Source organism: Capricornis sumatraensis, chromosome 3, assembly GCF_032405125.1.
Source record: "Capricornis sumatraensis isolate serow.1 chromosome 3, serow.2, whole genome shotgun sequence".
NCBI lineage: Eukaryota > Metazoa > Chordata > Mammalia > Artiodactyla > Bovidae > Capricornis > Capricornis sumatraensis.
In genome coordinates this window covers 40,154,762-40,217,442 of record NC_091071.1, presented here as the reverse complement: position 1 = coordinate 40,217,442, position 62,681 = coordinate 40,154,762, and the positions used below count along the sequence as shown (strand labels likewise).

At 54.7% G+C, this 62,681-nt stretch overlaps 1 protein-coding gene across 1 annotated transcript; it reads left to right on the top strand.

Annotated features, from left to right (window-relative positions):
- The first annotated feature begins 12,887 nt into the window (after positions 1 to 12,887).
- Positions 12,888 to 17,637, top strand: PRSS22 (serine protease 22). Its single transcript, XM_068968414.1, has 6 exons — positions 12,888 to 12,948; positions 13,529 to 13,555; positions 13,955 to 14,126; positions 14,584 to 14,861; positions 16,590 to 16,747; positions 17,350 to 17,637. The coding sequence occupies exons 1-6, from the start codon at positions 12,888 to 12,890 to the stop codon at positions 17,635 to 17,637; spliced, it is 984 nt and encodes a 327-aa protein (XP_068824515.1).
- The last annotated feature ends 45,044 nt before the right edge of the window (positions 17,638 to 62,681 follow it).

Sequence of the window (62,681 nt, the reverse complement as noted above, 5' to 3'; positions counted from 1 at the left end):
AGGGGAGCCTTCCCAAGGTCTGGTTTGATTTATTAGAAGCCATATTCCCAATCTCCTTCTTAATGTAACAAATGAGTGATTAGGATTATAAAGTGAAGAATTTAAGCAAGCATATAATTTGTAATCCTGGCAAGAAAGTTCTTGTACACTTTCATTGATAGAAATTGTTCCTTTTAAGAGCACACAGGATCTCTCACACAAGCCTGAATAGGAAATGTCCCATTTGTACTGGTATTAAATGTCAATCACTGATTAGTTTTATCGGAATAATGTCCATCCCAAATTTGGAATTTTCTAAGACTTAAAGCCAATTTCCAAATCTCTCCTTGCCCTCTTCCTTGATCCAGTTGTGGGAAGGGGGGTGACACGCCACTACCATACCATATAATTGGATGGTCTGAATGAGTGGTGATATTAGTATGGTCAAAGACTTTATGCACCAGCCAACACATCCTTTGGTGTGGATTGCAGGACTGATTTTGATGAGAGCAATTAGAGACTTCATACCCCTTGGGGGACCAGTCCCATACAATTCCATAGGAACCATTAATCAGAATTACTCCCTCAGTCCCGCGGCAATTATTCACTGAATACGATCTTGTTTTTCAGTCCACAGCTTGGGATGCTCACATAAAGGTCTGCCTGATTTGGTGTCATTATTGGGTTCTGAGTCGTCATAAGCAAAGCTGAGACCAGAGAGAAGATGTAGTTGAACCTTAGTACAGTTATGATTTAAAGAATTAGTGGACAGCCAGGCTTGCATAGATAATTTAAGACATCCTGTAGCTGGTCCTACCCAAATTGGCCAGGATTCATACCCATAAATAACACTGATAGGAGTCCCTTCCTCTTTTTAAACAAGAGGAAGGCGTGTATCTTCAGGTCCTGGTCTCCAGGAAGAGCCATTAACATAAATGGGGATCATAGAATCCCCCCAGTCAATGGGTTTTAGTAATGGGGGGTTAGGTATATATGCCCAATAAGTATAATTCTTTGCTTCTGCCGAAACCAGGGGTGCACCTCCTGCGACGGTTACCAGGGCAAACATGACCACGATGAGGTGGGCTGCAGCCACAGGTTGTTTCTGCTGCTTTACTCTACGAGCTGGACTCCACACAGGTTCTGGACCTTCTCCTGGGGAGATACAAACAAACCCTCTTTCCCATGCAATTACCTTTCCCGGTGACCAAGCGTTTGTTAGTGGATCTTGCCACCAAATCACAGGCTTAGTTGTATTTGTGGATGTAGCCTGAAAATGTCCCTCAGCTGTAGTTTGCATAGTTTGTGTTGAAATATTAAAAAATCGAGAGTAGATACAGCTTTATTCAATATTGTTTATTGTCCCATGGCATTTCCCTCTTGTGTTTGTATTGCATGTTTAAGTGATTGATTAACCTTCTCCATTGTGCCCTGTCTTGTGGGTTACAGGGAATGTCAGTAGAATGTTTTATAGGTCAAATTTTAAGAAACTGTTGGAATGTTCTACTGGTATAAGCGGGGCCATTATCAATTTTTATAGTTTTTGGTAGTTTTATAACAGCAAAACAAGTGATAAATGTCTTTGTATATGTTTTGTAGTCTCACTGGAGTGAGCAGGGGCCCATATAAATTGAGAGAATGTATCAATAGTCATATGTACATAAGAGAATTTACCAAAAGAAGATATATGAGCTCATCCATTATAACTATGGATTTTATATGAAACTGTACACCATCATTATGTCAGTGGCAAAGTCACACATTTGATAATGTAAGGGACAACATTTCTTGAAACAGGCAATGTAGAAAACAATGTAGTTAGCAGTAATAGTAAAATCATAAGTAAGAATTTAAGTCAAGAACTTTTATTAGGTATAGCCCAGTGACATCTCTAAGTCATGTGACTTAGTTTGTTAAATGACTATAGCTTGTTAATTTCCTGGGTGTAGATTCTGGAGCATCTGATCTTTATTTAAAGACTGGTTACTGAGATAAGTTTTAGAAACAAACTTAGAGTGTCCTTTTTAATGAAGGACCTTTTTAATTTAACTTAATGAAGCCTCTTAGCAATGTAATGTAACCATAAGGAATTATCTAAGGAGTCTTAGTAAATACAGATCTTAATTAACAAAACTAGAACTTAAGATTCAGTGAAACATTAGAATCATAGGCCTGACATCAGCTGGGTGGATATTTCTTTTCGAGCTCCCCAGTATACTCTTGAGATTTTTATATATGTCTGGAGACAGTGTTTTTTTTTTAACCTTGATGAGGCTGTTCAGAACCCAGATATTTCTAATTTCTGGAGGGACAAGGCAGAGAGAACAGAAAAATGTTTTAATTTTATCCACAGGTATAAATCACTAAATTGTTTTAAACCATCAGTGACTTGAGGAGAAGAGCTTTTTTATATTTGAAAACAAAGATTAGAAGCCAGTAATATGTCAGACAAAAGTCATGAAAATTGTAGTCATATTTAGCAGTCTGTTCAATCTCAGGTAACCAATCCCTTTGTTTTGTGGTCCTTGCCTGATGACTGAGGACGTCAGTAAAAACAATAGCCTCCAAGAAGTTTGTGAAGTTTTTTGTCAATGTCTGTATGACCTGTCTAGCAAAATGGGTGTCCTAATCACTGGAGATCGCAGAAAATGTATTTTAACCATTTTTTTTTTCATTGTGAAATGTTAGCCCTACAGCCAGGAAAGGCTTTATCCTATCAAATAAAAGTGAGGTTTGTCAGGGAGCCGGGAAAAGCCAAGCGGCCGTCTTGGACTTCCCATAGCTCTGACTGTCTGGTTTATAGCCATTTTCTATTCATTTTAAATTTTCTGATGAGGGGTTACTTTTGTAGAAGCAGGATGAGCTTTGTCTATGTGTGCCATAGTTTCCATAGATCATTGTGAAATAAATCTCATTCATTTTATCAAAGTAACAAAAGATTTTAAAAGCAAGTATGAGTCACTTAAAGACAAAGAAATTTACATAGTCTGTTATCAAAAGCCATATTCCATGAAGACTTTGTGTTTTTTCTTTTTTAAACAGGAAGAGAAAATCACATTCCAGATTGGTCCTAGCTGATATTCATTGTGAAATAATAGTTATTCACTTAGTCAAAGTAACAATAAAAGATTTCACAGGCAGTTTAATGTCTTAAGAAACTTGTATCACACACAAAGCTCTCTTCCACTTGACGCAAACATTTTGTACACTTCTGTGTCCATCACTCTGTTTGCCCATTCAGAGAACAGCCACCTGTCAGTTCAGAAGTACTTCCTTTTTCCTTAATAGAATGTAATTCCATTCCTTATATCTTTTTATTAAAAACACACATCTTACTTTTTTTTAAGCAACCAGGGACTGTCTTGTATATTAGCACTTTACAGACTGGTGAACATAAATGAATGATGTATGCATGAGAGAATTGCTGTCACACTGGGTGTAAAGCCTTGGCTACAAAATTTTGACAAATAGTGGGACTGTTAAGCATATCTGGAGGTAATACAGTCCATGGAAGTCTTTTATGTGGCTCCTTTAAATTAAGGGAAAGAACTGAAAAGTCAAATCTGGGCTGATCATCAGGGTATAAAGGAATAGTAAAAAAAAAAAAAAAAAAAAACAACCTTTGAGATCAAAAACAAACAAATGCCAGTTTCTTGGAATCATATTAGGATTAGGTAGATCAGGTTGTAAAGCACCCATTAAAGCAGCAATAATAGCATTAACAGCTCTCAAATCAATAAGCATTTTCCATTTACCAGATTTCTCTTGTATAATAAACATTGGAGAATTCCAAGGACTAAAGGACTCAATAACATGTCCCTTGCAAAGCTGTTCATTAAGTAATTTATGGGTGGAATGGGTGAATTTAACACAGATGACCATTATATCTACTATTTCGGGCAGGAATCCCTCAGAAGAAATGGAATAGCCATCATGGTCAACAAAAAAGTCCGAAATGCAGTACTTGGATGCAGTCTCAAAAACGACAGAATGATCTCTGTTCGTCTCCAAGGCAAACCATTCAATATCACAGTAATCCAAGTCTATGCCCCAACCAGTAACACTGAAGAAGCTGAAGTTGAACGGTTCTATGAAGACCTACAAGACCTTTTAGAACTAACACCCAAAAAAGATGTCCTTTTCATTATAGGGGACTGGAATGCAAAAGTAGGAAGTCAAGAAACACCTGGAGTAACAGGCAAATTTGGCCTTGGAATGCGGAATGAAGCAGGGCAAAGACTAATAGAGTTTTGCCAAGAAAATGCACTGGTCATAGAAAACACCCTCTTCCAACAACACAAGAGAAGACTCTACACATGGATATCACCAGATGGTCAACACCAAAATCAGATTGATTATATTCTATGCAGCCAAAGATGGAGAAGCTCTATACAGTCAACAAAAACAAGACCGGGAGCTGACTGTGGCTCAGATCATGAATTCCTTATTGCCAAATTCAGACTTAAATTGAAGAAAGTAGGGAAAACCGCTAGACCATTCAGGTATGACCTAAATCAAATCCCTTATGATTATACAGTGGAAGTGAGAAATAGATTTAAGGGCCTAGATCTGATAGATAGAGTGCCTGATGAACTATGGAATGAGGTTCGTGACATTGTACAGGAGACAGGGATCAAGACCATCCCCATGGAAAAGAAATGCAAAAAAGCAAAATGGCTGCCTGGGGAGGCCTTACAAATAGCTGTGAAAAGAAGAGAGGAGAAAAGCAAAGGAGAAAAGGAAAGATATAAGCATCTGAATGCAGAGTTCCAAAGAATAGCAAGAAGAATAAGAAAGCCTTCTTCAGCGATCAATGCAAAGAATTAGAGGAAAACAACAGAATGGGAAAGACTAGAGATCTCTTCAAGAAAATTAGAGATACCAAGGGAACATTTCATGCAAAGATGGGCTCGATAAAGGACAGAAATGGTCTGGACCTAACAGAAGCAGAAGATATTAAGAAGAGGTGGCAAGAATACACAGAAGAACTATACAAAAAAGATCTTCATGACCCGGATAATCACGATGGTGTGATCACTCATCTAGAGCCAGACATCCTGGAATGTGAAGTCAAGTGGGCCTTAGAAAGCATCACTACGAACAAAGCTAGTGGAGGTGATGGAATTCCAGTTGAGCTCTTTCAAATCCTGAAAGATGATGCTGTGAAAGTGCTGCACTCCATATGCCAGCAAATTTGGAAAACTCAGCAGTGGCCACAGGACTGGAAAAGGTCTGTTTTCATTCCAATTCCAAAGAGAGGCAATGCCAAAGAATGCTCAAACTACCGCACAATTGCACTCATCTCACACGTTAGTAAAGTAATGCTCAAAATTCTCCAAGCCAGGCTTCAGCAATACGTGAACTGTGAACTCCCTGATGTTCAAGCTGGTTTTAGAAAAGGCAGAGGAACCAGAGATCAAATTGCCAACATCCGCTGGATCATTGAAAAAAAAAAAGAGAGTTCCAGAAAAACATCTATTCTGCTTTATTGCCTATGCCAAAGCTTTTGACTGTGTGGATCACAATAAACTGGGGAAAATTCTGAAAGAGATGGGAATACCAGACCACCTGACCTGCCTCTTGAGAAATCTGTATGCAGGTCAGGAAGCAACAGTTAGAACTGGACATGGAACAACAGACTGGTTCCAAATAGGAAAAGGAGTACGTCAAGGCTGTATATTGTCACCCTGCTTATTTAACTTCTATGCAGAGTACATCATGAGAAATGCTGGACTGGAAGAAACACAAGCTGGAATCAAGATTGCCGGGAGAAATCTCAATAACCTCAGATATGCAGATGATACCACCCTTATGGCAGAAGGTGAAGAGAAACTAAAAAGCCTCTTGATGAAAGTGAAAGAGGGGAGTGAAAAAGTTGGCTTAAAGCTCAACTTTCAGAAAACGAAGATCATGGCATCTGGTCCCATCACCTCATGGGAAATAGGGAAACAGTGGAAACAGTGTCAAACTTTATTTTTGGGGGCTCCAAAATCACTGCAGATGGTGACTGCAGCCATGAAATTAAAAGACGCTTACTCCTTGGAAGAAAAGTTATGACCAACCTAGATAGCATATTCAAAAGCAGAGACATTACTTTGCCGACTAAGGTCCATCTAGTCAAGGCTATGGTTTTTCCAGTGGTCATGTATGGATGTGAGAGTTGGACTGTGAAGAAGGCTGAGCGCCGAAGAATTGATGCTTTTGAACTGTGGTGTTGGAGAAGACTCTTGAGAGTCCCTTGGACTGCAAGGAGATCCAACCAGTCCATTCTAAAGGAGATCAGTCCTGGGTGTTCATTGGAAGGACTGATGCTGAAGCTGAAACTCCAATACTTTGGCCACCTGACATGAAGAACTGACTCATTTGAAAAGACCCTGATGCTAGGAAAGATTGAAGGTGGGAGGAGAAGGGGACAACAGAGGATGAGATGATTGGATAGCATCACCGACTCAATGGACATGAGTTTGAGTAAGCTCCAGGGTTTGGTGATGGACAGGGAAGCCTGGCGTGCTGCAGCCAATAGGGTCGCAAAGAGTCAGACACGACTGAGCGACTGAACTGACTGAACTGAGCAGTGTCCCTGAGACCAGCCAGGCCACTTTCCTCAAAACCACTAGTGCCCCAGACAACCTTGCCTGCAGACTGCACAGCCTGACCACTGCTCAGCCGGCACTCAGCCCGGTGCAGCCACCAGCCCTTCGCCTGCAGGATCATAAGAGGCATGGTGGTGCTGACAGGCCCTCTACACAGATGGGTAAACTGAAGCCTGGTTGCAAGAAGCTGCCACTGTGTCCCTGGCCCCTTCAGAGTGCTCTGCTTGCCCTGGGAGCTTACTCATCACCCGATGGGGACAGAGCTTCTGTTCTGTCCCAGGCCCTGCCCTCCGAGAGCAGAGATGCCCAGAGTCACAATGGCCTGAGCAGCACCATAGAATGCAGGGGTGGGGGTAGGTTGGGATGGATTCAGACCTCTCAGCCCAGCGGGGCCCGCGGTTGCCTCCGCTCCTGAGGTTCATGAAAAGGTAGACATTCGCATTTCTTTCCCCATCTTTCAGTTGTAGTGAAATATACAGAAGATTTACCATTTTAACCATGTGCACCTGTATAGCCGATGGCATTGAGTACGTTCAGTGTTGGGCAGCCCTCCATCTCCAGAACTCTTCATCTTCTCAAACAAACTGCCTCCCCGTCAGACACCAACTCCGTTGCCCCTCCCCCCGCCCTCTGCTTTCTGAGTTTAGCCGCTCTAAGGACCTCAGCCCGCGAATCATGCAATACTTGTCCTCTTGTGTCCGGCCTGTTTGTGCCGGCATAATGCCCTTAAGGTTCAGTGGTGTTGTAGTGGGGGTCAACGCTTCTTCCCTTTTTGTGCTGAATAGGACACAATGGACCACCCTTTCTCTACCCATTCACCCACTGGTGGACACTGGATTGTTCCACCTTTCTGGCCGCCATGGACATGAGTGTGCAAGCAGGGACTCAGGCGCTTGTACAGTCGTGTTCACATCAGCACTGGCCAAAACACAGACTTCTTTGCTTTTTTGGCCACACCACATGGCATGGGGAATCCAGCTTCCTGACCAGAGATCAAACCTGTGCCCCTGCATTGGAAGCATGGAGTCTTAACCACTGGACCGCCAGGGAATCCCCCAGGCTTTTTTTTTTTTTTCTGTGTGGATTTGGCCAATTGAAAAAACAAACACAACAGTGCAGGTCTGACTGGAGGGCTGGATTCCACCCTGGTGCCCAGCCATGCTGGTCTCAGAGCCGGGTGGCCTGCCTGGAGTTCAGCATGGCCCCCACTCCACCCCACCCCACCCCTGAGGCTCTCCTCCCCCACTCAGAGACCCAGCCTCAGAGCCAGGGCCCGACGCCGCCGTGAGAATGAGTCCCAGAGGGGAGAGCAGGTCCCGCCGCCCGGCGCTGTCTGCTGGGTTTCTGTCTGCTGGGTTTCTGTCTGCGCAGCTCCTGCCCCTAAGCCAAGGCTCCCTTCTGCGGGTGGGTCCACGAGGACCCTGGTGGTCCGGGGGCCTCTGTCCCGAGCACTTTGTGCCTGTGCCCTGAGCCGTGAGGCCTCTCACCCCGGAACGCTCTTCCCACCTCTTCTAGAGTCCCCAGCTCGTCCCCTGGAGCCAGGCTCAGAGTCACCTCCACGGGGTGGCCAGGCGGCCGGGCCAGGCCACCCCCAGTCCCACCCGCCCTAGCTTTTGGTCTGTGGCCATGCGGCACGTGGAGTCTTCCATCCCTGAGCAGGAATTTTACCCGTGCTCTCCACATTGGCAGGCGAAGTCTTAACCACTTGACCACCAGGGAAGTCTCACCCGAGCCTCTGAGTTGGCTCCTCCTGTGGCTGGAATGGGCTCTGACCTTGGCCCTGTTCTGCCAGCCTCAGCTCAAGGCTGCACTGTCCCAGGCTCCTCACTTAAGATGACAACCCTCACCCTGCCCCCCGCCTCCCATACCCCCTACCATCCCCACCCTTTCACCAGAGCGCCTTCCAGCTTTGGTTTACCCCCATAGACTTGAGCAGCTGCTGCTGCTGCGGCTGCTAAGTCACTTCAGTCGTGTCCGACTCTGCGACCCCATGGATGGCAGCCCACCAGGCTCCGCCGTCCCTGGGATTCTCCAGGCAAGAACACTGGAGTGGGTTGCCATTTCCTTCTCCAATGCATGAAAGTGAAAAGTGAAAGGGAAGTAGCTCAGTCGTGTCCGACTCTTAGCGACCACATGGACTGCAGCCCACCAGGCTCCTCTATCCATGGGATTTTCTAGATTAAACGGTTTATGCACTCATGTTATTTCTTCTGTCCCCACCGGCATCTCTGCCACAGGGGCAGGATGGCTTCAGGATTGTTCGCGGCTATATCACAGCAGGTGTTCGGTAGACTTCGCTGGACACTGAAGGGATACTCCCGATCATTATCAATCACATCAAAGGATGTGTGCCCTGCCTGGCCGGTGCCCACAGCTGAGATGCCGGGGGAGGGGTGGGGCACTAGACGCTCCTTTGGACTGAGCTCTGCTGGCTCTGGCGGCTTGCCCTCGGGTACCTCTGCAGCCCTACCCTGCCACCCCCAGCTCCCTGCAAATTCACCAGTGGCCCGAGGCGGCCTGGCAGGCACACACAGATGGGGTGGCAGGGTGGGCTGCCCATCCGTCTCCGGCCCCGGTGAAGAGATGCCCAGCCAGATTGCCTGGCATGCGCCTGGCATATAGCCGGGGGGACTCGATGAATATTCTGTTTGAATGAATGCTGGATCAGAGCAAGGGCTCCACTCCTTGGGAACTGGGGAGCCAGTCTGGGGGTCCCTTTTCCAGGACTTGTGCCAGGAATTTTCCACTGGCTTTTCTGGACTTCCTTTTCTCCCCATCTTCCTGGCCACCCTGTCTCAAGGACAGCAACATCTCAGGGCACATGCCTGCCCCTTGGGTCACCTGGGCAGTGGAGCAGAATGGCAGGAGAAGCTGGCACAGAGAGGAACCAGAGAGGCAGGAGGTGGCACAGCCGGTCCCCAGTGGAATTCTCCAGACTCAAGTCTCCCTCACTTGTTTATTCACTCGACAAGCATCCACTGAGCACCAGTGGGCACCAAGTACCAACCCAGGTCCGTGGGAAGCCTCCTCACCGTCCCTCCCTCTGGGAGTCACAGCACAGGACACCCACCCTCAGGAGGGCCCTCCAGGGTCCACACCCTCCACCCCCTCCCTCCTACCGCAGTCCCAGGCCTCTGTGCCCATCGGCCCAGGACACCGTGCCGTCATTACCTGCTCACCTGCCTCCCACCCCCGGGAGATGTGTGCAGCCTGAGGGTAGGACCTGATGTCAGCCCAGGACCTGGCACACAGCAGGTGCCCAGTAAATGCCTGCAGGGTGAGCTAGGGAGGCCAGCCGCCTTAGTTGCAGGAAGGGAGTGGGCTGGGGGAGCATGAGGGGTGCAGGGATGGACCCAGGACAGACAGTGGGTGGGGGAGGGGGCTGGAGAGATGCCCTCCCCTCACCCCGCTGGCATTGCGGCCCGGCTCCCAGTGGAGGCTCCCCTCACCCGGGCCACCCTGTCTCCCCACAGTCTCCCTGCCCGCAGTCCTGGGACAGAGGTGAGTCTGCCAGGGGCCGTTCAGGCTCGGGCGCCCCACCCTGGCCTTGGCTTCGGGTGGAGTGGGGCAGGAGCCTCCACGCAGCAGGAGGGCATCTCTGGATCCAGGTTTGAGCTGCCTCCTGCCTGTCCCACTGAAGCAGGGGCCAGTAAGATACCGAGGACCGACCTCAGTACCGACCATCTCCAGGGAGTCTCGCAGGCTCTCAGAAGCCCTAACAGCCCGAGAAGGTGGGCAGGCTCTGAGGGGGTGCAGGATGTGTGCTGGCTAAGCCGTGGGGTTGGGAGAAGCCCTGGTGGGCAGTCTGCCCACTGAGGACCCTCACGGTAGGCCCTCCCAGCGCCCCGACTCACCCACCAGGCGCTTACTCCCTCTCTCTCTCCCCCAACCTCGGGCTCCCCTCCCCCGCAGCCCCCATCCCCAGCCTCTGAAGGGTCAATTCCAGCCTGTCCTTCAGCCTCCCCCATTTAAAAAGGAAAATTATTTACTCCTGGCTGTGTGGGGTCTTCATCACTCTGCATGGGCTTTCTCCAGTTGCGGCGAGCGGGGCCTGCTTTTCCTTGCATCATGTTCTCAAGCCGGTGGCTTCTCTTGTTGCAGAGCGTGGGCTCTAGGGTGCGAGGGCACAGGCGCTGCGGCTCGTGGACTTAGTTGCTCCAAGGCATGTGGGATCTTCCAGGACCAGGGGTTGAACAGGTTTCCCCTGCACTGGCAGGCAGATTCTTAACTACTGGACGGCCAGGGAAGTCCCAGCCTCCCATTCAAGGTCCTCTTTCTGGGCAGCCCTCGCTCGCTGCCCTCATCCCCTACCAACATCAGGTCCCTCCCCTGGGCTCCCACCTACCCAGCACTTCTGAGCCCGGTTGGTCCGTCTACTGGACTGGGCTCCGAAACGGGGTTCACCTCTGGGTTCCTCCACTCACCAGCTGGGAGACCTTGGGTAAGTCACTAACCTCCCTAAGTGGGCTCAGTTTGCTCATCTGCAGAATGGGAATAATAATGGAGACTTTGCAGGTTAAAGGAGGTGGCTATTGTTTTCATGGCTGCAGCCACCGTCCACGGTGATTACAGAGCCCACGAAGAGGAAATCTGTCTTTGCTTCCACCCTTTCCCCTTCTATTTGCCATGAAGTGATGGAGTCAGATGCCATGGTCTTAGTTTTCTTTAATATTTAGTTTTAAGTTGGCTTATTCACTCTCCTCCTTCACCCTCATCAGGAGGTTCTTTAGTTCCTCTTTGCTTTCTGCCATTAGAGTGGTATCATCTGCATATCTGAGGCTGTTGACGTTTCTCCTGCTTATCTTGATTCCAGCTTGTAACTCATCCAGCCCGGTATTTCTCATGATGAGTTCAGTGTAGAGGTTAAATAAACAGGGTGACAGCAGACAGGCCAGTCGCACTCCTTTCTCAATCCTGAACCAATCAGTTGTTCTATACAGGGTTCTAACTGTTGCTTCTTGACCTGCATACAGGTTTCTCAGGAGACAGGTACGATCATCTGATATTCCCATCTCTTTAAGAGCTTTCCACAGTTTGTTATGATCCACACAGTCATAGCCTTTAGCACAGTTGATGAAACAGAGTAGTTGCTAAGTCGGGTCTGACTCTTTTTGACCTCATGGACCAGACTTCCCTGTCCTTCACTATTTCCTGGAGTTTGTTCAAATTCATGTCCATTGAATCGGTGATGCCATTAAAGCATCTCATCCTCTGTCGTCCCCTTCTCCTCCTGCCCTCAATCTTTCCCAGCATCGGGGTCTTTTCCAGTGAGTCAGTTCTTCACATCAGGTGGCCAAAGGATTGGAGCTTCAGCTTCAGCATCAGTCCTTCCAATGAATAATCAGGGTTGATTTCCTTTAGGAGGGACTGGTTTACCTCCTGTTATGTCCATTCACAGAGAAGGCCAGCACAAAGTTTGTGGATGAAATGACGGAAGGTCAGAGATACACAGTTTGTTTTGGAGACAGCCCCACTCCTCTTGCTTGGGGTTCGGGTGTCTGGAGGGTGGACTGCAAGGTTGGGGCTCTGGGATCAGGCGGGCAGGCTCCTCAGGGAAGTACTTGGATCCAACACCACCCCCGCTCCTGGGGCTCCCCATCAAGCACCACCCAGCAGCCCTCTCACCCCGTGAGGAGTCGGGGGGGGGGGTGGTCCCGGGAGACCAGGGGCTGGGGGGTTTGGGGCCTCCTGGCCTCTGCAGGCAGCCACATCCGTCTCAGCCGCCTGGACAGCTGCTGCCCCACCTAGGCATCCTGGACATCCAGGTGAGATGAGTCCTCTGGCTGCCCAGTGACGGGGCCCACAGGAAGGGGGACCCGGGACAGGTGGCTCCTGGGGGCCTGATTCATGGGCCTTCGGGAAGTGGGTTAACGGGCTGGGCCAGGTCTCCCGCTGAGTCACAGGGCCCGTTAGGGAGCCTCTGGCAGCCCCTCGCCAGCCCCCACCTCCCTGAGGCCCCGGGGCCTACCCAACAGCCCACACCCAGCTTCCCGGCCCCGCAGGGTCTGGCACCTCCCTTTCAAGCTTGGGGGGCCTTCCTCTGCCCCATCCCCCCAGTCAACGAAAAGGCCCAGCCTAGACCCCGGGGCCCAGGGTCGCCGCTTGCCCCTGCAGAGCCCCACGCAGGCCCCAGGTAGAGGGTGCAGCTGGAAGCCCACCCCCCAGACCCCTTAACGGCTTATTTCCTCCTGGAAGCCCCACCCCTCCCTATGACCTACTGCCACTCACTCGGGGGACTGGTCCGACGGCATTCCGCCTCCCAGGATAAAACCTGGGGCGGCCTGCGGGGGAACCGGGCACTCCCATCGCCGCGCCATGGTGGTTCCCGCGACTCCCCTCGGGGTCCTGGCCTCCCTGTTGATTCTGGCCGCTCCAGGTGAGTCCTGAGGGCCTGCTGGCCTGGGCCTCCCCCACTGCCCGCCCCCCACTTCCTCCCTGGTCCTGCTGAGTCCCTCCTCTCCTCTCCTCTGCTGTCTTGCTCTCTCTGTTTTGTAATTTGCCTGCTCTGAGCCTCAGTTTCCCCTGCAGCCATGAGAAGCACAGGAAACACTGCAGGTACGCGTAGGCCCGGTCAGCGCTCAGGGCTCTTGGCTCGGCTTCTGCTTTACCCTCTTCCCTTCCACTCTTGTCTCCCCCGTCTCCTTGGTTCACTGCTGGGGAGGCAGCATCTGGACCTGGGGCCTGCAAGAGAGTTCTCATGCTCACCCCCCATGAGACCCCCACCCCAGACCTGGCCCCCACAGCCCCCAGGGCACAGGCTGGACACAAAGCTACGGGGAGGCCGAGGCCAACGCTCACAGCCAGGGCCTGAGGTTTCTGCCCGCCCTGCCTAGGCTCCAGGAAATGCCCCACCCGGCAGCACAACCCTGAGGCCCTGGGACTCAGCCACTGGGGAGGGTCTCAGGGCACCAGAGAGCCCCTCCACCGGCCTGACCCTTTCTTTCTCTTGCCCTCAGCCACACTGGATGCTGTCAAGACGGCTGGTGAGTCTGAACTGACCTCAGGAAAGCGGGGGAGCGAGGAAGCCTATGTGTCTGTCTGTGGGGGGCAGATCAGGAGTGGGCAGTGGGGCAGGAGGGGGTTTGAGCTGAAGAAGAAGGCACGCAGGAGAGGAGGCCCAGAGGGTCAAGGAGGAGAGGTGATGTGTGCGTGTGTGTGGAGCAGGGGGTGACTGAGCTGCCCCAGCAGGTTAAAGGACCAGGGGACTAGAGGATGAAGTGCCCAGCTCGGGGAGGGCAGAGGACGGAAGGGTCAGGCAGGCAGGCGGCCGGGCCGGGTTGAGGGGAGAGCGGCGCACAGGCCTCGGTGCTCGAAGCCAGGAAGGGGAGTCGGAAGGGGGACGGACAGCGCTCAGAGTCTGACAGACCCCCCTCCACCGCCAGGCCCCCCAGCCTGCGGGAAGCGCCTGCAGCTGAACCGGATCGTGGGGGGCGAGGACAGCTCCGACGCCGAGTGGCCCTGGGTCGTGAGCATTCGGAAGAACGGCACCCACCACTGCGCGGGCTCCCTGCTCACCAGCCGCTGGGTGCTCACGGCCGCCCACTGCTTCAAGGAGTACGTGCGCTCCGCCCGCCCCTCCACTCAGTGTCCCAGACCCCAGGCTGCCCATCCAGCCCGGGTTTCCAGGCCTCCGTCCGGTCTTGGGTCCCTCAGGAGAGCTCTGGCTTCCGCCCAGAAGCCTCTTTTGCACACAGTGCATGTGTGCCCAGGACTGTCTGGCTCTTTGTGACCCCATGGACCCTTCCAGGCTCCAATGTCCATGGGATTTCCCAGACAAGAATATTGGAGTGGGTAGCCATTCCCTTCTTCAGGGGTTCATCCTGACCCAGGGATCAAATCCCTGTCTCCTGCATTGCAGACAGGTTCTTTACCACTGAGCCACCAGGGTCGGCCCCCTTTTGCACTCCAGGGGCCTTCATATGTGTGCCATTCCCCAGAAACACTTCCCAGGCCCTTCCTGGCCACCCAGCAGTTCCTGGCTGATGCCAACCCCCCACCCTCTTCCTTTTAGTAATCTGGACAAACCAACCCAGTTCTCTGTACTGCTGGGGGCCTGGCAGCTGGGGAACCCTGGCCCGAGGTCCCAGGAGGTGGGTATTGCCTGGGCGCAGCCCCACCCTGTGTACTCCTGGAAGGAGGGCTCCCGCGCTGACATCGCCCTGGTGCACCTGGAGCACGCCATCCAGTTCTCTGAGCGCGTCCTGCCCATCTGCCTGCCCGACTCCACCGTCCAGCTCTCTCCGGATACCGACTGCTGGATTGCCGGCTGGGGGAGCGTCCAAGATGGAGGTGCGGCTTCTTCCGGGGCGGGGGTGGGTGGGGACAGAGGGTAGCAAACACTGGGAGATACAGGTCCCATGGGTGGCAAAGAACAGAGGCCAGGGGCCGAGCATGATCCAGAGGAAAAAAGATGGTCTGCAGCCCAGAAATGTGATGACCTAGAAACAAAGGTAGACAACTTCAGATCAGTTCTAGTTAAAAGGTAACTTAAGCTGTGTTCTGACTGCCAGATCAACCAAGCTATGAAGTGATATAGGAAAGACTGATAGGTTTCTGGGGCTTCTCAGGTAGCTCAGGGGTTAAAAATTCGCCTGCCAATGCAGGAGACACAGGAGATGCCGCTTTGATCCCTGGGATGGAAAGATCCCCTGGAGAAGGAAATGGTAACCTGCTCCAGTATTCTTGCCTGGAAAATCCCAAGGACAGAGGAGCCTGGAGGGCTACAGTCCATGGGGTTGCAAAGAGTCAGACACCACTTAGTGACTGAGCACACACACACTAGAGATTTCTATGGGGCCAAGCCCAACCCGGAGAATGAGAAAACAGCCCTGAGATTCCAAGTCAGAAGTAGGTGCCCCCTGGTGGCATCATGACACAATTGCAGGCAAAATTCCCAGGAAAAAATGCAATTCTCCATCAGTTCAGTTCAGTTCAGTTCAGTTCAGTCACTCAGTCGTGTCTGACTCTTTGCGACCCCATGAATCACAGCACACCAGGCCTCCCTGTCCATCACCATCTCCTGGAGTTCACTCAAACTCACGTCCATCGAGTCGGTGATGCCATCCAGCCATCTCATCCTCTGTCGTCCCCTTTTCCTCTTGCCCCCAATCCCTCCCAGCATCAGAGTCTTTTCCAATGAGTCAACTCTTTGCATGAGGTGGCCAAAGTATTGGAGTTTCAGCTTTAGCATCATTCCTTCCAAAGAACATCCAGGGCTGATCTCCTTCAGAATGGACTGGTTGGATCTCCTTGCAGTCCAAGGGACTCTCAAGAGTCTTCCCCATAAGGGTAAAATATAATTGACAAACCAAGTCTGAAAGTTTGGAAAACCTCATCTAGAACACAAAGCAGATTAGAAAGTAAGAAGCAGAAAAGCTGTAGTGTGTGTGTGTGTGTGTGTGTGTGTGTGTGTGTGTGTAGAAAGAGAGAGAGAGGGAGAGAGGGGAGACTAAGAAAGGACAAAATGTAAGAAAATGGGACTTTAACCAGATTTCAGAAGAATTAAGAGAAATGACACCATTTGGGGCATCTGAGAAATCCCACTGACACTGAAGTTTCACCCAGCCTCCCCATGGTCATTCTCAGGGGCTCCTGTGAAAGTTGGATTTATGGACTGGGGAAAGTGACCAACCAACCCTAGGGTCTGCAATCCCTCTAGGGAATGGGGAGGTCCTTCAAGTCCCGATAACATTCAACACCAAGTGGCCGTTAGTCTGTAGCAGTCCTCAAGCTGGATAAAGTAGTGCCTGAGATGGGACAAGCAGGGTCATTGGTTTGAACCTTCTTGTGGGCATCAGAGATCTCATTAAAGGTTCAGAATTTCAGGCTGCACATTCCTTTAGGATTCAGTAGGTCCAGAGTGGAGCCCTGGAATTTGAGTTTTCCGCGGGCATCGTGGCCAAGCCTGACAGGGTTGACCCATTTACCCTTTGAGAAATGCTCCTAAGGGGGATGGAGGGGACTGAGGAGGCCAGCAGGAGAGCCTCCCAAGCCTGACTCTCTCCTCTCTGCTCCCAGTGCCCCTGCCCCACCCTCAGACCCTCCAGAAGCTGAAGGTCCCCATCATCGACTCGGCCACCTGCGGCCGCCTGTACTGGCGGGGAGCTGGGCAGGGCGCCATCACCGAGGACATGCTGTGTGCTGGCTACCTGGAGGGGGAGCGAGATGCCTGTCTGGTGAGCACCTGCCTCCTTCCCGGCCCTGCCCCACTCAGCTCCAACACCCCTCACCTTGCTGGGCCTCCGTCTAGAATCTGCCCTGACCTGGCAGTCCCCCTAGAGAGATGCCTATAGAACCCGGCCCCAGCCTGGCTCAGCTGTTCTTGCCTTTGTTCATACATCAGGCGTAGTGGGACATGGTGAGAATGGGGTGTGCCTGACCCCATTCTCAGGGAGCCGCATCCAAGGAGTGGGTGCTATGGTCCTGGCCCCCCGCCCCCAGCAGGCTACAGGGAGGAGGATGGCCGACTGTGGGACCTTGCACAGCTGGTCTGAGACACTCTTCTTTCTGAGCGTGGTTTCCTCATCAGTGAGGCAGATCACGGCCCTCGCCCCGCGCCTCCAGCGCTGTGAGGGAGAATGTCTAGCACTAGGTGCTTCTCGCCAGGAGTGACCTGGGAAGGGGGGCCCTCGCTGCCCCGGGGCGCTAGTTAGGACCTCGCTGGTCCAGGCCCCAAGGTCTGGAGAAATGGCCCGTCCGCCACCTGCTGCGGCGCGGGTGCTGGGCTCTGCCCACCCCTTGGCTCACGCGGGCCCCTCACCTTCCTTCCTCTCCTCAGGGCGACTCCGGAGGCCCCCTGATGTGCCAGGTCGAGGGCACCTGGCTGCTGGCGGGCGTCATCAGCTGGGGCGAGGGCTGTGCGGAGCGCAACCGGCCCGGGGTCTACATCAGTCTGGCCGCCCACCGCTCCTGGGTGCAGAGGATCGTGCAGGGGGTGCAGCTCCGCGGGCGCGCGCAGCGGGGCGGGCCCACAGGCCGCCGGGGCTGGGCCCTGGGGGCGCGGGGCCGAGAGGCGCCGCGCGGACTAGGGACCAGGGGAGACCTCTCGCGGTCTCCTCCGCTGTAAATAAGCCGTCTACCTCCGGGGGGCGCCCGCGACCCGGCGCCGGATCGCCTCCGCGGGAGGCCCCGCCCCTCTCCGGGCTCAGGCCCCACCCTTTAGGCCCGGAGCGGCTTTGTGTATATACATGTCAATGCTTTTTACAGTTATTTGTAACCGCACCCACATATCTTATTTATTCCTCCAACTTCAATAAATTATTTATTCCCCGTTCTGAGTCGTTCAGTCGTGTCCAACTCTGCGACACCAAGGACTGTAGTCCGCCAGGCTCCCCTGTCCATGGGATTCTCCAGGCAAGAATACTGGAGTGGGTTGCCATTTCCTTCTCCAGGGGATCTTCCCGACCCAGGGATCCATCCCGGGCCTCTGGCATTGCAGGCAGATTCTTTACCGTCTGAGCCACCAGGGAAACCCATTTCTTTATTATTATTTATTCCCCAGTTCCTGTTTTTCTCCCCTGGGTAGTGGACACTGGTCAGCAGGGGTCCGATTGGGGTTAAAATGGGGGCAGGCAGGTAGCAGTATGGATGGTGGCCTGGCCAGGGAGCCAGGTGTCCTACCCACCTGGGAGTCAACATCCTGACCTCTGACCTTGGCGCTGGCCTTTTATAACCCCCTCCCACCAGGGAGGCCAGCAGGGAGAGGAGACAGGAGGCCCAGCTCTGTCACCTGAAAGCTAGGTGGGGGCTGCAGGGCCAGGCAGGCCCACAACCTGCCTGTTGAATTTCTGAAATGGGGCTGGCTGAGAGAACCCCCCAAACACACAAGAGAGTGGGGTGTCCCCCTCCACCCGCCGGGCAGAACCAGGTGTCTCAGATTTGGGCTGAGGCAGCCAGGGCTCCCAGAAGCTGACTCACTGAATAACTCACTGCCAACTCTCTGAATCCTCCCTCAGAAGGACGAAGGAGAAAAACAATGAGACAGCAGGTCTCTGCTTGGGGGCCGGGGGGAGCCTTGAGTCACCTCAGCTGTCCCCACGGGTGGGGCTGGGAGCCCAGTCCTAGGCCACCAGGGGGTCTGCCTGGGACCAGCTAGTGCTCATGCAGGCTCCCCTTTCCCACCACCTGCCTTTCCTCCCAGGGCCTGGGAGGCCAAACCCTTTCTGGGACCCTGTGCCAGCCCCACCCAGGCTTCCCAGCGTGCAGAGAGAGGGCTGGGTGGTTGGTTTGATGAGTGTGTGCGAGAGATTTTTTCCAACAGGAAGACACGTAGGCCCAGCCATGAAGAGGACAGAGATGCGTGGCTGCTCCAGGGTCCCCAGTGAGAAATGTCAGTGCGGTGGACTTGAGAAGGCAGTACTGATATGGTTGGTAGGTAGGTATCCTTTACTGGTAGCACTGTTTTAAGACTTTTGTTTGTATTTTTTTATCACCCGCATGTTAATACTGGGCTTCCCTGGTGACTCAGTGATATAGAATTTGGGTGCAATGTAGGAGACACAGGAGGCTCAGTTTCGATCCCTGGGTTATCAGAAAAATCCCCTAGAGGAAGGCACGGCAACCCACCCCGGTATTCTTGCCTGGAGAATCCCATCAACAGAGGAGCCTGGGAGGCTGCAGTCAGTCCATGGGGTGGAAAAGAGTCAAACACGCCTGAGTCAACTTGGCATCCACTCACGCATCTGGTTAATATCAGATCAAGGTAAATGCTGTGGGGTTGCTCTTATTCACACACACTGGGACTTCCCTGTTGGCCCGGTAATTAAGAATCCGCCTTCCCTTGCAGGGTACTTGGGTTTGATCCTTGGCTGGGGAACTAGGATTCCACATGCCTCGGGGCAACTAAGCCCACATGTTGCAACTAGTGAGCCCAAACGCTCTAGAGCTGCGTGCTGCAGCTAGAGAGGCCCGCGTGTTACAGTGGGGCTCCTGTGTGCCGCCACTGAGACCTGGGACAGCCCAATAAATAAAGAAATGTTAAACGAGTAAACAAATGCTAATCTGGCCTGGGAACCGGCCTGGGAAGTGAGCAGGTGGCTCAGGTGTGGCCCCTCCCTCTGTGACCTGGTCCCTCTTTGTCGCCACGCTTCCCTCATCCTCTTCCCGCCTCTCTGGGCTCAGTCCTCCGCCACCTCGTCCGTCGCCCTCCTCCCTGCCTCGGTTTCCCCCCTGTCCGCCAGGCTCTCCCTCTGCTCCTCGCTCCCCCACGTCCTGCCCCTGTCCGCTTACCCTTTCTCTGTCTCCATCTTTGTTCTCTGGCTCCTGCTTCTTGTGCCTCAGTTTCCCCCATGCCCCATCCCTCGCCACCCTCCACCCCTACCTTCAATGCCGTCCCAACCGAAGCCCCTGAGAAGGCCACACCTTTGAGCCCCCTTGGTGGCAGACTCCTTTGGTTGGCTAAGGCAAAACCCATTCCAATGCCCCTCCCTTGCTTCCTCTACCAAAGAGACAGGGAAAGCTAGATACTCCCTTCCAAAGTCTCCTGCAAGGTCGCCATGGAAGCAGACATCTGATGGGTGGTTTCTTGGGAAGACTTTGTTGTTGTTTTTCTGATAGAAGGGACCTATTCAGCTAGCATGATCCTTTCCCACCATCCTCCTTCTAAGATGCAGATGTAATACCTAGCCTTTAGCAGACATCTTATCACCATGAGGCTACGAATTGATGTGCTAAATTGGCAGTGAACAAAGATTCAGAAGCTGCGGGTGTAAGGATGTGGTTGAGAATCTGCCTCTATCCTTCTTGTGTGCTATTAAGCCACTGCTGGTCAGATATTCTTTTGCTGCAGCTAAATGCGTCAGTAACTGATATACCAGTGTCAGACCCTCTGTTTTTGAATAGTTTTAGATTTACAGGAAAATTTTGGCTTTTTACAGAAAACTCTTTTCGTTGTCATGGAAACAGATTATAAAGGTTTTGAGCTCACAGCTGCCCACAAGAGCTTTGGACCTTCAGGGGGTGCTCCCGTTAGTTTCAGGCTTTCATATCGTGCTTACTCAAGAGCAGATTATCAAGTCTTTTTGAGAATCCACCTAGCAATGCAGGGGTTACAGGTTCAGGGCAACTAAGCCCCCACATAGCCAAATAAAAAGTAAGTAAATAAATAAATATTAAAAGAGCAAGTCTTTTTTTTTTTTTTTCCTCTCGCTTTCCTGCTCAAAGCCTCCCAGTCAATGCTGCAGCCTGAGGTGGCAACTGAAGGAATTATTTCATCATTGCCCCTGTTGATGGTGCCCTTATGAGCTCACCAGTCTCCAGGCCAAGGGCAACATCTCCCCAAGCTCCCCAGACTGCCTGGGGAGTGTGGGATTCTACATAAAGGTAGAGAATGGTTTTTCCCAGCTTCGAGCCAAACTTTGCTACCAGTGCCCAGGTGGTTGTGCTCAAAGCATCACAAAGTAGCTCACGGGAACTAGGACTGGGCTGTGAGTAGGACCTTCAAAGCCTGCAGCCTTAGACCTCACATGACGACACCAGGCAGACTGGCAGTGAGCTAGTGAGTAAGAGTGCAACCAGGGCACGGGGGAGGGCGGCGTGTGTCAGACTGTGGGGGCCGAGTTCATCTGCATCACCTCTCAACCTTGACCCAATGGACGCGTGGGTCTGATTTCCTGTTGGCAGCTATGAAACAATCACACACAGACAAACAAGGGCAAATACCAGTTTTCGGGGACACAGTTGTCTCAATTCATGCTGAGTAGGGAATAATCACTTTCACAGAACATAGTCTATTTTGCTGGTTCTTCCTCACTTTCTCACCCTCTGCATGGTGGATGCCCCATCAGTGCTGGGGCTTCTCTGCTCCTTCACCTCCTTGCATCCCTGGGTTATAGCATCTGGTTTCTCAGTTCTGCTCACCATCCATAAAGGTGACTCCAGAGTTCTCTCTCCCACGTCCACTCAAATACTCAACATCCCCTTGTACATATCATATCATATAGCCATCTCAACCTTATTATGACTCCAAACAAATCCCAATATTTCCTCTCAAGCTTGCTGCACTGATAGAATTTCCCATCTCAGCACAAGGCTTCCTTCCTTCCGACCGCTCAGTTTAGGAACCTCAGAATACGGACAACGCCTAGGGTCGGCAAGGACACCTAGCAACTGAAGTGAAAAGTGACCTCACCCCTGTGGAAAAGATGCTCACTGTTTCATATAAGGTTGAATATCCTCTCAGCAACCCTACCCCTAAGACCGATCCAAGATAGAAGAGAACATATTCACACAAAATCTGTCTGCAGATATTCATAACAGCTTTATTCAGAATTGACAGAAAGTGAAAGCAACCCAAGTTGCAAACTGTGATAAGCAAACTGTGGTCCATCCGTTCAGCAGAATTCTACTCATCAGCATAAAGGAGCAAACTATACACCACAGGGGGCTTCTCAGGTGGTGTTAGTGGTAAAGAATCTACCTGCTAATGCAGGAGCTGTAAGAGACTTGGGTTCCATCCCTGGATCGGGAAGGTCCACTGGAGGAGGGCATGGCAACCCTCTCCAGTATTCTTGCCTGGAGAATCCCATGGACAGAGGAGCCTGGTGGGCTACAGTGCATAGGATCACAGAGTTGGACACGACTGACGCGACTCTGTGCGCACGCATGCACACACAACATAGTGAATTTTAAGCACATGTTGCTGAGGGGAGACAGCGGAACTCCAGAGGCTCTGTACCACGATTCCATCTATGCGACGCTGTGGTGGAAAAGACAGCGCTGCAGGGCCAGAGAGCAGACGGGTGGTTGCCGGGGGCTGGGATGCAGGAAGGACTGCCCCCAAAGGCGCATGGGGGGATTTTTAAATAATGACACAACTGGCTTATATCTTGATGGCAGTGATGGTTACCTGACTGGATGCATTTATCAAAACTTGCAGAACTAGAGTTTATTAAAAATGGTGATTTCAAGGGGACTTTTCTGGAGTGCTAAGACTGTGTTCCCAGTGTATGGGAACTGGGCGCCATCCCTGGTCAGAGAAATAGATCCCGCATGCCACAACTAAAACCTGGGCAGCCAAAATAAATAAATATTTTTTTAAAAAAAGAATTGCATTTTTTAAAAAAATGATGACTTTTATTCTGTGTAAACTGTATCTCCATGAAGTGAAAGTGGAAGTGTTAGTCTCTCAGTCATGTCTGACTCTTTGGGACCCCATGGACTGTAGCCCACCAGGCTCCTCTGTCCATGGGGTTCTCCGGGCAAGAATACTGGAGTGGGTAAGCCATTCACTTCTCCAGGGTATCTTCCCTATCCAGGGCTTGAACCCAGGTCTCTTGCATTGCAGGCGGATTCTTTACTATCTGAGCCACGAGGGCAGCCCATACCTCCATAAAACTGATTTTTTAAAAATCCCAACATAATAACATGTAGCCTTCCTTTCTCCTCTGTTGCTCTCATTCTCTAAATTCGAGCCATCAGCAAATCCTGTGGGTTCTATCCTATCTCCAAAATATGTCCAGATCTGGTCACTTCTTCCCACGCTGTCCCAAGCCCCTCTCCTCTTTATCCCAGATTTCCCCCTCGGGCTGTCTGGTCCTCCTACTTCTGCTCTTATTCCCACCAGGCTGTTCTCAACACAGCAAGCAGGGTGGTTCTCCTAAAACCAAAGTCGGGGATTTCTCTGGTGATCCAGTGCTTAAGAATCCGCCTGCCAGTACAGGGAAAACCAGTTCAATCCCTGGTCCTGGAAGATTCCGGACATGCTGCGGGGCAACTAAGCCCATGCGCCGCAAGTACTGCGCCTGAGTGCTGCAAGTACTGAAGCCCACGCGCCCAGAGCCTGTGCTGCACAACTAGAGAAGCCACTGCTATGAGAAGCCTCCGCCGTGAGAAGCCTGTGCATCGCGAGGGCGAGGAGCCCCTGCTCGCTGCAGCTAGAAAAAGCCCGTGAGCAGCAAGGGGGAAAAAATAGTCCTTGCTTGACTCCAGCTTTAAAGAAAAACAAGAGACTGAAGTCGGATCCCATCATTCCTCTATTGCGAACCCTAATCAGAGTGAATGACGTCATCCTTTCGGCCTCCCTCCTCACCTCTGTCCTCCTGGGTTACTGCAGCAGCGTTGCTGGCCTCCCGGCTGGGCTCAGGAACACAACAGGAGCGTTTCTGCCTCAGGGCCTTTGCACCCACAGTTTCCTCTTCCCCCGTAGGACTGCAGGGCCACTCCCTCACTTCCTACCAGTCCCTGCTCACGTGTCACCCTGTCATCATCCTGTTTACAACAGCAACGTCCCTTCCCTCCCTTCTTGTTCCTTTTCTTGCTTTCTCTTTTCCCAGGACGTTTATGACTATTTAGCATACTATTTGGTCCATTTGTTCTTTATCATCCCCTCCCCAACACACACAACCAGAAGGTAAGCCTCTGTCCCTGCCTTTGTCATGGTTTCGCATTACTCTCTGTTTACTTGATTATCTTTCCCAGGAAATATTCTGGGCTTACGAAGGGAGAGACCTTTATCTTACACACCTTGATGTGGTCAGTGTCCAGAAAAGGATCCTGGCAAAATAGCAGATGTTAGTAAATGTTCTTTCTTTCTTTCTTTCTTTTAAACTGATTAATACACCATGTTTATTTTTTAATTTTTATTTAAAAATATTTTTATTTATTTATTTGGCTTCCCTGGGTCCTGGTTGCAAAATGCCAAATGTTTAGCTTCAGTGTGAAAATTCTTAGGTGCAGCATACAGGATCTAGTTCTCTGGCCAGGGATCAAACCTGGGTCCCCTGTATTGGGAGCTCAAGATCTTACCCACTGGACCACCAGGGAAGACCCTGTAAATGTTTCTCGAGTGAATGGTAATGAGTATGATCCGTGTCATCAGTTTCATAGACAATGTGGACACATCCCTTTCATTTTTCTAATTCTTCACTCAAGCCCCGTGTTCTCTCTTTAGCAGACGTTTAGTCTCTCCAGATGGCCTCACTCTGCCCAGAAATTGTCTGAGAATCCTACAGGCTGACTTGATCTGTAGGGACCTGCTCTATGAGAACTGGCAGGTTCTCATATTATTCCTTCAGTTCCGTTTCCTTGCTTGGGTCAAGGTCAAGTGGGGACCTCATGAACATGACAGTCTGACACGCACCGACCGCCTCTCCCTGGTTACACTGTAAGCAAGCTCAAACCAGCCCGCCCTGCAGTCAAGCCCGTGAGGTCTGCGCTTGCGGGTCTAACAGGTTGTACTCAGAGGCCAGCACCTGAGGGGCCATGTTCAAGGAGCTTCTAGCTCCAGCCATGAGCTGACCTCCAGCCCTCAGCTCATGCTGCTGACCCCATCACCCAGGAGGATTGCGTTTGGGGTCCTTGGGGTTAGTTTCTGCTTACGGACCACACTGGAACTGTCAAGTTCATCAGAGAAATTCCAATAACACCAAACTCACTATTCAACTTTCCTTGCCCTACCCAACGCATAACAAATGAAGGCTTTTTTTTGTGGTATCACCATGATCCCGGGAATTTCTACTATCCCTGAGCCACAGTTACCTCTGGGAAGAGGGAGTGAGCAGGGCCCTGGGTCTCCCAGACACAGGGGTGACGAGCTGCCTGCAGGATGGCGAGGCTCCACGTCCACTCTGGGGAGGCTGGGCCAGCTCCACAGACCGTGGCTTCTAGGAGGGGGTGGCCTCAGATGAGCCTGCTGTCCCAGGCCTCCTTCTCCACCATCTCCCTGGAAAGGCAGAACAGGAGCCTGAGAACCTCCAGGTCTGGGCGCACGTGTAGGAGACACGGGAGGAGAAACAGAGGATGAGACACATCTGATGTGCGAGGCTGGGCCCCATCCCCACCGGCCTGGCCCTACAGGGTGTGGCCCCTCCAGGGAGGCCAGGAAGACTGTGGGAGACCAAGGGACCCCCGAGGACCGTGGCCGCCGCAGGTCAGCTGGGGACGGGCTCGAGGGGCGGGAGGGTGGGGCTCTGTCTCCCACCTGACCTCACCAGCCCTTGCCCTGGGCCCAGGACTTGTGGCAACACCTCCCCAGCAGGGCCCCCAGGACAGTTCTCTCTGCGGTTCCTGGGTCCATCTCCCCTGCCCACCCCGCCCCTAAGGCCAGGAGCGTGCTGGGTCAGGATCCCTGCTCTCTAAACTGTGGATCCCCGGGGCAACATCTGCTGGTGGGACTGGGGCCTTGGTCCAGCGTCCAGGATTCTGCCCTTGCTTGGGCCGATGAAGCTGAGGTCAGAGGTTGTGAGGTTAGCAGAGCCCCTCGGTCCCACGTAGAAGCCTGGGGCCTACACTTGCTCTCCGAGCCCCTGCTTTCAACTCTGGGAGGAGGGAGGAGTGGGGTGGGAGGAGCCAGAGATCCAGTCCCGGAACCGGCGGGGGTCCTCAGGGAGGCGACCATGCCCCTTAGGGCCGGGGAGACAAGCCTGCGGTGCACACAGGATGGCCCAGGCCCCAGGACCAGCCTCCCCCAGGAGGGCTGTTCTGGCCCCTGTGTGAGTGGAAGGCTCCAACAGGTGACAGCGTCCAGCCGTCCTCTTTCGGCGTGTCCCCGCCCTGTCCTCACACCCCAGGGTCCAGGAAGCACATGTTTGCCCAGAACCTCGGCCTCAGAAGAAGGTCCACAGGCTCAGGGCCAGGAGGCCTGGGGCTCAGGCCCCACCTCCCTGTCGCCAGGGTGACATGGGGGCTGCTGTTCTGTCCCCTCAGTGGGACTTGGATCCGGGCCAGACTGTGAGCTGGCAATCAGGCTGCTCGGGGCCTCCCGGGCCTGGTGTCCGCAGCCGTGTGCCCACCTACGCTGACTGGAAGGGGGAACCCTGGCAGGGTCTCCCTCAGGCACCATTGGGACCCCTGCTTCCATTTCCTCCTTCTGCAAGCGGGGAAGCAGCAGTCCTGTCCCTCTAGGGCTTCCGGGCGGAGGGCTGAGGGGGGACAGGGTGGCCTCTGCACCGTGGCTGAGGGGCAGGCTGCTGCAGTCTGATGGAGGCGTTGAGAGAATGTGCCAGGCCTGGGGGCTGCTTTCCTTTCCCTTCGGGCTGTAACAGATGCCCGCCTTTCAAGAAGTGGGGTCCTGGGGATGCCTGGCTCTGGCCATTCCCGTGTTGATCTCTTGGCCTGGAAGGCCTCCCTCCCTTAACCCCACCTGGCCAGTTCTCACTCAGCTCTTAAACTTAGCTCAGATGTTGCCTCCTCCAGGAAGGCTTCCCTGAAGCACACCCTCCACTGGGCATGCGACTGAGGACAGGGAGGTAGACCTGTCACTATCACTGCAGATGAAAGCACCAGTTGCCTCCATCTGCTTCTGTGTCCATTCCCCATGGGGAACCCCCAGCTGGGTGCATGGCCCATTCTCTATTCCTCCAGAGTCCAGGGAGCCTGTAGCCAGCCAGGGGGCATACCTGTTCTGAATGGGTGAATGAATGATTGAATGGCTTCCCCAAGTCCCTGCACACTCAGAGAATCCTGAAATTGAGCCTGGACAGCTCAGGCCACCTGCATGGGCTTGCAGCAGTGAGCAAGGGATGGGGCCTCTGAGAGTCCCGAATCCTCAGAGATTATGGGATCGGCCTGGGTCTTCACAGGCAGGCCCTGCATCCTGTCAGAATCACCCAGCCCTGGGGTGTCGGACCCCCTCCTGCCTCCTCCTGCAGCTCTGCTCAGTGAGATCCGCCCTGGAGGCCTCGTCCCCTCAAGCTCAGAAGGCTCGTTCACGTCCCTGACCAAGGAGCACCCTGGACCCACTGTCGCTGCAGAAGCTGGATTTATTGGTGGATTCTGATTCAGGGCTGCACTCAGGTCCCTGGTGACTTGTGCCCACCACCAGCCAGACGGCCTTGGCAGGGTAACCCATGGCCCAGCCCTGCGGACCCAGAGGGGTCATTTCTCTTTGGTTGAAGTGCTATTTGCTTCAACTTGAAGGGTAATCCCAGTCAGAGCCGATGCTGGTAATGCCCTGAACCGTATACTGTCCGTAGACTCCAGTGAGCGCCTTCTGGCTGTCATCAGGGGAGGCGATAAAGAACTGCACATGCGGACATCCAAAACGGATGAAGGGCCATAGGCTGGTGTGCACGACCAAGTAGGAGAGGAAATGCCTGAAGGAGCCGAGGGCTCCTGTCATGTGCTCACCTTTCTGCAGGTGGAATTCCTGAGGGTTCAGACCTTGAGCTCCATATAAGTTACTTCAGGAGGAGCCGTGTCTCACCTGGAAATTAGAAGAAGGGGGAGCCTTGAAGGATCTGGAGACCCCAAATCCGGGGTCCTCTATCCCCGCCGTCACCAGCAAGGACAGCCTGTCACTGTGGCATAATCCCTGAAGGGACTTTGCTACCTGAGTCAGGCTTCCTGGTGTCAACCCCTGCTCTGCCAGTTTTAGGCTTTGTGATTTGGGCCTTGTTACCCAGTCTCTCCGGGCCTCAGTTTGCTTATCTGCAAAGTGGGAGTGATTTTGTGGAGTAATCACTGAGATCTTCCATCAAGAGAGCTCCCCAGAGTGCCCAGTCACCGTGACCCTCAGGAGGTGCAGCTGGTCTCACGGCTCAGAGAAGGGAGCTGACCCCGGGCCCAGCATTTGGAGCCCCAGTCACTGCACTAGACCAGGTGGGGGACTCAGGAGCAGGTGACCCGTCTCTGTGACCTTCCCCCACCTCAGTGTCCATCCCAGAGTGTCCCCTTCTCACTGGCCCCGCCCACACTCTGGCGCCCATGGTGCCTGCTGCTCTGGCCCGTTCCTTCTCCTCAGCTCCCTGGGATCCTGTAAATGCAGAGCAAATATCTACCCCAGGCCTGGCGCAAAGCCCCCATTTAGCTTAACCATTAGGGGAAGACCTGGGCTTGCTGCCTCTACGCTGCTAGTGTTCAATCAGTGGTCCACTCTGACCCTGCTTCCTCTTCTCTTTGACCCTAACCTGGGCAGAACTTCTGCTTTCCCATAGGCATTCTCAGACTGAGAGACCATTTCTGGTTGAGCTGAGTTGGGGTTGAAAGGAGACAATGGGGAGAAGCACCCCGCCCTTTCGGTCATCCCAGGAAGCAGAGCCCGGACTTGCAGGAGGAGAGCGGAGGGGAGAGGGCTGGGGTGCAGGGGAGGAAAGAGCAGAGGAAGAGGGACAGGCAGAAGGTGCTGGCTGGGGGCTCCAGGACCCCAAGGCCCCAGCTGACTCAGGAGACGTCAGCACCCCAGTGAGGGTGCTGGGAGGAGGGACCAGCCCCCTCCCCAGGTTCCCGAGACTGGGGCAGGGGCCGGGATGCAGTGAGGGGCTCCTGGGCCCTGCTCAACTCACCTTCTAACACAGCCAAAATGACCCGTAAACTCTCAAATCCCGGTGATATTGTCTGGAAGTCTCTAGAGGTACAGAAATAGGTACCTCCTCCAGGCCCAAATGTCTCTATTATATGAAAGAACCAGGTGGGGAAGAGGAAAAAATAAACACACAGTGACATGTTGGCTGTTTCTGCCCAGAGGAGGACACAGCCCCTCCAGATGAGGGGACAGGCCTGAGAGCAGAGTCTGTCTGTGACAGGGGCTGGCCCAGACCCCCCTGGACAGAGGGAGGGGGGTGAGGGCTGCCTCCAGGGGGATGGGTGGGGGGAACCCCCAGCTAGACTTATGGTGTACCTAGCAGGTGGGGCTCCACAGGAGGGCGAGGGCCAGCCACAGCAGCATGGCTTCTGGCTGGAGAGTCAAGGGCTCCTGGGGAGAAGAGGACAGGCCATCCCATCTCAGAGAGGGGCCTCCCCTGACCTCGTGGGCCCAAGCATGGTGTTTGCGGGGCCTTACCAGGCCTGCGGAGTCCTGTGGTCCCGTCCTGGTGCCGGGAGTCTCGTGCCTGGGCACCCTCCTCTGGGCCCTTTATACCCTCCTGGGCCGTGTGGCCCCCCGGCAGGAGGAACAGTCGAGGGGCCAGTGGGACAGGAAGGAGCTGGGGAGGGGTCTTCTTGGGGGAATCCGCAGAGCCATCCGGGGGAGGGGACCCGCTCTTTACTGCCTTGGCCTCGTGGTCACCACAAACAACACGTGACTCTTGGGGCATTTTACCGTCACCTCTGGGTTTCCCATCTGGACCCCGCACCAGACCCTGACCTCAGCCGTGGTGAGGTGTCCTGAGAGCCCTTCCCAGTTTGAGCAAACAGGGTTCAACCCCTCAGCCGCTTCAGCGTAGCTGCCCCAGCAGCTTCACGGGGCTCAGGGCTCCCTCCTCATGCAGAACCTGCTTCAGGGCCTCATTCAGGCCTGGGCAGAGCTTTGTGTGCCCTGGGCTTTCCCCTCTAACCCTCAGAGCTGCAGCAGACAGCTCAGTTCTGAGGGCCTGTGGCAGGTGGTAGAGACAGCCTGGGCCTGGCCCTCCATGGCCTGTCACTGGAAGATGCCTGTCACCTTTTCTTTGAGCCGGGTCTGGTATAGCTGGGGATGAACTGGGCCCTGTGGGCTATGGGATGACTGACAGCAAGGACCCCAGGATAGTGATCCTCCAGCCAGCTCTCCCTAGAGCACCTGGGGCCAGGCTGAGGGATCACCTTGTCCAGGAGGGAGTGGGGGCCTTCTCGAGGGCTGGGGATCTGGGGGCCTCATGGTCCAGCAGGTCCAGGCTCCCTGTGACTGGATGGTCTGCACAGCCTCCCCGACCATTGGGAAGAGCCATAGGGTCACAGAACTCAACACAGGGGTCACTGTGGGCATGGAGTCAGAGCCTGTCAGGTCTGAACCCCCACTTCCCTCCTCCCTGGCCCCCCTTTGGGGAGCTCAGGTCACCCACGTGTCTCAATTGCCCCCTTGTTATATGCGGGAAGAAATAGCTCCTCCTCACAGGGGTTGTGAGATATCAGTGACATCCTTCTCCACCCAGGGTGAATGCCGGGGTCTTACCCCTGTAGGCAGGGGCGCAGGTTTTCCTTTGAGCAGACTTTGCAATCGTGCAAAATAGAAGTAGAAAATTGCCCCTTTTTTCTCTTGTCTTTTTAGTTACTAAGTCGTGTTCAGCTCATTTTGAAACCATGGTCTGTAGCCTGCTAGGCTCCTCTGTGCGTGGGGTTTTTCAAGCAAGAATACTGGAGTGGGTTGCTATTTCCTTCTCCTGGGGATCTTCCCAACTTAGAGATCAAACCCATGTCTGCCCACATTGCTGGTGGATTCTTTACCAGCTGAGCTACAAGGGAAACCCCAGAATACTGGAGTGGGTAGCCTGTCCCTTCCCCAGGGGACTTCCCAACCCAGGTTTCAAACCAGGGTCTCCTACATTGTAGGCAGATTCTTTACCAACTGACCTATCAGGGAAGGGGTGGCTTCATATAAAAACCCACCTTTGTGCAGAGAAGGGAGCAGAGGGCAGCTTTATCCAGAAAGCTGGCCCCTCCTTCTGGGCCTGCACTGGCCCCCTGGACAGGCTCCTTAGGGCTCAGGCCCCCCCTGACTCCTGTGGCAAAGGTGAAGCCCTCACCTGTCCTCCAGAACTCCACACATGCCCCCAGAGGCCTCCAGCCCCGTGATGCCTCTGGGCTGGGGAAGGGCAGGGCCAGCCGGCTGCAGGGGGCAGAGAAGCCCTCCCGGGGCCCCAGATCCTCGGATCCTCCTGGGGAGGTGGAGACGCAGGAGGCCTAGGAGCCCAGCAGGTACAGCTGCTGGAGGAAGAGGCCAGGAAACGACACAGAGGGGCTTGTGTTCCCACCCCAGCCCAGCGTCAGGCACTTTTTGAGATTTTTCTGTCAGTTGGGAGCCTTCCTTCTCTCTGCAGACTGCCAGGTTGTGAGCTCAGAAGGAAGGTCTGTCTGGCCGGGACTCCAGGATGCAGTACCTAGCATGGGAGTTGGAGGAAGTGTTGGCTGCTGGCCTGGACAAGGGGGTGCTGACAGGACTTATCCAAGGGCATGGGGGGTGCATTTTCCCAGAGCACAAGTGCATAGCTGTAAGGGATGCACACGGGAGCTCCAAAGGTACTGCAGGCCCATTGGTGGATCCTCTTCAAACACACACCCCTGCCAGCTCTCCCGACAACAGGAGCTTGCACACGCTTCTCCACACGTATGCATCATGCACACAGAAGCAGCAAGCCCCCATCCCCAGGGAGCTTTCCTCCTGCCCTGCAGATGGTGGCTTTCTCTCTGCGTCCTCACTGGGCAGACATAGGCAGCTCTCTGCTGTCTCCTTCACAAGGACTCTGATCCCCCCATGAGTGCTGCTGGTGGAAGCTACTCCTGTGGAAGAGTTTCGTGTGTGTGTGAGCAGTTCTGTGATTTGATTTATTCCTGCAGTAGTGGATGGAGGGAGGGATGGATGGATGGAAGGAAGGCTAGCACTGATCCTGAACCCCCGTGGGGTCAGGCCTAATGCCCGGGGGTTTCACAAGTGTGATCTCATTTAATCCTCACAGCACCTCTCAGAGGGGTATTCCTCTCCTATCTTCAGGAGAGTTGACGTGCTTGACCCAGTGAGCTGTGGGATTTAAACCCCCCACCGCTCTGCCCCCGCATTCAGATGTCCATCCAGGGTCCATCTGGTGCCCTCTGGGGAGAGATGTCCCTTCCTGTGTCCCTGCAGCCCTCGTGCCCATGCGCTGCAGACTCCCACGGCCCGGGGTTCCCTGCAGAGTTCCTGCTGCTGCTCTGGGAACCCGGGGCCAAGACGCTCAAGGCCTTTGGCAGAGCTGGCCTGGTGCCCATAAGCTCCTTCTCAGTGGTCCTAGAAAGTTCAGAGACCAGGCACATGCCACACCTGAGCCCTGGGGTCCAGGCTGGGGGGGTGGCTTATCCTGGGCTTGGTTCCTGCTCCTCATCTGGTCTGTGGTCAGATGTCAGCCCCGTGGCTTTCGGAACATTCCAGGGCCTCTAACCTGTTCCTTACCCACGTCTCAGCTGAGCCGTGCAGGGTCCTCGCCTGTGCGCTGTGAGCTGTTTCTCCTCCACAGCACTGACCAGTGCAGCATCCGGCCCCTCCCCTATCCTGTCCCTGGGCGGTGGGCCTCGTCCTGGGCCGCCAGACGCCCAGGACGCGGGGACCAGCCAGCCCCGGGGCCTTGAGAGACATTCAGCCATGCAGCAGGGCGTGGGCAGCCAGGGGCCAAGAGGAGCTGCTGGAGGCGGGGCTCCCTCCGCCCCCCAGGACACACCCCACGGGCCCCAACAGAACCCTCTTTGTCTGTTTTCCAGGCTGGGGCTGGGGTGGAGTTCTATAAGCACAAGTGTCAGTCTTCCGAATCCTCTGTAAACACCCTCTGGAAGCTGCGGGGAAAGAGGACAAAGGGGCTGGAGTGTGGATCCTGGCCAAGGTCAGGCTGCAGGGTCTGAGGTTCGGGCTCCTTCCTCCTCACTCACTGTTGACACAGCAGGAGGCGGGGTAGGGGCAGAAGGAGCCCGGGAGCTGAGCAATCTCTGCTGTCTGCTGCTGGCAAGAGTGTGGGGTCTGAGGGACACACACACAGAGACACACACACACAGATACACACACACAGACACACACACATAGACACACAAACACAGACACACACATACAGACACACACACATACACAGAGACACACACACAGACATACACACACAGAAACACACACAGAGACACAGACACACACACACAGGCACAGACACACACACAGGCACAGACAGACACACACATAGACACACACAGACACACACACACAGACACACACACACTCAGACTCAGAGACACACACACAGAGACACACATACAGAGAGACACACACACAGAGATGCACACAGAGAAACACACACAGACATACAGACACACACACACATACAGACACACACAGACACACAGACATGCACTACACACGGGGTGTTTGGCTTTAGTGATGACCAGCTGGTCCAGGACTCACCATCACCAGAGTCACTGAGACAGTCTCACTCGCCTGGCTGCCTCCTTCGGAGCCCCGATTGAGATGCAGGTTTTCTATCACTGTCGAGTCTCCTGGACTGCAGTCCCCACCAGGGTGTGAGTCTGGACTCCGTCACTCAGGGCTCCCAGGGTGCCAGGAAGAGTAAGGCCAGCAGGGCTGCAGGAGGGTCAGAGCGGGGACCCCGGGGGTGCCTGAGGTGACCCTGCCCGGTCCTCCTTCCTGTCTGTGCAGGTGGGCACGTGGGTGTGGACACCAGGCCAGTGTGGCCCAGGCACCCTGACTCCAAGTTCACAGTCCTGCCAGGATCCAAGTCCCACAGGGGGAAAGAGCAGCGGCCCGCACATCATGCCAGGGACAGGGAGGCGGGACCGGGCTCCTGGCCCACCAGCCTCACAGCAGGGCTGAGGGGCTTTCCTTACCGGAGCTGCAAGGGCACAACCACCACCACAACAACCCAGCAGCAGTGCTGACAACACAACCCCAGCAACACAACGGCAGCCACACAGTAGCAATCATGCCAGCAGCATAGGGACAACGCCGCAATGACCACAGGAAGAGCAGCAACATAAAACCAGGCAAGTCGGGGGCTGCATCCCGAACTGCGTCCTGGGCCGAGCTCAGGGTCCGGGGCCACAGGTGGAGACTCGCCCTTGACTCTTGCTGACCACACCCTCCTGCTTGAAGAAGCCCAACTGTTTCCCGCCATGCAAATCAACCAATCAATAAGGACCCAGGAGGGAACAGACACAGATCAGCGGGCAAGGTGAGGAGCCCATGGCCACCCTCCACCCACCCCACCCCCTGGAAGAAGCAGTCACGCTCAGGGAGCCCAGCAGGCCATTCTCAGCTAACCTGCAGTGGCCACAGTTCTTCAGGGGCCCCTTGGTGTCCCACAATCTTCCCGGCCTCCCTGGAGGGACGGGCAGCTGGGAACCAGGCTGAGACTGCAGCCAGTCCCTCTGAGGGACCAGAGTCAGTGGAGCTGGCAGGGCCTCCCTAGAGTGGATGTGGAAGCACCGTCATCCAGCAGGCAGCTTGTCACCAGGAATCCAGGAGGTGGGGGGTCCCCACTCCCTGCTCAGGGAAGGCCACCCCAGCCCCCAGCCCCATCCAGGGCCTGAGAGGTCTCCCCATGGACTGGCCACCTCCTGGCTTCCTTCACCCCAGAAAACTGCAGCTCACACCATGTAGAAACCCCTGAGTTCAGAGTGACTCCACAACAATCCTTCATTTGTTATCTGTGGAGTAAGCCAAGGGAATAAAATCGTTATTTGGAAAATTGGTAAATAGGAACAATAAATCAATGATCAAGCACTTTCTGCCTTTCCTACAGTACATAATCTGTCCCTCAAGAATATTAACTACAGAAGGAAAACTGGCTCTTCTTAAATTAATTAATTTTCATGTACTCCTGCTGGGCTGCACCTTCGTCGGTGCACGCGATTTTTCTCCTGTTTCAGTGAGTGGGGCTGCTCTCTAGTTCCTGCTCCCGGGTTTCTCACTGCAGTGGGGTCTCTTGTTGCTGAGCACAGGTTCCAGCACGTGGGCTTCAGTAATGGCTCCCAGGCTTAGCCGTCCCAAGTCATGTGGGATCTTCCCGGACCATGGCTGACCGCTGCATTGCTAGACACATTATTAGCCACTGGAGCACCAGGGAAGCCCCCAAAATTGACTCTTGATGGATGAATTCCAGCTACTCACCAGAGAAGGAATGAGAGAATATCAATCTGTTGCAATCGAAGGAGTTCATTGATCTTGGCAATGGTCTCCAACAACTCTTTGCATCAGCAAGAGACAGGCAAGCTTCATGCGCCATCTGATAGAAGTCACACCTGTGAGCTCCAGTAGTTGGGAGAGGTGGCAAGGGTATGTGTTTGAGGAGGTATCCACCTGTGAACCTGTGGTGCCTCTTGAGCTCACACGTGTGCACAGGCATCCCTTATAACCATGCTCATGCACTGTGTGAAAATGTGCCTCCCTGTGCCCTTGGGCAACTCCCACCATCCCCCCCTTGACCAGATTAGCAACCATCTTTTCCTCTCCCACTATGGGTACTGCTTCCTTGTGTCCCAGTCCAGATAGACCATCCATCTGGGCTCAAACCCTGGCAGCCTGCAGAGAGAAGGAAGGCCCCCAACTGGCAGCTTAACAGAAAAAGTGCCTTCTGCCCTCTACTCCCTTCTCTGCACAAAGGCTGGTTGATACGTTTAGCGCCCACCACCTCCCTGCAGTCAGCACCATGGACAGAGCTGCCCCTGGTTCTGGGTGGGGAAGAGGGTCCCCAAAAAATCCTGATTCTGTGAGTGAAGGGCCACAGGGGTTAGAGTTCTGGGCCACAGAGTTTCTGTCGGAACTCTCCCCATGCCTCTGCACTGGGAACACAGCCCCAGGTGACATCTCCGTGAATGGACAAGGGTGCACATAAGTGGGCAACGAATGATGCAGGAAATTCAGAGATTTTTACTTGTCACAATTTTAGTATAAATAGATGAAAAGTATTCTGAGCTCAGGCTTCCCAGGTGGCACTAGTGGTAAAAAATCAGCCTCCAATTCAGGAGATGCCAGTTTGATCCCTCGGTGGGAAAGGGCCTCTGGAGGAGGGCATGGCAACCCACTCCCATATTCTTGCCTGGAGAATCCCGTGGATAAGAGGGGCCTGGCAGGCTACAGCCCATGGGGTTGCAAAGAGTCAGACATGACTGAAGCCACTTAGCACACATGCAGTCAGAACTCACTGGTTGTGCGAAAACAGGTAGACAGTGGGAGTTTGCCTTTAATCCACAGTGTGCTGGCCCCTGGCCTAGGGACCTGATGTAAGTAGGCAGGTGGCAGCTGGACAGGGCCTCCACCCTGACACAGCCCCCCACACTACCACCTAGTGAAGCCCGGGTCCCCAGTTCCTGGTGGCCTGCATTTCCTGAGAGAGGCTGTGCACATGCCAGGCCATGCTCTGCGCCCCTTCTCCTTGCCACCAAGTGGGAGCTTGGGTGCTCTAGCTTCTGCCCAGCCTGTCCTAAGGCAATGTATTGCCAGGAGCCAGCACGGGAGATCCCACCCATGACAAGGTCATGCAAGGAGACCTGACAAGCAAGGCTTCAGGACTCAAGGGATCCCCTGGGCCCATCCCACCCATGACAAGGTCATGTGGAAGAGACCTGACGAGCGAGGCGGATCAGGACTCGAGGGACCCCCTGGACCTGTTCGAGCATCCACCCCAAAACCAGAGTCTGTCTGTCTTACTATTTTATGCCTTTCAGTAACTCCTCTGATATCTGTGGGGGGCTATACCCGACCACCTTTCTCTAAAGAAAATCAGCTTAGAGCTCTAGTTAATAATCTCCTGGGCATAATAGAGTGTTCCAATCCAAACCCCTCTGATGACTCTCTAACTTGCCTGACAGGTTTATCCGGACTTTTACAACTATGCATATGATTGTTTACAGCCCCCCAACCTCGAGAGGCATGGGAAGTTTAAATAGAGCCTTTCGAGGAGTTAAAAATTATTAGAATAGAACTGGTTAAGGGTTTCATTGCTGAGCCAATGCTTGCTGCCAAGTTTTCATATCTTTCGTTGTGTACCTGGGAGTGCATTAATTAATATAGTTGAAATATAAGTAGTGGCCTTGATATTAACAACATTAAACTTTGAGTTAACAAATTCTTTCCTTGTTATAGGCCACTACACCTTTGCCCTATAAGAATGTAACTTTGTTTAGTGCTTTCTGAGAGTGGCACCAGACTTTAGAAAGAACAACACTTTTAGGGAAAATAAGTTTTCTGGTTGACGGACCCTTATCAGAAAAGGGCCATAAAATGTTAATAGGCCTTCTGGCCAGAAGATGATGTAAATCACCTAAGACCTGTGTATACAGATAGGCATGCAGAAAGAACGCCTGGTCTCGATAAGGGTCAGGGCTGCTGACCCTGCATGACTTTGTATTTTCCATTATTCTCTACGTACAACATAGGGTATATAAGCTCCCTTTGAAAATAAAGCTACGGGTCTTGCACAAGCTTGGCCTCCCCGTGTCGTTCTTTCTGTTTCTTTTCAGGCTAATTCCCTGGAGCACAGGGGCCCTCTGAGTTCACTTTCCTTCCTGGGCTTCTAAGACCCACTCGAGAAGGTGCCCAAGGTGGGGGCACCTTCCACTATTTGAGAGGGTGCCTGCGGCCTACGTGAACAATGCAAGTCCCATGCTGGGGCTTTATTGGCTTTCTGTGTAAACCAAGGAATATCAGCCTCTTTCTCTCCTCTATTTTCTTAACTGCAACATTCTTTCTTTATCTCTCCATATATCTATATATCTCTCTCGCCACGCCGTCACCCTGAGGATACCCGGGATCCAACCGGGGCTGGTCCCTGGTAATGTATCAGCACAGCCTGGGGTCCACTCCTTCTCCAGGCCAGTATAGCTTCCCCTGTGGCGAGGACACCTCCATTCATGGAACCGGTAACTTATGGACAGGTCTGCCATTCCTAACCTTTGGCGATTGCAAAGTCTGCTCAAAGGAAAACCTGTGCCCCTGCCCACAGGGGTAAGACCCCGGCATTCACCCTGGGTGGAGAAGGGTGTCACTGATATCTCACAACCCCTGTGAGGAGGGGCTATTGCTTCCCGCATATAACAGGGGGGCAATTGAGACACGTGGGTGACCTGAGCTCCCCAAAGGGGGGCCAGGGAGGAGGGAAGTGGGGGTTCAGACCTGACAGGCTCTGACTCCATGCCCACAGTGACCCCTGTGTTGAGTTCTGTGACCCTATGGCTCTTCCCAATGGTCGGGGAGGCTGTGCAGACCATCCAGTCACAGGGAGCCTGGACCTGCTGGACCATGAGGCCCCCAGATCCCCAGCCCTCGAGAAGGCCCCCACTCCCTCCTGGACAAGGTGATCCCTCAGCCTGGCCCCAGGTGCTCTAGGGAGAGCTGGCTGGAGGATCACTATCCTGGGGTCCTTGCTGTCAGTCATCCCATAGCCCACGGGGCCCAGTTCATCCCCAGCTATACCAGACCCGGCTCAAAGAAAAGGTGACAGGCATCTTCCAGTGACAGGCCATGGAGGGCCAGGCCCAGGCTGTCTCTACCACCTGCCACAGGCCCTCAGAACTGAGCTGTCTGCTGCAGCTCTGAGGGTTAGAGGGGAAAGCCCAGGGCACACAAAGCTCTGCCCAGGCCTGAATGAGGCCCTGAAGCAGGTTCTGCATGAGGAGGGAGCCCTGAGCCCCGTGAAGCTGCTGGGGCAGCTACGCTGAAGCGGCTGAGGGGTTGAACCCTGTTTGCTCAAACTGGGAAGGGCTCTCAGGACACCTCGCCACGGCTGAGGTCAGGGTCTGGTGCGGGGTCCAGATGGGAAACCCAGAGGTGACGGTAAAATGCCCCAAGAGTCACGTGTTGTTTGTGGTGACCACGAGGCCAAGGCAGTAAAGAGCGGGTCCCCTCCCCCGGACGGCTCTGCGGATTCCCCCAAGAAGACCCCTCCCCAGCTCCTTCCTGTCCCACTGGCCCCTCGACTGTTCCTCCTGCCGGGGGGCCACACGGCCCAGGAGGGTATAAAGGGCCCAGAGGAGGGTGCCCAGGCACGAGACTCCCGGCACCAGGACGGGACCACAGGACTCCGCAGGCCTGGTAAGGCCCCGCAAACACCATGCTTGGGCCCACGAGGTCAGGGGAGGCCCCTCTCTGAGATGGGATGGCCTGTCCTCTTCTCCCCAGGAGCCCTTGACTCTCCAGCCAGAAGCCATGCTGCTGTGGCTGGCCCTCGCCCTCCTGTGGAGCCCCACCTGCTAGGTACACCATAAGTCTAGCTGGGGGTCCCCCCCACCCATCCCCCTGGAGGCAGCCCTTACCCCCCTCCCTCTGTCCAGGGGGGTCTGGGCCAGCCCCTGTCACAGACAGACTCTGCTCTCAGGCCTGTCCCCTCATCTGGAGGGGCTGTGTCCTCCTCTGGGCAGAAACAGCCAACATGTCACTGTGTGTTTATTTTTTCCTCTTCCCCACCTGGTTCTTTCATATAATAGAGACATTTGGGCGTGGAGGAGGTACCTATTTCTGTACCTCTAGAGACTTCCAGACAATATCACTGGGATTTGAGAGTTTACGGGTCATTTTGGCTGTGTTAGAAGGTGAGTTGAGCAGGGCCCGGGAGCCCCTCACTGCATCCCGGCCCCTGCCCCAGTCTCGGGAACCTGGGGAGGGGGCTGGTCCCTCCTCCCAGCACCCTCACTGGGGTGCTGACGTCTCCTGAGTCAGCTGGGGCCTTGGGGTCCTGGAGCCCCCAGCCAGCACCTTCTGCCTGTCCCTCTTCCTCTGCTCTTTCCTCCCCTGCACCCCAGCCCTCTCCCCTCCGCTCTCCTCCTGCAAGTCCGGCCTCTGCTTCCTGGGATGGCCGAAAGGGAGGGGTGCTTCTCCCCACTGTCTCCTTTCAACCCCAACTCAGCTCAACCAGAAATGGTCTCTCAGTCTGAGAATGCCTATGGGAAAGCAGAAGCTCTGCCCAGGTTAGGGTCAAAAAGAAAAGGAAGGAGGGTCAGAGTGGACCACTGATTGAACACTAGAAGCATAGAGGCAGCAAGCCCAGGGGCTTCCCCTAATGGTTGAGTGCAGGCTCTGCTCAAAGTCTGGGGTAGATATTTGCTCTGCATTTACGGGGTTTCAGGGACCTGGGAAGAGGCAATGGGCCAGAGCAGCAGGCACCGTGGGGGCCAGAGTGTGGGCGAGGCCAGGTGAGGAGGTAGGCTCCAGGACAGGCACTGAGCTGGGGGAAGATCACAGATCGGGGTCACCTGCTTCAGGTCCCCCCACCTGGTCTAGTGCAGTGACTGGGGCTGCAAATGCTGGGCCTGGGGTCATCTCCCCACTCTGAGCCGTGAGTCCACCTGCACCTCCTGAGGGTCACAGTGACTGGGCATTTTGAGGAGCTCTCCTGATGGAAAATCTCAGTGACTGCTCCGCAAAATCACTCCCATTTTACAGGTGAGCAAACTGAGACTGAAGAGCCTGGCTAACAAGCCCAAAATCACAGAGCCTGAAATCGGCAGAGCAGGGAGACCTAAGACCAGGAAGCCTGTCTTGGGTCTCAATGTCATGTGTCATGGGCTTATGCAGCAGTGACAGGCTGCCCCCTTGCTGGCGATGGGAAACTGAGGACCTGGGATTTGGGGCGTCACCCAGATCCTGGACCTTCAAAGCTCCCCCTTCTTCTCAGTATCCAGGTGAGATACAGCTCCTCCTGGAGTGAGAAATAGAGAGACCCAGGTGGGATAACTCAGGAGTAGCTCCTACAGCAGGGTGAACACATTATAAGAATCCACTGCTCCTACACGAAATACCTTCAGTCTTTGCTCATATGCACTGACCTAGGATGTTCATCCATTTTGAAAGAAAATTAGACAACACTTTTGCTGCCTCCCATGATGACATAGAGAAGGTACTCACCGGCGTCTATGGACAGTGTACGGTTCAGAGCATTACCCGCATCAGCTTTGACTGGAATTATCCTTCAAACTGAAGCAAACAGCACTTCAACCAAAGAGAAATGACTACTCCTGGATCCCCAGGTCTGGGCCATGGGTTATTCAGCCAAGGTCATCTGACTGATGGTGGGCACAACGCACAGAGGCCTGAATCAGAATCCACCAATAAATCCAGCTTCTGCAGCAACAGTGGGTCCAGGGTGCTCCTTGGTTGGGGATGCGAACAAAGCCTTCTGAACTTGCAGGGACAGGGCCTCCAGGGTGGAGCTGCAAGAGAAGGCAGGAGGGGGTCCAACACCCCAAGGCTAGGTGATTCTGACAGGATGCAGGGCCTGCCTGTGCAGACCTCGGGCTGACCCCATAATCTCTGAGGATTTGGGGCTCCCAGAGGCCCCATCCCCGACTCACTGGTGCAAGTCCATCCAGGTAGCCTGAGCTGTCCAGGCTCAATTTCAGGATTCTCTGAGTGTGCAAAGCTCCAGAGAAGCCATTCAATCATTCATTCACTCATTCAGAACACGTATGGCAAGCCCTGGCTGGCTATGGGCTCCCTGGACTCTGGAGGAATGGAGGATGGGCCATGCGTCTAACCAGGGGCTTTCCATGAGGAATGGATGCAGAAGCAGATGGAACAACTGATTGTTCCGTCTGCATTGATAAGGACAGGTCTAGACCCTGTACTCAGAGTTTATTTTCTTGGGCTCCAGAACCACTTCAGATGGTGACTGCAGCCATAAAATTAAAAGACACTTGCTCCTTGGAAGAAAAGCTATGACCAACCTAGACAGCATATTAAAAGCAGAGACATTACTTTGCCAACAGAGGTCCATCTAGTCACGGCTATGGTTTTCCCAGTGGTCATGTATGGATGTGAGAGTTGGACCATAAAGAACGCTGAGCACCGAAGAATTGATGCTTTTGAACTGTGGTGTTGGAGAAGACTCTTGAGAGTCCCTTGGACTGCAAGGAGATCCAACCAGTCAATCCTAAAGGAGATCAGTCCTGGATATTCATTGGAAGGACTGATGCTGAAACTGAAGCTCCAGTACTTTGGCCACCTGATGGGAAGAGCTGACACATTGGAAAAGACTCTGAAGCTGGGAAAGATTGAAGGCGAGAGGAGAAGGGGATGACAGAGGATGAGATGGATGGATGGAATCACCAACTCGATGGACATGAGTTTGAACAAGTTCTGGGAGTTGGTGACGGACACGGACAGGCTCAGACACGACTGAGCCACTGAACTGAACTCAGGCACAAGGCCAGTAGAGGGTGTGCTTCAGGGAAGACTTCCTGGAGGAGGCAACATCTCAATTAAGTATAAAGGCTATGTGAGAGCTGGCCAGGTGGGGTTAAGGGAGGGAGGCCTTCCAGGCCAAGAGATCAACATGGGAATGGCCAGAGCCAGGCATCCCCAGGACCCCACTTCTTGAAAGGCGGGCATCTGTTACAGCCCGAAGGGAAAGGAAAGCAGCCCCCAGGCCTGGCACATTCTCTCAACGCCTCCATCAGACTGCAGCAGCCTGCCCCTCAGCCACGGTGCAGAGGCTGTCCTGTCCCCCCTCAGCTCCCTGCCCGGAAGCCCTCGAGGGACAGGACTGCTGCTTCCCCGCTTGCAGCAGGAGGCAGCGCAGGCCCAGAGGACACAGAGGCTCGGCCTGTCACACGGCACGAGTGGAGGAGTCGGGATTCAGGGGGAGGAGGTCTGGCTGCAAAGTCTGGGCTCAGATCCCCGGACCCAGTGAAGCTTTCCTTACTGATCAACATCTCTCTGCAGTTCCCTCGCTGACGTGTTCCTCTTCTCTACTTTTACATTAATTATAAATGCTGGTTGCGTGTGGGAGAGGGAGTGTCAGGTCCTGGGCCCCACAGGGACCCCCGGAGAGAATCCTTGCCTTTGCCTAGGAAACAAATCAAGAGCACGTCAGAGTAACAGGAGAGGTTTATTTGGGGAGATGCACACGTCCTAGGCAGAAGGCGGTCCATCTCTGAAGCTGAGCGTGACACCAGGGCTCGGGGTTAGAGGTTTTTACAAACTCAGTCATTTCCCACAGTAACAAGTGGTGGGACATTTTTGCTACTTCTGGATAGGGTGGGAATTTCCAGGAATTGGACCACTGCCTGTATTTTGGTTTTAATGGTCACACTCGGAACTGTTGTGGTGAAGGGGGGTGATGTTCAATAGTAAAGCGAAGGCAGAGTGAGCTAAAGTTAAGGACCCAGCTATTGTCAGAGTCCCCTTGGCTTCAGCTGGTCCAGCCTGTCTTCACTGCCTGCTGGGCGCCTCCCTGCTGTCTCAGTTGAGGGCTATTTGGTGGTTCTTAGCCTGGAGTCTGTGGGAAGAACTCAGGGATCCGTGACCCAGGATGAGGAGAAAAGCTCCCATGTTTTCACTGTCCTCTCCGGGCAGTTTCTGGTTTCCTCTGGTTTGTCAAGGCCGGGGCCCCCCTTTCACAGCACCTGTGCCCTCGTCCCGTCAGTTACAGTTGCCCCATGCCCTTGGCCATGGGGTCTTTCCTCTGATTCCCATCTTCTCCAGTCCTGGGCCCCATCTCTCTGGGGTTTCCAGCTAAGCTTGGGTTGTGTGATCTTTTCCACATCTATTCCTATGTTGGATGAGGTTGGCAAATATTCTTATTGTGGGTAAATGCACAAATTATGAAATTTACCATTTAGATCTTTTTAAGGAGAACAACTCCGTGATTAAGCACATTTGCTGGTTTTGGAATATTACTGCTATTCAGCTCCAGAGCCTTTCCATCACCCCTCAGAAATCCCACACCCAGTACCCATTAAGCAGGAAGTGCCACTATTTTATCTCATTTATACAATCGACCTTAAAAATGCTTTTGTGAATATAAGTTTTCCGTTTCACGCTCTCACGTCTGTCCGGATTTTGCTCGGAGATCTTGTCTACCTCGTCTAACGTGGTCACATGACCCTCCACAGGGTGTCGATAGTCAGCTATAGTCTCTCCCCAGTTTTCCTGTTTTGTTTCTATTCAGCTTTATTGAAGTACCATTTACATGTAATAACACGCATGTATGTTAAGTCTGATGAGTTTTAGCAAATGTGCACACTGGCATCCATGCATCTCCCACCACATTCAGATTAAGACTTTTTACCGCCCCTAAACAGCACCTCGCACGCCCTTGGCATTTGGTCCCATCCCAAACTCAGCTTCCCTAATTACAGGTCTGCTTTTGTCACGGTGAATCACTTTTGTGTTTTCTAAAATTCCACATCCATGAAATCATACGGTCTGCTCAAAGGAAAACCTGCACCCCTGCCCACAGTGGTAAGACCCCGGCGTTCACCCTGGGTGGAGAAGGATGTCACTGAAATCTCACAACCCCTGTGAGGAGGGGCTATTGCTTCCCACATGTAACAGGGGGGCAATTGAGACACGTGGGTGACCTGAGCTCCCAAAGAGGGGCCAGGGAGAAGGGAAGTGAAGCCTGTAGGGTCTGAATCCCCCCTTCCCTGGTGCGATCTGGGCCAGGTCATCTCTTGTCTGTGGAAGATGGGTTTTCTCCGAGGTCTTCCTTTCCTCCTTGGATGTGTGAAATGTCCCTGCCACCTTGAAGGGGTGGTCCTTTAGTGAACAAGCTAATACCTTTCAGGTGCACCTAAGCTGGCAGAGCACAGGCTCAGGAGTTGTGGCAAACGGGATTCGTGGCTCTGCGGCCTGCAGGTTCTCCCAGACCAGGGACTGGATCCACGTCTCCTGCATCGGCGGTGGATCCCCTACCACGGAGCCACCCGGGAAGTCTGTGAGGGCTCCTTTTAAAGTCGAGGATTGAGAGCGCTGGGACGGGGGGTGGGTGGGGAGAGAGAGAGCAGGTAGGCTTACATCACGAGAAATTCTGTTCCCACGTGCTGCTTGTAGAAATGGGTTTCTCCTAAAGAGCTTTGTGTGTTTGCTATCAAGTTTCCTGTCATCTCATTTATTCCTTGCATGAGGGGATGAAGGGTGGGTGGATGGATGAATGGATGGAAAGATGGCATTAATCCTGCACCCAAGTGGGGCCAGGCGGAATGCCAGGTGGTTTAACAATTATCTGATTTGATCCTCACAACAGCTTTCCAGTGAATGTTAATCTCCCGTCATCACGGATGTGGAAACTCAGGTTGAACGTCATTTGTAACAGACTCTGCTGTTTTTAGTAAGAACCACTAAGTGGCGCTCAACCAGCATGTAAAATGAAAATAAAGGTAGACAAGAATCAGGAAGTGTCTTCCCAGAGATGAGGATCCCTCTGGAAACCTTCGCTGGGTCTGGGGATCTGAGCCCAGACTTTGCAGCCAGACCTCCTCCCCCTGAATCCTGACTCCTCCACTCGTGCCGTGTGACAGGCCGAGCCTCTGTGTCCTCTGGGCCTGTGCTGTCTCCTTCTGCAAGCCAGGAAGCAGCAGTCCTGTCCCTCTAGGGCTTCCGGGCAAGGAGCTGAGGGGGGACTGGACAGCCTCTGCACCGTGGCTGAGGGGCAGGCTGCTGCAGTCTGATGGAGGCGTTGAGAGAATGTGCCAGGCCTGGGGCACTTTCCTTTCCCTTCGGGCTGTAACAGATGCCCGCCTTTCAAGAAGTGGGGTCCTGGGGATGCCTGGCTCTGGCCATTCCCATGTTGATCTCTTGGCCTGGAAGGCCTCCCTCCCTTAACCCCACCTGGCCAGTTCTCACACAGCCTTTACACTTAGCTCAGATGTTGCCTCCTCCAGGAAGTCTTCCCTGAAGCACACCCACCACTGGGCTTGTGCCTGAGCACAGGGCACTAGACCTGTCACTATCAATGCAGATGAAACCACCAGTTGTCTCCATCTGCTTCTGCATCCATTCCCCATAGGGAGCCCCTGGCTGGACTCTTGGCCCATTCTCTATTTCTCCAGAGTCCACAGAGCTTTTTGCTGGCCAGGGTTTGCCATATGAGTTCTGAATGAGTGAATGAATGAGGGCTTCCTTAAGCTCATACACACTCAGAGAATCCTGGAATTGACCCTGGGCTGCATAGGCCACCTGCATGGGCTTGTAGAAGAGAGCAAGGGATGGGGCCTCTGGGACCCCCACGATCCTCCCAGATTACGGGATCAGCCCGAGGCCTGCATGGGCAGGCCCTGCATCCTGTCAGAATCACCCAGCCCTGGGGTGTTGGACCCCCTCCTGCCTCTTCCTGCAGCTCTGCTCAGTGAACTCTGCCCCAGAGGCCTCGTCCCCACAAGCTCAGAAGGCTTTGTTTGCATCCCAGGCCAAGGAGCACCCTGGACCCACTGTCGCTGCAGAAGCTGGATTTATTGGTGGATTCTGATTCAGGGCTGCACTCAGGTCCCTGGTGACTTGTGCCCACCACCAGCCAGACGGCCTTGGCAGGGTAACCCACGGCCCAGCTCTGGAGACCCAGGACTGCTCATTTACCAGGCGTAGGCTCAGTTCCAAGCTGATCTGGGGTAGTACTTTCTTGATCATAGGTCAACTGTACTATTGGATAATCCCACTCAAAGCCGATGCTGGAGATGCCCAGAAGCTTATGCTGTCCGAAGACTCCAGTGAGCACTTTCTCACTCCCGTCAGGGAAGGCAGAAAAGCTCCTGCCACTCTTCTCTCCAAATGTGGCCTTACGCCCATAGCTAGTGTAGATGACGAGGTGCCGGAGGAAAAGCCTGTAGGAGCCATCAACTTCTGTAATGTATTCACCGGGCTGCAGGACAAATTCCTGAGGGGTCCCACCTGGGGCTCCATATTTCTCACTCCAGGAGGAGCCAAACTTCACCTGGATACTGGGAGAAAGGGCGAGCTTTGAAGGTCCAGGGTCTGGGTGACCCGCAAATCCCCAGTCCTCTAAACACCACCCCGCTATGTCCAGCAAGGACAGCCTATCACTGCAGAATAAGTCCCTGACATGACTTTGGTGCCTGAGACAGGCTTCCTGGTCTCAACCCCTGCTCTGCCACTTTCAGGCTCTGTGATTTGGGGCTTGTTGACCAGCCTCTCCAGGCCTCAGTTTGCTCATCTGCAAAGGGGGACTGATTTGGGGGAACAGTCCCTGAAATCTTCCATCAGGAGAGCTTCCCAAGGTGCACAGTCACCAGGACCCTCAGGAGGTGCAGCTGGTCTCACGGCTCAGAGGGGAGAGCTGACCCCGGGCCCAGTATTTGGAGCCCCAGTCACGGCACTAGGCCAGGTGGGGGCCTCAGGAGCAGGTGACCCGTCTCTGTGACCTTCCCCCACCTCAGTGTCCATCCCAGAGTGTCCCCTCCTCACTGGCCCCGCCCACACTCTGGCGCCCATGGTGCCTGCTCCCCAGCTCTCTGGGTCCCCGTAAATGCAGAGCAAATATCTACCCCAGGCCTGGCGCAAAGCCCCCATTTAGCTTAACCATTAGGGGAAGACCTGGGCTTGCTGCCTCTATGCTTCTAGTGTTCAATCAGCGGTCCACTCTGACCCTCTTTCCTTTTCTCTTTGACCCTAACCTGGGCAGAACTTCTGCTTTCCCATAGGCATTCTCAGACTGAGAGACCATTTCTGGTTGAGCTGAGTCGATGTTGAAAGGAGACAGTGGGGAGAAGCACCCCTCCCTTTCGGCCATCCCAGGAAGCAGAGGCCGGACTTGCAGGAGGAGAGCGGAGGGGAGAGGGCTGGGGTGCAGGGGAGGAAAGAGCAGAGGAAGAGGGACAGACAGAAGGTGCTGGCTGGGGGCTCCAGGACCCCAAGGTCCCAGCTGACTCAGGAGACGTCAGCACCCCAGTGAGGGTGCTGGGAGGAGGGACCAGCCCCCTCCCCAGGTTCCCGAGACTGGGGCAGGGGCTGGGATGCAGTGAGGGGCTCCCGGGCCCTGCTCAACTCACCTCTTGATTAGGCCAGCAATGCCTATAAACGCTCTGATCCCGGTGATCTCGTTTTCATTGTCTTTAGTTGTGCTGAAATACGAGCCTCCTCCATGCCCATACAAAGCTGTTCATGAGAGAACCAGGTGGGGAAGAGAAAAGAAAATAAACACACAGTGGCATGTTGTTATTTCTGTCCAGCAGAAGACTCAGCCCCTCCAGACAAGGGGACAGGTCTGAGAGCAGTGTTTGTGACAAGAGCTGGCCCAGACCCCGGGCCCTGGATGGTGGGAGGTGAGGGTGGTCTCCAGGGGGATGCTCTGGACAGGGGAGCCCCAGCCAGACTTACGCTGTGCCCAGCAGGTGGGGCTCCACAGGAGGGCGAGGGTCAGCCACAGCAGCATGGCTTCTGGCTGGAGAGTCCAGGGCTCCTGGAGAGAAGAGGACAGGCCATCCCATCTCAGAGAGGGGCCTCCCCTGACCTCGTGGGCCCAAGCACGGTGGGGAAGGGGTGTCTTACCTGCCTGCGGAGTCTTGAGGTCCCGTCCTGGTGCCGGGAGTCTCGTGCCTGGGCACCCTCCACTGGGCCCTTTATACCCCGCTCCTGGGCCCTGTGGGCCCCCCTCCTGGAGGAAGGAGCAAAGGGGCCACCAGGGGGGCAGGAAGGAGCTGAGGGTGGGGGTTCTTCCTGGGGCAAACCCCAGAGCCATCCAGTGGGGAGGCTCCCGGATGTGCTGTGTTTATTGTCTTGGCCCCGCAGCTGACACAAATACAAGGAGACAATGACAGGTATTTTATTCTCACCTCTGGGTCTCTCTTCTGGGTACCTGCACTTGACCTTGACTTCAGAGGTGGAGGAGGTGTCCTGAGAGCCCTTCCCAGTTGACCAAACAGGGTCAGCCTCACAGGGGTGCTTCAGGGTAGCTGCCTGCAGCAGCTTCACGGGGCTCAGGGCTTCTACCTCGAGCAGAACACGGTTCAGGGTCCAGAATCCCCTGTGGTGACAAGGAGAAGGGGTGCAGAGCATGGCCTGGTGTGTGCACGGCTTCACAGAAGAAGAGCTGGCCACCAGCAACCGGGGAACCTGGCTTCATCAGGATTGCAGTGCTGGGGGCCTATGTCCAGTGGAGGCTCTGTCTAGCTGCCACCTCCCTACTCATACCACGTGGCTAACCCAGGGGTCAGCACACTATGGCCTGAAGGGCAAGTCCCACCCTCCATGGGTTTATTCCCCCACTACTTGTGTGCTTAGAATACTGTTTACATTTTGATATGGTTAGAATAAATTTCCAGAAAATTTGCAACAATTGGAAAACCCTGAAGTTTCAATGTCATTGTCCATAAACACGTGTTATTGTTCATCATCTGGATATAGTCTGGGGCTGAGTCCAGGCTGGAAGTGGCACTAGGGAGCATGTTCCATATACTTCATGACCTGGAAACATAAAATGTGTGGCCCTTCACCCACCATGTCAGGATTCCTGGTGGACCCCTCTTCCCTGCTTGGGAAGAGACCATTCTGTCCATGGTCCTGGCTGCAGGGGCTGGGGGGCTTCATACAACAACCAGCCTTTGTGCAGAGAAGGGAGCAGAAGGCAACTTTGTCCAGAAGCTGGCCCCTCTTCTGGGCCTGCACTGGCCCCCCTGGATAGGCTCCTTAGGGCTCAGGTCCCCCTGACTCCTGTGGCAAAGGTGAGGCCCTCACCTGTCCCCCAGAGGCCTCCAGCCCTGTGATGCCTCTGGGCTGGGGAAGGGTAGGGCCAGCCGGCTGCAGGGGGCAGAGAAGCCCTCCCGGGGTCCCGGATCCTCCTGGGGAGGCGGAGACGCAGGAGGTCTAGGAGCCTGGCAGGTACAGCTGCTGGAGGAAGGGGCCCAGAGGAGGCACAAAGTGGCTTGTGTTCCTGCCCCAGCCCAGCGCCAGGCACTTTTTCTGAAAAAGCTGCCAGTTTGGGAGCCTTCCTTCTCTCTGCAGACTGCCAGGGTTTGAGCTCAGAAGGAATGTCTGTCTGGTCGGGACTCCAGGAAGAGTACCTGGGGTGGGAACTGGAGGAAGAGTTGGCTGCCGGCCTGGACAAGGAGGGGAGAGGGTGCATTTTTACAGAGCACATGATTATTCGAGATGCACACACATGTGCATGCGTGCTCAGTGGCTTCAGTCATGTCCGACTCTTTGCAATCCTAAGGACCGTAGCCCATCAGGCTCCTCTGTCCATGGAATTCTCCAGGCAAGCATGCTGGGGTGGGTTGCCATGCCCTCCGCCAGGGGATATCCCCAACCTAAGGATTGAACCCACGTCTCCTGCATTGGCAGGCAGATTCTTTACCACTAGTGCCACCTGGGAAGCCCACATATACACACACATAAACTCAGTCACTCAATCCTAAAGGAAATCAGCCCTGAATATTCATTGGGAGGACTGATGCTGAAGCTGAAACTCCAATCCTCTGGCCACCTGATGCAAAGAACTGACTCATTGGAAAAGACCCTGATGCTGGGACAACAGAGGATGAGATGGTTGGATGGCATCACCGACTCAGTGAACATGAGTTTGAGTAAGCTCCGGGAGATGGTGAAGGACAGGGAAGCCTGGTGTGCTGCCGTCCATGGGGTCATAAAGAGTTGGACACGACTGAGCAACTGAACTGAACTGAAGCTCAAAAGGCACCGCAGGCTTGTAGGCAGATACACCTTCAAACACACACACCTGCCAGCTCTCCCAACAACAGGAGCTTGAACAAGCTTCTCCACGTGTGTACACCATGCACACATAAGCAGAAAGCCCTCGTCCCAGCGGAGTTCTCCTGCCCTGCAGACAGTCACCTTCTTTCTGCGCCCTCCCAGGGCTGATGTAGCCAGCTCTCTTCTGTCTCTTTTACAAGGATTCTGATTCCATTGAAAGGGCCCCACACTAAGGCCCTCATCTCACATAAGGACTTCCCAAGGCCCCATCGCCCAGCTTCCATCCTGTTGGGGCAGGGCTGTAACATACGGATTTGGAGGGAGCCCAACTTTCAGTTCATAACCCATCCTGTGCGGACTCTAACTTATTATCCTGCCTCTGTGTTTCCTGCTAATTGATATCTGTATCCAGAGGCTTGAGCAAATACAAATCAATTTTTCTGGAGGAGAGTCGCAGGAGTGTCTTCTATCAGGAGGTGTGCGATGCTTGCTCATCTCTTGGTGATGGAGGCAGTTGCTGGACATCATTGCAAAGATCAATTTATTTATTTGATTGCACCATGGTGATATTCTATAATTCCTTCTCCACAAATCAGCTGCAAATTGTCTGTAAAGAGTAAATTTCCTCTTCTATTTAATTATCCTGAGGTACAGCTCATGTGTGACTGGAGCCCGGGTCTCCCAGACACAGGGGTGAAGAGCTGCCTGCAGGATGGCATGGCTCCACGTCCACTCCAGGGAGGCTAGACCAGCTCTGCCGACCTTGGCTTCCAGGAGGGGGTGGCCTCAGATGAGCCTCCTCTCCCCGGCCTCCTCTCAGCCATCACCCTGGAAGGGCAGCACAGGAGCCCAAGAGGACTAGGGTGAGGGGTGGGCTGGGTGCCATCAGTGAGGGGCCCGCCAGCCGTCCCCAGGCACCGCCGACCCCTGAGCAGGGTCTGCAGGAGGAGGGCTTGTGGGGCTGGGCGGCTTCCTGCTGCTTCTGCTGCCAGATCTGCTGACTCCGAGGGGCCCCTCCACCCCTGCCCCACTCCTCCTCTGCTCTCCTGTGGGGCCTGGGTTTCCTGCTTCTCTCATCCTCCAGGGAACTTCCTCGATGTCCAGGATAGGGCTGCCGGCCAAGGCCCAGCCTGGAGGGCAGCAAGCCTGCTGGGGAGGGGGCCGGAGGAAGATTCAAGGAGGAGACCCGGAAGCCCTTCACTGCAGGTGGGTCCCCTCTGCCCGGAAGGAGAACTGGGACTCGCCCTGTCCTTGCACTCCTGGCCTTCAAGACCGAGAGGGTGACCCCTCCTACCCCGGCTGTCTGGTTTCCTCGGGGCCCTCAGGGACGTGCAGCCTCTGGGAAGGCCCAGCCCTGGATGTTCCAGCCAAGGGTCCAGGCCAGGGGCACGCGTGTAGAAGACACGGGGGGAGAAACAGAGGAGGAGACACGTCTGATGTGTGAGGCTGGGCCCCGTCTCTACCGGCCTGGCCCTCCAGGGTGCGGCCCCTCCAGGGAGGCCAGGAAGACTATGGGAGACCAAGGGGCCCCCAAGGACCGTGGCCGCCGCACGTCAGCTGGGGACGGCCTCAAGGGGCAGGAGGTTGGGGCCTCCTCACCCCCGAGTTGGGTGCCCTTGGGGTTACAGTTTCCTCGGGTAGGCTGAGGATGACCACAGGCTCCTCACCTCGCCCCCAGCACCTGCGTCTGTCCCACCTCTGTCCTGACTGATTGATTGATTTCGTGGTTGGGAGCAGCTGTGCTTTATTGACCAGGAGGTTGTCATCAGTGAGCTTCGTGAAGGGGGGTCTCCACCCGGGGCCCTGGATGCAGAGCCAAGCACAGGTCAGGATACGGGGCCGGGGGCCTGCAGGAAGCTGAGCCGATGCTCCAATTCTCATTGCTACCTATCTTCACTAGCCCCTGACCCCAGCCCAGGACACCTGCTCACGGCTCCCAAGCAGGGTCCCCTGCCCACCCTGCCCCTGAGGCCGGGGTCCCTGATCCCATACTGTGGACCTCCCTGGGCCAAGGTGACCAGGTTGGGACTGTGAGCGGGGAATCACACTGCATGGGGCCACACCAGCCTGGTGTCTACACCCAAGACCTACACAGACAGGGTGGGCAAACCCTGGCAGGTCTCCCTCAAGCAGCGTCATTGCCCACTGCGCCCCTGCTGCAGCTGCTGGCCTTTCTCTTACTTCACAAGTGAACCCTGAGTGATGGTGTCCAGATTCACCTTCCGGGTGAGATTTGCAATTCAGGAGCCTCGGTGGTGACACAGAAGACGGTGAATCTCAAATGGATTTGGGAGTTCCCTGGTGGTCCAGTGGTTAGGACTCAGCACTTTTACAGCCAAGATCAGGCTCAAGCTTTGGTTGAGGGACTAAGAGCTCACAAGCTGTGCAACACAGCCAAAAACAGAAACTCCAACAAGCCAAAAAAAAAGGGGGGGCTTTGAAGGAGACAGCCAGGCGTTTGAGGCCCAGGGCTCACAGTGACTCTGGTGCGTCATGAGTCCTGATGTGGTGGAATCCAGAGTCGCAAAACACACCTCGGAGGACACTCGGGACAGTGAAATACAGTTTATTATGCCAGCAGGTCCAAGGGGAATCAGTTCCCAACAAGCACCCTGACGTTTCTGAGAGGCCCAGTTTTATATCCCCCACTGCGTGATGGTTAGATGTTAGCAACCTCTTTGTTGTATATGATTGAGTTTTACAACAAGTCGGTGCTAGGAGAACAAACAATTAAGGTTAAAGAGCGGGGAATAATGATTATGCATCGAGGGGGGATGTCTCCATGGTTAATCTAACAGGGGCAGCCTGACCTCAGCAGCAATCTCTGTTTGCCGTGTGTAGCGAGAGAAGTCTCCAGACCTGGTTTTCACCAGCAACGGTTTCCTCACTCTTGGGCAGGGCTCAGGCCCAGTCCGCATCCTGTCTTTAAGACCAATGACAGGCTTCAAGATGGAGTCTCTCTTGCTTTCCTCGCACTGGCCCCAACACTGGGACAGCTGGTCATCACTGAAGCCAAACACCCCGTGTGGAGTGCACGTCTGTGTGTGTGTCTGTGTCTGTGTGTGTGTCTGTGTCTGTGTGTGTGTCTCTGTGTGTGTCTCTGTATGTGCCTGTGTCTGTGTCTCTGTGTGTGTGTCTCTGTGTGTGTCTGTGTCTCTCTGTGTGTCTGTGTGTGTGTTTGTTTCTGTGTGTGTCTCTGATTCTGTGTCTCTGTGTATATCTCTATGTGTGTCTGTCTCTTTGTGTGTGTCTGTGTCTGTTTGTGTGTGTCTGTGTTTCTGTGTGTGTCTCTGTGTGTGTATCTGTGTGTGTGTGTGTCTGTGTGTATAGTGCACGTCTGTGTGTGTATCTCTGTGTGTCTGTGTGTGTGTGTCTGTGCCTCTGTGTGTGTGTGTGTCTATGTGTCTATGTCTGTCTGTGTGTGTCTCTGTGTGTGTATCTGTGTGTGTGTGTCTGTGTGTGTCCCTCAGACCCCACACTCTTACCAGCAGCAGACAGCAGAGATTGCTCAGCTCCCGGGCTCCTTCTGCCCCTACCCCGCCTCCTGCTGTGTCAACAGTGAGTGAGGAGGAAGGAGCCCGAACCTCAGACCCTGCAGCCTGACCTTGGCCAGGATCCACACTCCAGCCCCTTTGTCCTCTTTCCCCGCAGCTTCCAGAGGGTGTTTGCAGAGGATTCGGAAGATTGACACTTGTGCTTATAGAACTCCACGCCAGCCCTGGCCTGGAAAACAAAGAGGGTTCTGTTGGGGCCCATGGGAGGTCTCCTGGGGGGTGGAGGGAGCCCCGCCTCCAGCAGCTCCTCTTGGCCCCTGGCTGCCCACGCCCCGCTGCGTAGCTGAATGTCTCTCAAGGCCCCAGGGTTGGCTGGCCCCTGTGCCCTGGCGGCCCAGGACGAGGCCCATGGCCCAGGGACAGGACAGGGGAGGGGCCGGATGCTGCACTGGTCAGTGCTGTGGAGGAGAAACAGCTCACAGCGCACAGGCGAGGACCCTGCACGGCTCAGCTGGGACATGGGTAAGGAAGGGGTTAGAAGCCCTGGAATGTTTCGAAGGCCGCAGGGCTGACATCTGACCACAGACCAGATGAGGAGCAGGAACCAAGCCCAGGATAAGCCACCCCCCCTCAGCCTGGACCCCAGGGCTCAGGTGTGGCACGTGCCTGGTCTCTGAACTTTCTAGGACCACTGAGAAGGAGCTCACAGGCACCAGGCTAGCTCTGCCAAAGGCCTTGAGCGTCAGCAGGAACTCTGCAGGGAACCCCGGGCCGTGGGAGTCTGCAGCGCATGGGCATGAGGGCTGCAGGGACACAGGAAGGGACATCTCTCCCCAGAGGGCACCAGATGGACCCTGGATGGACATCTGAATGCGGGGGCAGAGCGGTGGGGGGTTTAAATCCCACAGCTCACTGGGTCAAGCACGTCAACTCTCCTGAAGATAGGAGAGGAATACCCCTCTGAGAGGTGCCGTGAGGATTAAATGAGATCACACTTGTGAAACCCCTGGGCATTAGGCCTGACCCCACGGGGGTTCAGGATCAATGCTAGTCTTCCTTCCACCCATCCATCCCTCCCTCCATCCACTACTGCAGGAATAAATCAAATCACAGAACTGCTCACACACACACGAAACTCTTCCACAGGAGTAGCTTCCACCAGCAGCACTTGGGAACTGGCTCCTTTCTGTTGCAGAATTATAATTCCTTGCCCCTGACTTGCTAAAAGGGACATCTGTTTCAGTCCTGAGGAGACTGGACCCCTTTTCTGGTGCCCATCTTCTCTGGAGCTGGCAGCTGTGAGGGGTTTGCCTGCCAGTGTCTCCTGGTTGGGGAAAGGAGGCTCAGGATGGAAGGCTGATGGAAGGAGGTTGATGGAAGAGAGACAGGACTGATGTTCACAGCAGGCCCTGCCTTAGTCTGGGGAAGGCAGGAGACAGGAGGATGTGGAGGAGAGCCAGAAGCCGGGGAGGAGGCGTGGGGCGGGGGGCAGGGTGCCAACTAGGTGGGGGGCCGTTGTGGGGGTTCATTGAGAAGCGCTTGCCTGGGCACAGTCCAGCCACATTCGGGAGCGGTTCTCAGGGATTCCTTCGTGGTTCCCACAGCAAACACCGAGGCATCCTCCAGGCTGAGCCCTGTCCCATGGAGTCACATGTTGGGGAGACGCCGCCCGGGTCCTCAGCATTTCGGGTGATCCGCTTGCGAGGCTTGCATGGTGTGCCAGCCGGCGGCTAGCACCCGGGACCAGGGAGCTTGGGGGCCCCTGGAGCCACTGCCCTCGGGAACAAGAACCAGGCGTGCTCACCTGCGTGCAGGACCTTTATTCAGCGCGGGCACTCAGCGTCGCTCTGGCCTTGCAGACTGGTACCAGCCTGGGGTCACCTAGCCTCTGGTCCCAATGGGTGGTTGGAGCCCACCTGACTGCGAGGAAGCCCCATGCGGGGGGGCGGATCCGGGACTGGGCCTCACTGGGTCCTGCTTCCCCAGGCGGGTCGTTGGCTCCCCGGTCACCGCGGCAGGCCGACTGCGCGGACGGCTTCTCAGGGTCGAATCCCTACCTGAAGCTGATTCCCGAAAGGCAGAGGAGCGGGTGCAAGCGGTCAGCGGACTGACCGCTGGGAGGCGGGCATGCGCGGTACCCGGCGGTGGCTGGCACCCCTGCTGGTGCCGCAGCGTGCGTGTGGGACGCAGATGCCCGCTGCCGGCCGCCGGCCGACGCCTCTAGCGTGTCCACTGCGGGGACTCCAGTCCAGGCTGCTGGGGGCTCCTGACCACAGGCTTCAGTGTGCCCCAAACCCCAGCCGGACTCTGGGAGGGACGCAGACTCACCGGCCGCCCCTTCCTACCCTAGCACCCCCCTCCCCACTCCAGAACTGATGTTTGTTCTGAAACACACAAGATGCACAGAGCTGGGGGGTTCGTGGGGAGGAAGTATTCAGGCAGGCTCTGCCCAAGGTGAGCTCCAAGGGGAGACACAGAAACAGCGGCCCAACACAGGCTGGCTGCAGAGAAAGTGGAAACAGGGCCCCACCCTTCCCTCACTTGGGCAGAGTTGCCTGAACTCTTGGTAGATTTCCTGTGTAAATTACAAATCTAAACCCCTGCCCCTTCCATAGACTTGGAATAAGGTACGTGGATCAGGCCTCCAGACCAGGTGTCTGATCCCTGGTGACATCACTTCACTGCTTTTTCCCCACAGTGTCTTAAAGAACAGCATGGGAGAGGTTGATCACCTTGCCCAAGGTGCTTTGAGGAGATAGTGGCCAAGGCCAGACAGGATCTTGGGGACAAGACCTGAGCCTGACCACCATTGCCACACGCCATCACCCTGGATCTGCAGAGACGCCGCTGAGCTCCAGGCACCCTGCTCCTACGTCTCTTCCCAGCACCCCTTTCCCTGTCCCTGGTTCTTGCAAATGTCCCCCAGCCAAGGGGTACATGCAGATCTCAGCACAATCCAATCCGCCTTCCCAGGGCATCGCACCGGAGGACAGCTGTCATCTACTCCACCCCCTGGGGACAAGGGGAAGCCGGCCTGCGGGGACTGGATGCAGAAGAGCTGCCAGCTGGCCAAGCCCTCAGCAAACAGGACGCCTGGAAGCCGTGAAGACAAAGCTGGAGAGTCCCCTCCGCCACGCCTGAGGCTGGAGAAGCTCCGCCTTGAGTCTTGCTGCCTTTTCTGGATCCTTCCTTCTGCCCTCCCTGACCAGAAAGAAGGGAATGTCCTGAAAAGCAGCTGCACATACACCTGTCGACGCGTGCCTCACAAGCGTCCTGTGAACCCTTGTGACTTTATTACTCTTCAGGAAGAGACAGATCTGGGAATTCCCTGATGGCCTAGTGACTGGGATTTCCCTATGAAGGTCTGGGTTCAATCCCTGGTCGGGGAACCAACATTCAAGCCTCAAGGCCTGGTCAAAATACAAAAAGAAAAAACAAAAAAAAAACCAAAAACCCAGAAAGGCAAATCTGCAAACAGCCAGAATTAAGAAGTCATGCTGAATGTGAAATTCAAGCTATCTGGGAGGACTGTAATTTACATGACAAGGTCACAGGTGATGTGAAAGAGTGGTCTGAAGTACCCTTTATACCAAAGGAAAGATGAAATTTCCATAGAAGACAATGAAAATGTCAGAGCTTTCCTCCACATCTGAGTTCATGGATTCCTCCATTTTCCCTACAGACTCCAGGTTAAAACCACAAAGTGACCCTCCTGTGTGGACTGTAGCCTGCCAGGCTCCCCTGTCCATGGGATTCTCCAGGCAAGAATACTGGAGTGGGATACCATGCCCTTCACCAGGGGATCTTCCTGACCCAGGATTCAAACCTGGGTCTCCACACATTGTAGGCAAGATTCTTTACCATCTGAGCTACCAGAGAAGCCCAAGTGACCCTCAATGGCATTTAAATTTAAAATTAGAGAAGAGGAACATGTCGGCGAGGATCTCCCCAAAGAGATGAGGATCTGTCTGGAAACCTTCGCTGGTCTGGGGGTCTGAACCCAGACTCTGCAGCCAGACCTCCTCCCCCTGAATCCTGACTCCTCCACTCGTGCCGTGTGACAGGCCGAGCCTCTGTGTCCTCTGGGCCTGCGCTGCCTCCTGCTGCAAGCGGGGAAGCAGCAGTCCTGTCCCTCGAGGGCTGCCGGGTGGGGAGCTGAGGGGGGACAGGGCAGCCTCTGCACCGTGGTTGAGGGGCAGGCTGCTGCAGTCTGATGGAGGTGTTGAGAGAATGTGCCAGGCCTGGGGGCTGCTTTCCTTTCCCTTCGGGCTGTAACAGATGCCCGCCTTTCAAGAAGTGGGGTCCTGGGGATGCCTGGCTCTGGCCATTCCCGTGTTGATCTCTTCCAGGCCTCCCTCCCTTTACCCACCTGGCCAGCTCTCACTCAGCCTTTACATTTAGCGCAGATAGTGCCTCCTCCGGGAAGGCTTCCCTGAAGCACACCCTCCACTGGGCTTGTGCCTGAGCACAGGGCGGTAGACCTGTTACTGTCAATGCAGTTGCAACAGCCAGCTGCCTCCATCAGCTTCTGTATCCACTTCCCATGGGGAGCCCCTGGCTGATCACTGTGCTCTTCATTTCTCTGGTGTCCAAGGGATCCATCTGTGGCCTAGGCCTTGGCAAATGTATGCTGAGTGAGTGAATGGGTGAATGAATGATTGAGTGGCTTCCCCAAGTCCTTGCACACTCAGAGAATCCTGGAATTGAGACTGGACAGCTCAGGGCCCCTGGATGGCCTTGCAGCAGAGAGCTGGGGTGGGGCTTCTGGGAGCCCTGAATCCGCAGAGATTATGGAAGCGGCTGGGGTCTGCATGGCAGGCCCTGCATCCTGTCAGAATCACCCAGCCCTGGGGTGTCGGACCCCCTCCTGCCTCCTCCTGCAGCTCTACTCAGTGAGCTCTGCCCCTGGGGTCTCATCCCCACAAGCTCAGAAGGCTCGTTCGCATCCCAGGCCAAGGAGCACCCTGGACCCACTGTCGCTGCAGAAGCTGGATTTATTGGTGGATTCTGATTCAGGGCTGCAGTCAAGTCCCTGCTGCCTTGTGCCCACCACCAACCAGATGGCCTTGGCAGGGTAACCCACGGCCCAGCCCTGGAAACTTAGGAATGGTCATTTCTCTTTGGTTGAAGTGCTATTTGTTTAAGAATGAAGGATAACCCCATTCAAAGCCAATGTTGGTAATGCCCAGAAGCCTGTAGTGGCCGTAGACTCTGGTGAGCACTTTGTCACTGTCATCAGGGAAGCCAATAAAGGTGTTGCCATCTTCCTTCCCAAATGGGAACAACCTCCCTTGGTCCGTGTATATGACCAAGTAGCGGAGGAAATTCTTATAGGCGCCGTAGATTCCCGTAATGTGTTCTTCCGGAAGCAGAATGATTTCCTGAGGGGTCCCACCTGGGGCTCCATATTTCTCACTCCAGGAAGAGCCATGTCTCACCTGGATACTGAGAGGAAAGGGGAGATTTGAAGACCCAGGATATGGGTGACCCTCCAATCCCCAGTCCTCTAAACAGCTCCCCCCCCAAATGTCACCAGCAAGGACAGCCTGTCACTGCACCATAAGTGCCTGAGCACGTGACTTTGGTGCCTTCCTGGTGCCAATCCCTGTGCTGACACTTTCAGGCTCTGTGATTTGGGGCTTGTTGACCAGTCTCTCCTGGCCTCAGTTTGCTCATCTGCAAAGTGGGACTGATTTGGGGGAGCAGTCACTAAGATCTTCCATCAGGAGAGGTCCCAAAGGTGGTCAGTCATTAAGACCCTCAGGAGGTGCAGCTGGTCTCACGGCTCAGAGAGGGCAGCTGACCCCCAGCCCAGCATTTGGAGCCCCAGTCACTGCACTAGACCAGGTGGGGGCCTCAGGAGCAGGTGACCCGTCTCTGTGACCTTCCCCCACCTCAGTGTCCATCCCAGAGTATCCCCTTCTCACTGGCCCCGCCCACACTCTGGCGCCCATGGTGCCTGCTGCTCTGGCCCATTCCTTCTCCCCAGCTCCCTGGGATCCTGTAAATGTAGAGCAAATATCTACCCCAGGCCTGGCGCAAAGCCCCCATTTAACCATTAGGGGAAGACCTGGGCTTGCTGCCTCTACACTTCTAGTGTTCAATCAGTGGTCCACTCTGACCCTGCTTCCTCTTCTCTTTGACCCTAACCTGGGCAGAACTTCTGCTTTCCCATAGGCATTCTCAGACTGAGAGACCATTTCTGGTTGAGCTGAGTCGATGTTGAAAGGAGACAGTGGGGAGAAGCACCCCTCCCTTTCGGCCATCCCAGGAAGCAGAGGCCGGACTTGCAGGAGGAGAGCGGAGGGGAGAGGGCTGGGGTGCAGGGGAGGAAAGAGCAGAGGAAGAGGGACAGGCAGAAGGTGCTGGCTGGGGGCTCCAGGACCCCAAGGCCCCAGCTGACTCAGGAGACGTCAGCACCCCAGTGAGGGTGCTGGGAGGAGGGACCAGCCCCCTCCCCAGGTTCCCGAGACTGGGGCAGGGGCTGGGATGCAGTGAGGGGCTCCCGGGCCCTGCTCAACTCACCTTTTGATTAGGCCCAGAGGACCTATGAACACTCGAATCCCAGTGATATCGTTTTGGAAGTCTCTAGAGGTACTGAAATAGGTACCTCCTCCACGCCCAAATGTCTCTATTATATGAAAGAACCAGATGGGGAAGAGGAAAAAATAAACACATAGTGACATGTTGGCTGTTTCTGCCCAGAGGAGGACACAGCCCCTCCAGATGAGGGGACAGGCCTGAGAGCAGAGTCTGTCTGTGACAGGGGCTGGCCCAGACCCCAGCCCTGGACGGAGGGAGTGGGGTGAGGGGGGCCTCCAGGGGGGTAGGGTGGGGGGACCCCCAGCCAGACTTACGCTGTGCCCAGCAGGTGGGGCTCCACAGGAGGGTGAGGGTCAGCCACAGCAGCATGGCTTCCGGCTGGAGAGTCCAGGGCTCCTGGGGAGAAGAGGACAGGCCATCCCATCTCAGAGAGGGGCCTCCCCTGACCTCGTGGGCCTAAGCATGGCTGGGGGCGGGGCCTTACCTTGCCTGTAGAGTCCTGTCTTTTGGCACCTGGATGTCCACCACTGGGCCTTTTATACCCTCCTGGGCCATGTGGGCCCCCCTCCAGAAGGAAGGAAGCAGGGGTCAGCAGGGGGCAGGAAGGAGCTGGTGGGGGTCTTCCTGGGGGAATCCCCAGAGCCATCCAGGGGGAGGCTCCCGGATGTGCTCTGTGGTTGTCTTGGCCCCGCAGCCCACACAAATACAAGGAGACAATGACAGGTATTTTACTCTCACCTCTGGGTCTCTCTTCTGGGCCCTTGCACTTGACCTTGACATCAGAGGTGGAGGAGGTGTCCTGAGAGCCCTTCCCAGTTGACCTAACAGGGTCAGCCTCACAGGGGTGCTTCAGGGTAGCTGCCCGCAGAGCTTCGTGGGGCCCAGGGCTCCTGCCTCATGTAGAACCCGGTTCAGGGTCCAGAACCCCCACGTGATGACAAGGAGAAGGGGCGCAGGTAGTGCACAGCCTCACTGGGGAAGAGCTGGCTGCCAGGAACCGGAGACTCTGGCTTTATCGGGATGGTAGTGCGGGGGGCTTGGTGTTGGGTGGAGGCCCTGTCTAGCTGCCACCTCCCTACTTACATCATGACCCAGAGCCAGGGGTCAGCACACTGCTATCCGCAGGCCAAGTCCCGCCTGCCATCGCTTCTTACACAATCCGTGAGCTAAGAATACATTTTACATTTTAAATGATTAGTAAAAATTCAGTAGAATAATGTGAGATTTGAAAAGTTCATGAAATGTCAATGCCATTGCCAATAAACAAGTGTTACCACCCTTTTGCATTTCCCTGCAGGCTCAGAGGTAAAGAACCTGCCTGCAATGCAGGAGATACAGACAGGGCTTCGATCCCTGAGTCAAGGTCTGCTGGAGGAGGGCCTGGCAACCCACTCCAGAATTCTTGCCTGGAGAATCCCATGGAGAGAGGAGCCTTGTGGGCTACAGTCCACAGGGTCACAAAAAGTCGGACACGACCGAGCAACTCGGCACACATGGAGCAGAGAGCAGCCTTGTCCAGAAGCTGGCTCCTCCTTCTGGGCCTGCACTGGCCCACCTGGACAGGCTCGTCAGGGCTCAGGCTCGTTAGGGCTCATGCCCCCCTGACTCCTGTGGCAAAAATGAGGCCTTCACCTGACGTCAAGAGCTCCACACACGCCCCCAGAGGCCTCCAGCCCTGTGATGCCTTTGGGCTGGGGAAGGGTAGGGCCAGCTAGCTGCAGGGGGAAGAGAAGCCCTTCCAGGGCCCTGGATCCTCCTGGGGAGGCAGAGACGCAGGAGGCTTAGAACCCTGGCAGGTACAGCTGCTGGAGGAAGGGGCCCAGAGGAGGCACAAAGCGGCTTGTGTTCCTGCCCCAGCCCAGCGCCAGGCACTTCTGCTAATGCTGCCAGTTAGGAGGCTTCATTCTCACTGCAGACTTCCAGGGTGTGAGCCCAAAAGCAGGGTTTGTCTGGCCGAGACTCCAGGATGCAGTACCTGGGGTGGGAGTTGGAGGAAGTATTGGCTGCCAGATTGGACAAGGAGGGGATGAGGGCACTTCCTCAAGGGCACACGGGCAGCACATTATCATAGAGGGCAGTGCATGGTTATAAGGGACACACATGCACACACGTGCTTTCAGAATGCATGTGTTTCACACATGCTGCACCTTCTAACATTTGCCCAGCTATCCCTACACCCAGGAGTTTGCACTTGCCCTGAGCAGTCGTGGGCACCATGCACACCTATGCTGGAAGCCCGGTCCCCAGAGGAGCCCTGCCCTCTTGGTCACCCGGGCCTAGTGCTGGCTCTGAGCCCACTGGGGAGATTTAACACAGGCCCTTTGT

What these genes read in the sequence shown, in the direction of transcription:
- PRSS22 (XM_068968414.1), top strand. Translation starts at nt 12,888, where the DNA reads ATGGTGGTTCCCGCGACTCCCCTCGGGGTCCTGGCCTCCCTGTTGATT. An exon ending in GTTGATTCTGGCCGCTCCAG is followed by an intron (nt 12,949 to 13,528) that starts GTGAGTCCTGAG and finishes TCTTGCCCTCAG; the next exon opens with CCACACTGGATGCTGTCAAG. An exon ending in GGGAGCGAGATGCCTGTCTG is followed by an intron (nt 16,748 to 17,349) that starts GTGAGCACCTGC and finishes TCCTCTCCTCAG; the next exon opens with GGCGACTCCGGAGGCCCCCT.